This window comes from Marmota monax, unplaced genomic scaffold (assembly GCF_021218885.2).
Source record: "Marmota monax isolate L192 unplaced genomic scaffold, Marmota_monax_Labrador192_F-V1.1 WCK01_AAM20220418_F8-fsc00036, whole genome shotgun sequence".
NCBI lineage: Eukaryota > Metazoa > Chordata > Mammalia > Rodentia > Sciuridae > Marmota > Marmota monax.
In genome coordinates this window covers 13,528,828-13,600,916 of record NW_026694491.1, presented here as the reverse complement: position 1 = coordinate 13,600,916, position 72,089 = coordinate 13,528,828, and the positions used below count along the sequence as shown (strand labels likewise).

General features: G+C 34.0%; 1 non-coding gene and 2 pseudogenes across 1 annotated transcript; all 3 read left to right on the top strand.

Annotated features, from left to right (window-relative positions):
- The first annotated feature begins 32,457 nt into the window (after positions 1–32,457).
- LOC124075794 (small nucleolar RNA SNORA18) lies at positions 32,458–32,585 on the top strand. The gene has a single exon (XR_006846169.1). It is a non-coding gene; the product is annotated as a small nucleolar RNA SNORA18 (small nucleolar RNA).
- Positions 32,586–52,820: 20,235 nt separating this feature from the next.
- LOC124075753 (RNA-binding protein EWS-like) lies at positions 52,821–54,781 on the top strand (annotated as a pseudogene).
- Positions 54,782–56,707: 1,926 nt separating this feature from the next.
- On the top strand, positions 56,708–57,180 carry LOC124075693 (large ribosomal subunit protein uL23-like; annotated as a pseudogene).
- The last annotated feature ends 14,909 nt before the right edge of the window (positions 57,181–72,089 follow it).

Sequence of the window (72,089 nt, the reverse complement as noted above, 5' to 3'; positions counted from 1 at the left end):
TCACTGAAACCTACTCTTTTATTATTCTAAGGATCATGAGGATTGCATAATGAAAACTTATAAATTACTCCCATTTGCAACTCTGTTGCTTACAAGGTAGTTAAAAAAACTATTCAATTTTATTAGTACATTTTAAAAGCCATCTGAAATAATTAAATGTCCATATTTTTATGCTAGAGGCTGTTTTACAATATTCTTTTCAGTTTCTATGGAAAGGTCTTTCATCCACAGAACTACAAAATTAAGAGAACTTCTGCAGCAAAATAAATCCCTTTCATGTTTTAAGTGCTGGACTGATTTACAACTCCCTATTGAGATGAAGGTGCTCAAATTATCCCCCGCCTTCTTTTTTTTTTTTTTTTCAAGTTTGAAATGAACTAAGTAAATTGGCCTTTGGTGTTTTATAACGTCAATGAACTTTAAAGAGCTTTTGCACAAATAGGATTGCCTCCTCAGCAGCCACTAGGGACTAGATCATCATTTCCTTTGTGTTTCTATCCAATTGAAACTCTCTTGCTGATTCAAGTATCAAGGTACCTGGTTCCACAGGTATCTAGGGTACCTTGATACTTGAAGGTATCCCTGACACTGCTCTAAGGAAACCTGCCCAACTGGGTTTTCCTTGAAGATCTTTTCTCTTCCTCCCTGTGAAGAAGGATTATTACCAGGGAGGATTACAATAACCTGGGACATCTGGCCTCTCCATCAAGTAAAAACTTCCCTCCTTTAAAAGAAATCTCTTACAAAGGCTCAAGTCATGTACGTAAAATTTTCACAAGAGATCTCTTAAGCCCCATCGTTTTGCACTGACACTCCTGCCCACCACAACCCACTTCCCACTCAAATCAGAATCTTTCTTTTTCCTCAGATTTCAACAAGGTTTAAGGACAACCACTGCTACTTCACTTCTTCTACAGATAACTTGACCAAAAGTCAAGCTTCCTCATGAAGTAAGATTTTCAAAGCCTGAGACTTCCTTCACCACATAAGGATAGGGCATAACTAATACAAGAATAATATATTTTTTTCCATCTTGAAATATCATTAAGGATCCCAAACATAGCAGGATTGAGCCTGTGTCTCTCAGGAATGAGAGACCTTGAAATAGACCCATGCTGTTTCATGAATAGGTTATTGAATCTTGAGAAGCATTTTCTTATTCAGGGGAAATATTGTTTAGAAGGAACTAAATGGTAGTCTCTTAAAAGGGCTAGCTATTTATAGTCATGTTGTTTTAAAAGCTTCTTTTTATACTAAAGATGATAATAAGCTTGAGAAAAGGTACAAGCCTTTTTAAACAGTTAAATGTAAATTTTTAAAGATAAAGTTTAAGAGATACTGAAAAGTTGCCACTCTGATTTTTTTTCTCAATATATTAAATGTATTTTCCCTTGCTCATTTACTGTATATTTTTATCTTTTTGTTTTGTTTTCATTATACTCTTTGCAATTATTTATTTATATGTTTTCATCTGTCTATTGGTGCCAATAGTCAATAGATTTGTATCTTGGATCTTTGAATAAATATCTGAATTATATTTTATTACAAAAAACTACATTTCAAAACTTGGCAAATTGCTTTATATGTTCTTTATTTGTATGCCAATTGACTTATGGAAACTTCAAAATGTTCTCATTAGTTTTTAACGTAATATAAGTAAAGTTAGTATGGTTTGTTAATGTGTGTAACTGGATACAACATAATTTTTTTGGTTTTTTAATTTATTTTTTGACATGCCATATTTTTATGAATAAAATATTCTTTAATTTAAATATAAACAGAGCTTAAAACCTAACTTGTTGTAGATAATTCCTAAATTATAGTTCTTAACAATTAAACTTTAATTTTTTTTTTTTAATTTAAGAGAAGCTCATGACTATCCCGAAATGGGTGTGTACACTAGTGTATTCTCTAAACCTAAAAGGTGTTTCCTGGTACTGCTGAGGCTGACAGATGTGACAAGAATCATACAACTGAAACTTCAGTATGACACCAGCTAGATCTCACTGCTATTTTTTTTTTGTATTTAGTTTTTCTTCCTAAACACACTGAATCTGCTGATAGTGTTTACATTCAGGCTGTCAGTGTTAATACGTTGTAAGTTTATATGAGTATTTTTATTCCAGGGAAACCAACTAACAAGACAAACTGGATTGTGGTTATTACTAGTAGGAAAACATGGGATGTTTGCTTCAAACTTGTTTTCTTCCCTGTATTAGAGAATATTTTCATACCTGTAAAAATATCATTCATTCTTGAAAATATTTGTTCATCTGGACAATAGCTTTTCCTCATGCTACAATGTGCAATTTATGTTTTATTAAAATAATAAGGGATATTCCTAAAGTAAAACTTATTGGAGGTATACAGTATTTGGAATAAGAATAAAATAGTTTAATTCACTTAGAAATATAGGTGATTACAATTAGGAGATGTCAGGATTATTATTATAAATGGTGGTATTTCATGGACTTTGATTTCTTTGTATGTAGTGTGGCATTATCAGTTCTTCCCCAATATGCCCATTTTTCTATAAAATGCAGTTGAAAACATCAAATATGTACTTTGAAGTTTATACATAGGATAAATAGAGCTACAATATTACTTTTGTCAACCTAATCCATGGAAAATTTAGTATGGAAAAATTCACACCAAAAGAAAATGTTGGTTCCATTTTTTAATTGATTATCTAAATTAATCAAGTGATATGATCATTGCAAGTCTTCAGTTAGTTTTGTAGATAGTGTATAAGATCTTTAAGTTCTGTTTTATCACTTATATTTTAGTTATCAAATTTGTTAGATCTAAATTTGGTTATCAACTCACTTTGTATGTGCTTGTTTTATTCTAAATAATGATATGAAGGTTTCCTAATATAAGTGCTTGTTGACTTATATTGCGGTTAACCTCCAGAAAAACTTCATTATAAATTGAACTCAGCAAGTTGAAGATGCACTTAACACACTGTACCAACTGAACATCATCACTATCAGCACAGCACACTGAGTATCAGTTTATCCTCCTGACTGGGAGCTGTAATTCCCAACTGCTGACCAGCATCACAGCAGAGTAACATGCTGTGTATCACTGGTCCAGGATGATTGTTATTCCTCAGTTTGAAATATGGTTTCTACAGAATGTGTACAGCTTTCGCATAATTGTAAAGTGGAAAATAAATCAAATGATCATAAGTCAAGGAGCATCTATCTTTTCCACACAGACTCAATTGTGTATGTGTGTGTATTTAGGTGTATGTGTTTGTTAGGTCCAAATGTACATAATGTTAATTTTTAAATATTATTCTTCCATTTTATACTCCATAATCATAAATTTTAAGTTCAATTTTTTATTATATTCAGATCATCTATTCATCTACTAACCTAATCATTCCTTGTTCAAATATTTATTGAATACCTTATCTTTTCTATTATATGACAACAAATAAATTATGAGTTGTATTTCTATTCAAATATAAATTTAATTCATTTAAAAAATATATTTGAATGTTAATAATGATTTAAGATCATATGTGGGGCTGGGGATGTGGCTCAAGTGGTAGCGTGCTCGCCTGGCATGCATGCGGCCCGGGTTCGATCCTCAGCACCACATACAAACAAAGATGTTGTATCTGCCGAGAACTAAAAAAATAAAAATATTAAAAAAATTTCTCTCTCTCTCTAAAAAAAAAACATATGTGAGATATATGCTTACAAGTCATACAAATGTATCTTAATATTTTCTCCAAATAAAAATCATTTCTCTACATAATATTTCATTGTAGTGATATATTGTGAATCATTTAACTGATTTTTTAAAATTTATTGGTCATTCACTTTATCTCTAGTTTGTTTTAATTATATGTCAAGATTAACACCTTCAAAATATATGCTTCAGTATATTCTTAAGAGCCTTTCCAAGATCATACTGATAGATGTCGTTATGGATTGGAAATGAAGTTCCCCAAAAACTTGTATATTAAAGGCTTGGTTCCCAATGCAGCAATGTCCAGAGCTGGGGCTTTTGGGACAAGATTGGATCATGAGGGCTCTACCATCATCAATGGATTAATTATTTGAAGGTATTATTGGGAACTTTAGGTCGGACCTGGTTGAAGAAAGCAGGTCAATAGAGGTGTGCGATTGGGGATGATATCTTGTCACTGGCCCCTTCCTGTGTGTGTTCCCCACTCGACAATCACATTAAGTCATTGCATTTTTTCAGAATTTGAAATTTTCATTATTAACATTAAATATTTGATGCAAATAAGCCAATCTTATGCACACTAACCAGTTATTTGGGGAGGTAGGTACCGGGGATTGAACTCAGGGGAACTCAACTTCTGAGCCACATCCCTAGCCCTATTTTGTATTTTATTTAGAAACAGGGTCTCACTGAGTTGTTTAGCACCTCACTTTTGCTGAGACTGCCTTTGAACTTCTGATTCTCTGCCTCAGCCTCCTTGTCACTGGGATTACAGGCGTATGCCACTGCGCCTAGCTGAAGAGTATATTTTGTAAAATATGGCATTGTGTGAAAGCAGAGATCCCAGAAAATTATTGAACTCAGGAAATCTTATTCTTCACAATTTATTAAAAATAAGCGGGGGTTATATTGTTTAACAGGCTATGAAACATGAATTAATACAATTAGCTGAACTTGTGATTGCAATTTGAATTTTACTTAACAGTTCCCAGGATGGTTAAGAATGTAACTCTATTGGATGCTAATTCAATATATTTATTGAAAAAGTAATTCTAGGGAAACTTAAAATGAGTTAATTTCTAGACTCAAATAGAAAGAAGAAAACTTTGTTAAGATGAAAAATTTGTTAAGATGAATCTAAAGAGCCATGTTTTCAAATAAGGCCATAAGAAGGAAATATATAGATAAATGAATATTTTAACATTAGGTGAAAAATTCATATTATGTGGCAACCACTTTATCTGGAACTTTATATGTCTTATATATTTCTTACATTGATATATAATCTTATATAATTTAATATATCATACAATATCTTATACAATTATACCATATCTTATACACTTCTTACAAACTGAGATATACATTAATTATTCATTATAACATTTCATAAATTATCGTAATAGGCTCTTGATTATTATCAGAACATTCTTTTCAGTACCTTGGTACAATACTACATTCTATTTTAGGCATAATCCTTAACTCGTTTTATTTTTTGTTTTCTAGTTTTAGTCAGTGCAGTAGATGAAATCTGTTTGCTGTATATCTTGACAGGTATTTTAGGGCTGTAGGGTATTCTGTACTCAGGGATGTTTCTTCTCCTGGACTCCTAGACTGTAATTTCCAATGCTGTTCTTTTCTAAAAACATGAATGGGTAGGATAAAAACATTCACAATGCCTTTATTCCTACTGCTAAATTAAAATGGCAAGACATCTATAAATCTAATTGTTCTTCTGCTCATGGAAAAAGAACTTCATATTCTGCTGCTTGAATAGTTCTTAACCCAAAGCTGACATTCTTTAGCCTTGGGCATAAGTCAGAGAGGGTTTCCATAGGTGGAAAAAAAGCAGGAAGAGCACCACCAATTGATTGTTACAGCCAAGGATGAGTATTCTGATACTTGTCAAAAACTTCACTCTGGAAGAAATTATGGCTACTGATGAAATCTGGGCACATGTCCTTTTACTTAATCTGAGATATAGAAATTAAATTTCTCCCCAAGATGTCTATGACAATATACATATACTAAGCAAAGGGACTTTAAGCAATGACTTCAGGGAATCTTGCCATAGGGCCCAGAGATATTGGCACACTTTTGAAAAAATAATGTCCTAAAACTGGCTAAATCTGTGTCCAGAAGAAGAAAAGGAAGTTGTAAAAAGAGAGGGGATGGGACTGAGAATTATTTCTTAAGCCCTATTTAGATAATTTTCCCAAAGGATTTCTGTAACATAGAGTCAGATAATCCAAACAATACATTGTTTTGATTCTAGTACAGTCACGTTAAGGAAGCTGGACTATATTCAGAAATAATGGCATTTACATAACAAGTGCATTTAGAGTTGCAAAGAATTTAAAGACAATCTATTTTAGATACTCCATTTAGAAGTGACAACCCTGAATTCCTGAATGAGAGCATGGTCTCCAAAACTGAGATTATTAGAAACTGTGAATGGAAATCACACATACAAACTTCCTGTCTCATGCTAATTTTATTGCAAGAAACAGCATTATTCATACTTTTCTGGACACAAATGAAAAAGATGAGTAAACTAAGAAGGAAATATGAGCAAGATCTGACAGAAGGAAAGTTTAAGAGGAGATAATGATGAGATTTCTCCTTGGACAATAAGAACTATAAGAAATTGGATATAGTCACTGGAAAACTAATCCTCAGAATCAGAGAGGACCATGAGCTACTATGATCTCTAAACAGAACAAGGTGGGGGAATGAAGTAAGGCAGACAGAAGAAAGACCAAAGGGGAAATGGTGAATTGAGTTTTATGTGCTAAAACCATGAGAGCAGAAGGTCTGACAGACAAGGTAATTGAATTTAATAGCTAAATTACCTGACTGCCCTATTGTTATCAGTAATTCATTTACTGACTGATGTGTTAGAAAAATTAGGGACCATAATTGCAATGGCAAGGATGTGCAGATTAAAAAGATGACTCCCACTAAATAGGAACTATTCAACACATAGGAAACTTTATATTAGTGTCTAACATCTATAACATTTTCATCTGGTAAGTTCTAATAGCCACCTAAATTTAGTCATATGAAACAAACATATTATTAGAGCAATTATTTTAAAATCATAATAACTTACTGCTATCATAGCAATATACTTAGGTCTATAATCTTGAAAAATAGTGTGACTTATTTGCATTTTAAAAGTTTATTTTGAAATTGTGAAAAAATGTTATCATAAAGGTAATTTATTTCTAACTTTAATAAAATACAAGGCTTTAAAAGTTGTGGAAAATGATTTCCTACCCAAATTTTATTTCAACAATGACAATGAATTTTAAAAAAGCAAAATAATTCAACTTTATGATTTTAGTACTATAGCTAACATTTTTTTAAGTTTTTTTAATTAGTTGCTCCAGACAATACAATGATCTTGACATATCATACATTTGATTCAAATAGGTATGAATTCTCATTTTTCCACATGTAAAAATTGCAGGATCACATTGGTTATACATCCATGCTGGGGCTATAGCTCAGTTGGTAGAGTGCTTGCCTCACATGCACAAGGCCCTGGGTTCAATCCCTGGCACCACCAAAAAAAAATTAAAATATAGCTAACATTTTTAAAAACAGAATTTAGTAAAGGTCACAGTAGGTCCAATACTGCTTTGCTGTCATCACTTGTACTTCAGAGGATAAACAGAAGTCTATGTTCCTTGAGAAAGAGAATCCTTTTACCCTGTGGAAACAGTAAACTGTTTATGTTTAAAGAAAAGAAACTCACCCAAACTAAGTGACTTAGAGTTCTTTTGAGAATTGTTCCCCTTAGGCAATGAAAATAATGATCTTTCTTAATTCAAGCATGTCTTAAAATCTTCATGTAGAATGCTGTAATCTAATTAAGAAACACTTGCCATAATAGATTATATGGTTTTTATTACATGTATCATTCCCATAGGTGAAATGTAGGCAAGCCACCAAAAACATAGCATAACAAACCCCTAAACCAGAATAACTACAGTGAAAAGTTGTATGTGTCCTATGAGGCGAGTGGTGTTTTACTAGTATTTGTCTATATCCTGTGTTATTGTCTGCAATGATTTCAGTGTTTGACCCCTCTATAACTCATGTTGAAATTTGTCATTTTAAGAAGGGGGAAATTTAAGAGGTAATTAGGCCATGATAGTTCCATACCCATGGGTGGGTTTAATGCCTTTAAAAGGGGGCTTTTGAGAGTGGGGTCTCCCTGTCACCCCTCCACTTCTAGCTATCTAATGGCTGTGCAAGAAAGCTCTTGCGAGATGCCATCACCTTTATATTGAACATTTTGCACTCCAGAACTCAGCCAGTGAATTTCTGTTCTTTATAAATGACCCAGTCTGTGGTATTCTGCTACAGCAGCACAAAATGGACTGTGACACTACCTTAGTTCAGGCTGCTGTAACAGAACACCACAGACTGGGTCATTTATAAACCATAGGATTTAATATTCACAGTTCTGGAGTCTGGGGAGCCCCAGATTGGTTCCCAGAAGATTTGGCATCTGGTAAAGACCCAGTCCCCACCGGTAACACCTTCTTACTGCATTCTCACATGGCATCAGGAACAAGTAGACTCTTTCATGGGGAACCAATTCTGTTCATGAATGGCCTCCCAAAGCCCTCTCCTTCCCAAAACCACTGTACTGGGGTTTAAGTTTCAAAATATGAATTTTGAGGGAAGGGAACAACATTTAGACCATAGTAATTATCTTTATAGATACTGGCAATAAATGGACATTAACATTTTTTTTTTTTTTTTTTTGCTTTTGAACCTTGTGGAGTCCTGGTGGCAGCATATAAGTTATGTGTGGGCAATAGAAAAAGGAGAAAATGAAGACATTATTATTTAGATCTATAGATGCCTCAAACCCTTTAAATTGCTTAAAATTTCTAGAAATAGGTTTAGGCTTAATAGGACTTTAGATGTTGAACCACGGGGTCCTAAGATGAAGGTCTACAGTTACTGACCTATAACAAGTGAGTTCAGAACTCACTGAGGAGTGGTTTTACTCCCTTTGAAAATCAATACTTTACTGATCTTATTTTCTCTCACTTTAAAGATAGTTCCAGGCAGTGCTCTGTTGTCAGCTACCTCCTAACAGTACCAAGCTGGATTACTTGTCTATTATTTCAACATTCTATATGTGGATTTACTTTCTTGATGACACTATTTCCTGTCACCAAGGAATCTTAGTCACAGCCAGCAGACCATACCTCTCATCTCCTCCCCTCTTCACGTATACTTTGATCAGGAAAATAAACTGTGTTTTGTTACTTATTATCTACAATAAGGAGTCCATCATGAAAGCTACAGAATATTTAGTACCCACATCTCACGTACTCTAGTTTGCTTTAGTTTTTTTTTCATAAGAATTAATTCTATATTATTTTTTAGATTAGTGATTAACCACATGGAAATTTTCAATAAGATTTGTGGAAGTGGAAAAATTATGTGTTTCCAGAAATACCATAATGTAGTTCAGTTTCAGCAGTTCCACAAGGGAAGCCCAACATTTTCTGGTAGCTGATTTTAAGCATTTTTCCATAGCACCTTGCCAAGTTCCTTGTAGTCTATCATCTTTCTTTTATTGACATCATAGAATCATCTTGCTTTCCTCTCTGACTCCCAACTACTTCCTTTATCCCAGAGTTGCCTCCTCATGCAGGACTTTGGAATTAGTTTGTGAACAAAATGAAAGCCTAACTAGGAGTTTATTTTTGGAAAAAAAAAATTAGCTGAGTCACAGCCAGTCATAGCTGTCAAACTTTGGCCAGTCACAGACTGCCAACTGATTAGACTACATCCAAATCAGGCAAACATGGACCTGAAACAAGCAAGTTATTTCTGTGTGGCACATTTCCCTTCTGTCTGTCAGTACTCCCTGCCCATACTGTTCTGAGAGCTCTCTGAATTGTTACTGGTTCTGAGTGTTACCTGTTGTCTAAATTGTTTTTACTCTAATAAATGAATAAATTTAACTTATCTGAAGTTTTCCCTAAAACTGAACCCAGAAGAAAACTAAAATACCTTATTACTGCAAGAAATGCACTAAAAAAAAAAACTGAAGGAATTTGAATATGAAGTTACATAAATTAAGAACATTAGTATGTAATAATGATTCCAATGTCCTTGTATAACTGCAATACTTAGTGCACATACTTCTCTACATTTTTGTGAGATTTTTAAATCAAAGAAAGTCCCTGTTGGACTTTTACACTTTTACTTTGAAAGGCAGGGTTTACTAACTGCACCTTGCTGCTATCCCCTATGTCAACAGCTACCACCTGCCAACCACTTTTTAACTGCTAACTACTTGCTTTCACCAATCACTTTCTACCACAAGTCACCACAATCCTCTGTCACTTGACGGATGGTTTTTTTCAGATCAATCCATCTTAGCAGACTAAAGATAAAAATTCATGCATATAAATTAAAAAGTCTCCTGGCTGCAAGAGAAAAATTGATTCCCTGAAGAAATAAAGATTCCGAGACAATCATTTCTCACAATCTATCTTGCCAGAAAAGAATGTATTTGTGATTTTTTCTTTTTCTAGCTCTTAGTCCTTTTATGTTAGGGGCAAATGAATGCTCCCCAGATAAAAAGTGTGGGGGTGGGGCAATATGTACTTCTTGGTGTAGCTGAGATTAAAATAGTATTTTGCTTCTTGAAGTCCCACCTATTTTTATACATTCAGGAAGACTGTACACCATTATTTTCTTTAGAGAAGCTAATGAAACAACAGAAGTATGTATCAATTCTGTAGTGGATACAAATCTAAGAGGAAACACATTGTAAGACTTTTTTTTTTTTTAAATCTAGTTCGAAATACATCGGTTTGTATCTTCTCCTTTCATAAGTATTTTTTTTCCTTTCTTTTGAAGCCTATAGACTTCTTCTTGACCATTGTGATGATATCCCATCAAATTTGTCTTCATAGCTTTTTCTTGGCACTCCTCTAACATGTCTCCTGTATCTCTCCTCAAAATAAAGATCAGCCAACAATTTTATTAAAACATAATTAAAAATGCTTCCATTTGCTTTGATAAGCTTCATATATTTTTTTTCAGAAAAGAAGATAAAAAAAATTTTTCCCTGTTTTTAATAAAGAAAAGAAAGCCTAAGGGGACACTATTTTAAAAGTTTAAGTTATATGCAGATGATTTGGAGAATCTTTCAAGCTTATTGTGCTTTTCCTGACCCCTGCTCTGAGTTATAAGCTGAATATTTTTGTGTGGGGCTGGATTTTTGCCATTGATGTGGCATCCCATGAACTGAAATAATAAAGTCATTCACAGAATATTTACTTTGTTGCATCCAGACCTGCCTCAGGGACAATCATGACTTATGATCAGAGAGTAAAAAATTATTTCCTAAAAAAAAACAATAGAAGGCTATCAGAGGGAATACATTTTCTCTGATGTATAAAAAGCCACCAGTTACATTTTTGTTCAGAAATTGGTTTGTTTTAATGAAATATTTAGAATGTAGAGTAACAGAGAGTACGACAAAAATACATAAAAGTGAAAGGCTTAGGATAAAACATCTTTATGTGTCATTTTGCAAGCAGAATTGTAAAACATTGCTATCCTCAGGACTCACATTTTAAATGGACAATTACCACTACCACTTCAAGTGAGCATCTACCCCAGTTTTCCTTTTGGTGGAATTCACGAAAACTAAACAAATTGCTTGAGTAAAAAGTCAAGGAAAACATGTTCTATTATCTCTCCCTATAATTAGTTGTGATGAATCATATATTTTCCTCCAAAAAAGTTGTTCTCAGAGGCTTTCAATATATAGATAATGACATGTGAAGAGGTTTATCCTTAGTCTAACTCTATTATATATTCTGTATACCTGTATATAATATATATTATATACAAATGTGTCACTTAAACTTAGTTTAACCCAGTTACTCACAGATCACAAACAATTTTGTCAGGTCTGTGATTCTATGTTAGTTGAGCAGCTAGTGCCTTTATTAGTTATTTCAAATAGATAAACACTCATTTTGTTCTGAATAAATTAATCTTTTAAAAAGACCAAATAAAGAAAATGTTGAATTGGACTTATCCTGTAACCCAGTAATTCTACTTTTAGAATTTTACCAAGGAAAATTCTGAGAGACACTAACAGAATTTTCACAACAATCTCATAAAAATATTGTTGGTAATCATATTTGAACAATAAAAAAACTGGCATAAAATACCTAGACAGTGAAATAATATGAAGCCATTAACATTATGTAATCACATTTTATGGCATAGAAAATGAAGAAAATATATTTTCAATAAAAACACTACATTTATTACAATGCAGATAAAACAAGATCCCATTTTTAAATAAATGAATCAAAAATAATATATACTATCAAAAGTGTTTGCAGGGACAGAATAAAAGGTTGATTTCAATTGTATTTTCTTCTTTTAAAAAAGATTTATTCCCTTTCCTATTGTGCATTTATATTACCTATGTAATAATTATTATTAATAACAAAGTATTTTTGTAACTCTGCTCACTATATAATTAATCTAACAGCTTTAAAGAAATCAAAGCAATCAAATTATTTATGATCAGTGAGAGGCTTTTATTAGCCACACTGCCAGGATTACTCTTCATCTCTCAGAGGAACATGCAGGAAGTTCACATTCACATTGGTCTCATAGACTTCGCTAATTGCCAATTTGGAATTCAGAATATATATCACCTAAACAAGCAATGGTAGCCACATTTGAGGATTGTCCATTGATTCATCAAGTCTTACTGTATTTCCAAAACTAATATAGGCATCAAGGAATCATTAGAGACAAAACAGATAAAAATCCATCCCTCAAGTGGCTCCCATCCAACCTCTACATATTGTCCACCACATCAGGAAAGTGTTACAAAGACAGCGATATGAAACCTGTTGAATTAACTGAAATCCTAGACATTTTTTATAAGCCAATGAAAACCAAGGATTGCCAGCCACACTAAAAAAAGGGCAAGGAAAGGAGTCTCCCCTGAGCCCACAGATCTCTCTGAAGATGACACGAAGGACAGCTAGATCTTGAAATTATAGTCTCAAAAACTGTGAAATAGTAAATTTCTCTTGTTTGAAGTCATTTGGTTTATCACAATTTGTAGCAGTAGAATTAGAAATTAATATAGTGGTATTTAAGAAAATATGAAAGCTCTCTTCTTCCAGTTTCCCTCTTAAATACATGAGAGAATGTTTTAACCTCACAGGTTTTGCTCATACTCCAGAAACCTTCCTGCCCTGCAACTTCAGGTTTCAGAAGAGCTCAGCTTCTGTTTGCCTATGATCCTTTCAACTGAATAAGGGGTTAAGGCAGATGATTAACCCCCCAAACATACTATCATCACCAATCCCACCTTTGTTCAATTTCTCTATGATTATGCTGAAGTTGCACAGGAACCATATGAGGAAGCAAGGGAGGAATATCTTGTCCCTTTTCCTAAAGGTAATTTCTCCTTTTCTGACAGAGAGTAGAGGTGGGAGCCGAAATGATTCTAAATGATTTCTAAGGAGAACAGTTTGGCCCTGGGGATGTACCATGTCAAAAAAAGAAATTACGGAAATAAAAATTAAGTGGAAACATTTTCTTTAACTAAGGAATGTTCACTTTAAGGAGGTAGTATGACTATGGGATGATGAAGGAATAGAACATTTATTTGATTTTCATGAACCAGAGAATATCACATATATCCCTTGCCATTGACTGTATGCGTGTTCACTCCTTAAGAGAGGGTTAAAGGAAATCTGTAAGGAGGGGTTCACACATACCAATACCAGTAAATCAGGTTTACAAGCACTGGAGATTATACAAAGTACTTTGTAATAACAGGGTGAGTTAACCTGGAGATGTGCAATTACTTCTTTCAGCACCTTTGCCCCAACTCCATGGGTTTTATAATCTTCCCAGGAGATTTTTTAGTACTCTTAGTAAGGGCTATTTTATTTAGTAATTGCTTTAACTAATTTTATTTAAAAAGTTGAACAATGATAACAACATGAGCAATAGTACTAGTATAATAATACTAGAATAATAACATTAATAAATAATAACAATGGTCAGTGAACTCCTTTGGCAACATCTGCAATAAATATTTCTCCCATCTAACTTCCACTTGTCCTCTCAATCTTGAGGCAGACATAATCTCTATCAGGAATTTCTATTGTCTGACCATCCCCAATGTAAAGGTAAAAGATAGTCATTGGGCCTTTTGTGTCACCCGTACTTCTCCCAAAATAGCAGTTCTGTTTATCTGTTTTGCCCCTTCCTCCAGCATTGTAAACATCAGTTTATTCAACTGCTTACCAACTGTGGAGAATATAAACTCTTTGTTAGCATTTCCTTCCTTCCCTCCCTTCCCTTTTTCCTTTCTCCCTCTTCTCTTCCTTCTCTCCTTCCCTCTTCTCTGCAGCATATAAATACAAATATGAATCAACGAACCATAACATTCAATGGATACCCACTGAACACACAGTGTCCCACTAAGTGGTCCCTTTTCTAGCAGAGTGATGGGTACCTGCAGCACAGTGATGAAAGCACAGAGAATGTCCTTTGCCTTCACAGGGCTAATGTTGAAGGTGAGGGAGCAATCAGAAATATACAGAGATAAGCGAGGTCCTTTAAGATGGTAACTACAATTATGAATGCAAGAACAGAGCAAGGTTATAGAAAGTAACTGAGGGGACGAGCTCAGGAAGGCTTCTCAGTGAGATTTGTGCCCCAATGATTCAGCTACTTCTCCAGTAATTATTTTCAATAACGGAATGAAAGTAGATGCTTACTTCTTCCGATTGACGTGAAGAATTTATTTAATTTAGGGATCGAAGAATAGATAACCATAGAGGTCTTAAAGAATTCTTATCTTTTGCAAAAGTATCTGGCTGAGGGGTGGATGGGGGCTAACAGGTTCAGATACCCTCGCAGGCCTTGGTCAGTGCCCACCTGGAGGAAAAAGCAGACATTTTTGTTTCCTGTCCAAAGAAATCAGTCTTCCCTAATTATTTCCTGCAGGAAGAGGTGGGTGGGTCAGGAGCTTTTAATAAGTATGTCTTTGGGGAGGAAACCTTTCAAATTTCACTAAATTCATAAGAAAAACAAAGCAAACAAAACGTAAGTTGTATCTGTTGCCCGGAAACCCCTATAATTTTAAACATTAGCAAGTCAGAAAAAAGCCCAAAATTACTTAGGGTTTAATTAACATAAAAATAATAGTTCATAATTATTATCTGACTTTTACTGTATTTGTCATTTGCTGGAATCAAAAGTGACTCTCTTTTGGTAGGAAATGAATAATTTTGCTTCTTTTAAGATAAGCAAAAAGGAAGATATTTCAGGTTTCCAAGGAAGCTAGATGCTAGTCAAGAAGGACCCTTTATTTTCTTCTCAAAATGATATCATACAACTTTTAGCATCTATGCAATGTATACTGACTTTGACAGATCTTTACATTTATAAGCCTATCTGGACCCCTTCCCTTAGGCATACTTAGAGTATTAACAGAATTTACTTATTTTTTGCAGTTGAAAATTAATTTCAAAAAGGCTACTGCTTTTATAGCTTCTCTTTGCACAAAAATTACTAAATGTAGAAACATTTATTATTGTTCCATTACTCACTTAAGATGGGTTTGGATAGAAGGTCATGCTCCTATTTAGTAGCAACTTTAAGAAGCACCAAGCTGGCACAATATTTTTATAAAGTTTTCTCATTTGAACTATTTTAATATGTATTCCATTTGTTGTATTAATGTGATATTTATCTTTCTAGGAAAAAATCAAAACATATCATATATGAAATATATTGATCTTTGTCATTATTATTATTACTTTTTTGGTACAGGGGATTGAACCCAGGGGCTTTAACACCACCAATCTACATCCTTCGCCATTTTTAAATTTTATTTTGAGACAGGATCTCATGAAGTTGCTCAGGCTGGCCTCAAACTTGTGATCCTCCTCCCTCAGCCTCTGGAGCGGCTGAGGTTACAAGTATGCACCACTATGCTTGGCTTGAAATATATTGATTATTTTTAAAACTCACAATTTCATGTTTACATTTCCTATAAGGGAGAGAGAATTGTTAAGTCAATAGGATGAGAACTATAAAAAAGAAGTTGACTAAGATTTCTTGAAAGCATATAATCATCAAAAAAAATTACTAATTACCCTATAACTTCTTATTTGAACACATACATGCATGTACACAAACATACACAAAAGCAAACCAGAACAAAACAGATTTATTTTACATACAAAATCAATGTAGCATATAAACTGACAAACATGAAAATAAAACCAATAATTCCAACTATATCTTGACTGTATGTACAAAAAGTAAATCTCTAGTATGATTTGTAGCCAATAAGGAAGATGCTATCTTATCTAGGTATTGGTTTTATTAACAAAAAGATATCAGTTTTAGCAAAACTGACTTTCTTGGACAAATCTTTTAATAATTAAAAGTACCATTTTATTCGGTATATTTGTGTTTTGGTTGTTGTCTTGCCACAAAACCTTTTCAAGATTTTTTTGTATCAGTAGTATTTCCAGAAATACAGAGGATATATTTACATATACAAAAAGTCAAGCTGATAATAATACACTTCAATTTATCTTTTCACTATTGGAAGATTTCATTAAAATATATTTATGTCAGTGCTTATGCTTCATTAGAAACTGCTGTTTTAGTGCCTTATAAATTTTTCTCCCTTGTATTTCTATTCTACTAGTAGCGATTCAATCTTTTTGAAAATAAACATCCAAACATATAACCAGAACCTGTGGGTTTTTTTTTTAACTAGGAGGTTAATAGTCAAGGTTATAACATGAAAATGCTTTTAAAGTTATGAAATTGAAAGTTTATTTATACTTTGGAAATGAATTCACTAACATAACCACAAAATTACAATGTTTAAAGAACTTTATCTGCTCAGTTTCAGAAAAACTGAACTTAATCACAAAGCATATAATTTTATTCTATGACAGTTTCATAAAAAAGCAAATTTTGTATTTCTGCGCTATCCTGAAGCTCATCAGCTGCTTGATGACTTGGCATGGTCATTCACTGAGATTCACTTCATAAGAAGATTATTGACCTGGTTTCAGGAAATGGTAACTTACTTACATTGTTTCACTTCCTTTGCCCTCGAAGGCAGGGGATTCATCATAGAAACTAGTGTAAATTAAAATCATTACACCTTCACTTGACTTGTGTCACCAAATACTTTCTACTCTCTGAGTTCTCACAGGAAGAATTCTTCTGAGTGATGAATAAAACTTTTATTTGCCTTTCCCATAACTCACTTCCAAACATCCCTCTAATTATCTTGTTTCCTTCTAGTAAAAAAAAAAAACCCTGTCTGTAATTAGTATTAATAATTTTATTTTGGAAAGAATTGTTTATCCTTGTGTATATGACAGTGTATTACTATCATGTACTGTTTTCTTTGTATAATATAACATGCTGTAATATTGTGAGTGTATGTAAATGTGTTCTTGAACATGTCACAACAAAAACACTGAGCTACGGTTTCTTATGTATTCATCACTGGATATGGTAATCAAGGTGCTCTAGAGTTTTATGTATTTATTTTTGAAGCTCTGCTTTTCTAGATATCTTATTTCAAGAACTTGTGAAAAAAGAAATTGTGCTTTTATCTTAAAGAAATGAATTACAGCTTAACTTGGCAACATATGCATTAGATCAAAATGGAATGATTTTTTTTTTTTTTTTTTTTTTTGCTGAACTGAATTGTTTGTGGGATTTTGAATTTGTGAAAGCAATACAGTTTGATGCATGTGCAGTGTCTGGAATTCCCAACAAGTCAGTGTGACACCCATTCACATAGGACAGCCAGGTAGGAGGAAGTTGGTTTCACACATAGGGACAGTCCATTTCAGGGACTCCTGGAGACACATTTCTTCCACACAAAGCATGTATCAATACATTAAAGCCAAATAAACGTTTCTTTTCTGGGAGAAATTCCATAAGGATATATAAAATAGTTATTTTGTAATTGTTATCTTTGATGTTGATGGTAACTGTATTGAACAATATTTGTATTAGAAGGCAGGATTAGAAATAGTAGGCTAATTTAAGATAATAATCTTAAATTTACTAAATAAAGGAAATGATCAATTTTAGAACTCAGTAATGTGGATTAATTATTATCATCAATACAACAATAAGATATAGAAATAATTGGTGCCCTTTATTTTATTTATTGATTTACTTTTAAGAGCATTTCAGCTGAGTCCATTTTGACAAAATGATACATGCGAAGAATTTGATTTTGATCCCCATTTCCTCTTTACTTTTTCTCCCCTCCTCCCTCTCCTTATTCTTCCTCTGCTCTACTGATCTTCTGTCCATTCCTTCCTTTATTTTTGATTGGTACTTTTTACATACACATAAATGTGAAATTCTCTGTAATATTTATATATACATAGAACATGATTTAGTTAAACTCATTCCATATTTCCTCCCCTTATCCATCCTTCCTTCCTCCCTCTGGTTCTCCTTCTTCTACTCCACTTATCTTCCCTATATATTTATGTATCTGATTCCCACCCCCAGCCTTCTTTCCTTTATTTTGCTCTAGCTTCCAAGTATGAGAGAAAACATTAAACCCTTGATTTTCTGAGTGTGGCTTATTTCATATAGTGATTTTCTTTATTTCCATCCATTTACTGGCAAATGACATTATTTCATTCTTCTTTATGGCTGAGTAAAACTTCATTGTGTGTGAGTATGTGTGTGTGTGTGTGTGTGTGTGTGTGTGTACATATTACATTTTCTTGATCCATTCATCTATTCATGGGCATCTAGTCTGATCCCATAATTTTGCTGTTGTGTTTGCTGCTATAAACATTGAAGTAGCTGTATTGCTATAGTATGCTGATTTTAGTTCTTTGGGATAAATATCCAGGAATGGATTAGCTAGGTCCTATGATGGTTTCATTCCTTTTTTTTTTTTTTTTAAGTTTTTGAAGTTTTGTAACTTATTTTGTCTCATTACCTTTGCTTTCAACATATTGGTAGGATAACTGAATCTACTTGCCAAATGATTTATAAAACATAAAAATTTTAATAATAGTCTATTTTGTTGTTTTGGCATGAAATTATGAAGGAGTTCAAAGAATTGAATGTGATTATTAAAACCTCTATCATGCCTATAATTTTCACATATAAACAGGGTTTCTTATGTAATTTTTTTATTTATATGACAGCAGAATGCATTATAATTCTTATTACACATATAAAGTACACTTTTTCATATCTCTAGTTGTATACAAAGTATATTGACACCAATTTGTGTCTTCATACCTGTACTTTTTTGGATAGTAATGATCATCACCTTCCACCATCATTAATTACCCCATGCCCTCCCTTCTCCTCCAATCCCTGTGGCCTATCTAGAGTTCATCTATTCTTCCCATGCTCCTGTGTCCTATCCCACTATGAATCCGCCTCCTTATATCAAAGAAGACATTCGGCATTTGTTTCTTTGGGATTGGCTAACTTCACTTAAGCATTATCTTCTCTAACTCCATCCATTTACCTACAAATGCCATGATTTTATTCTCTTTTATTGCCGAGTAATATTCCATTGTGTATAAATGCCACATTTTTTAATCCATTCATCTATTGAAGAACATCTAGGTTGGTTCCACAGTTTAGCTATTGTGAATTGTGTGCTATAAACATTGTTTTAGGACTCTCTATACTGCTTTTCAGGGTGGTTATACTAATTTGAAGTCCCACCAATAATGTGTCAGTGTACCTTTTCCCCAACATCCTTACCAGCATTTATTATTATTTGTTCTTTTTTTAATTGATTTTTTAAAATTGGTTTCTTTTTAGTTATATATAATATCAGGATTCATTTTGACATAATTATAAAGGCATGGAATTTGTTCTAATTCAGTTTCAAGTGCTTCCCCTTTTCTCACTTCCTCCCCCATCCTGTTCCCTTCCCTCTACTCTACTGATCTTTCCACTATTTACATATATACACTCATATATATATGAGTATATATATGAATATATACATATGTAAAATTAGTGTCATGTGGATATACATGATAGTGAGATTCACTGTAGTATATTCATATAGGTATGTAGGAAAGTTAAGTAAAATCCATTCCACTGTTCTTTCCTTATCCTATCCCTTCTTTCTCCCCTTCAATCCCCTTTGCCTACTTCACTAATCTTTCTTCTGTTTTTTTAACCCTACCTTTATTTTGGATTAGCTTCTGCATACCAGAGAAAACATTCAACATTTAACTTTTTGAGACTGGCACATTTCACTTAGCATGATAGTCTCTTTCTTGTTACATCCATTAACTTGCAAATGCCATAACATCATTATTATTTACAGCTGAGTAATACTTCATTGTGTACATACCACTTTTAAAAAAATCTATTCATCTGTTGAACACACCTCGTTTGGCTCCATAGCTTGGCTATTGTGAATTGTGCTGCTAAAAACATTGCTGTGGCTGTGTCATTGTAGTATGCTGATTTTAAATCCTTTGGATATATACAGAGGAGTGGGTCAAATGGTGGTTCCATTGTGAGTTTTTTGAGAAATCTTCATAATGCTTTCCACAGTGATTGCACTAGTTTGCAATTCTACCAGCAATGTATCAGTGTACATTTTTCCACACATCCTCGTTAACATTTATTGTTATTTGAGTTCTTGATAATTCCAATCCAACTGTAGTGAAATGAAATCTTAGTGTAATTTTTATTTGGATTTCCCTGATTGGTAGAGATATTAAACACTTTTTTCATGTATTTATTTGTCATTTGTGTTTCTTCTTTTGAGAAGTGTCAGTTTAGTTCTTTTGCCCATTTATTGATTGAGTTTCTTATTTTATTGGCATTGAGTATTTTGAGTTTTTTATATATTCTGGATATTAATTCCATGTTTTGAGGAGTAGCTGGCAAAATATTTTTTTCTTATTCTATAGGTTCTCTCTTCACACTCTTGTTTTCTTTGCCATGAAGAAGCTTTTTTATTTGATGGCATCTCACTTATTGATTCTTGGCTTTATTACTTGAGCTTTAGGGGTCTTTTTGAAAAAGTCAGTGTCTGCACCTATGTGATGGATTGTTGAGCCTATATATTCTTCTAACAGTTGCACGTTTTCTGGTCTAATTCCAGTCTTTGATCCATTTTGGTTTGCTTTTGTGCAGGGTGAGAGAGATTCTAATTTCATTCTTCCACATATGAATATTCAGTTTTCTCACCACCATTTGTTAATAAAAAGCTCTCTTTTCTCCAACATATATGTTTGGCACCTTTGTTGAGATAGAGAATTTAATATTATACACCAACAATAATACCTAAGTATAAAACATAAATTCCATACCAAATTGTCAAAATATCAATATCTGCCGCATTTCCATTTTGCTTTCTTTGATTAACATCTGTCAACAATTTTCCCTTACTACAATACACACACAAAATACATCACTTGAACTATTAAATTACTTTAATATATTTTATTCAGAAAATACATATAGAAGCAAAATACTATGTCATTAGTAGAGTAGTCTCTGTTGGTACAGATCCTACATGTATTCAGTCTCTACTGATATTTTTTTCCAATAAAATCACTTGAAATATTTGACAATTATAAAATTGTTGACACAAACCAAAAGAGTTCAGTCTTTCTTCTATTTTTTTAAAATATTTTGAAGGTTATCCTAATTCTTTAGTCAACAAGCTTTTTTTGTATCCTTGTATTTCCTGATCCCTGAAAAATAGTGCATGTACTCAGAGTATTTAAACCAAGTTAGAATTTCTATTTGTGCTCTTTTTACAGAATTTAAAGCAAAATAAGATGACTTCCTTGTAAAGAGTAATTCATGATTTTTCATTGAAATTAAATTTTTATAAGTTCAAAAATAAAGATAAGAGAAAAATCTCTTAATACATATTATTATTTAAATTTATGAAATTTCAGTGGCATGGTCACTCAAATTCTCTCAATATTACTAACAAATATAGAAGAATCCAAACTATGTAGAATGAGACCTCAAGGTTATCACAATATGATTCTAGTTCTGAATTATTGAATTAAAATATCAATAGTATTTGTGAGCTGAGAAAATAGCAGATGAATGTAATTGACATAAGTTCTTATGGACTCACAGCTCTTGCATTTAGCTTAATACAGTGTTCCAGATTCTTCTTTTTTGGGTCACTTACTTTATTTTCTTCTCCCTGTCCTTTTGTATAATAGTATAGAATGGTGGTTTCCAGGATCTGAGAAGGGGAAAAAGATGAGTATAAACTTTCAGTTAGCCAGATGAGTAAGTTCTGGAGATCTAATGTATATCAGGATGACTACAGTTAATAATACTATATATATATACTTGAAATGTATAGAATATCCTAAATGTATAAATGCCTCTATAGAGAATGAGGGGCAGACAGGCAAAGGTAAGCAGGTAGGACAATCTGCCACCATAATCTTCATAATCTCTGCAATGAGGAATAGTTAAGACATTAGAATCAATGTTTTAACAATGGAAGTCTAGGGAAGAGAACATGGATACAGGGACTTGTAGTGGCAACTGAGAAACAAAAAAACAAAAAACAAAAACATGAATAGGAGCTGGGTTGTGGCTCAGTGGTAGAGCACTTGCCTGGCATGTGTGAGGCATTGGGTTCAATTCTCAGCACCACATATAAGTAAGTGAACAAATTAAAGGCCCATTTAAAAAAAAATAAAGGAATCTCTTTAAATAAAAAAAAACATGGACAAAACTATTCTGAAAAATGTCTAAGAGAATAATTTTTTTGCAAAGTATATCTTAATTCATGCCTGTAATTATTATCTTGTACAGATGTCTTCACAGGCAGATTTTTTTTTTTTAAAAAAAGACTAGTCAGAAACCCACTTATTAAGGTATGAATACTCTTGAGTTTACCTAATTAATTAAATTGACTCCAACTCATTTCAACAAACATGATAGCCACTTGAACGATATTTGTCATATCACAAAAATTACCTGGAAATTACTGCCCCTCCTCAAGTGTGAACAAAAATTTGTATACATCTTACACTTTACATTATATTTAGTATTTATACATATTTTTGTTTAATATTTTAAATTTTGCTATTGTTCGAGAGGACTGTACCTCAAAATACGCTGTATTTGTTTTTTTAAATAAATATCTTTATTTTATTTATGTATTATTATTATTATTTTTTAATGTGGTGCTGAGAATCGAACCCAATGCCTCTCACTCTTGCTAGGCAAGCGCTCCACCACTGAGCTACAACTCCAGTCCCTATATTTGCCTTTTATTAACTGTATTCCATTTATTGCAATCACTGATTCATGTCCTCTGACATATCTTGCTATGATGGGTCACATGTCAAGATAACCTTAACATTCTTATATAAAAATGGAAAACTGATAGAAATCATAAATCAATAAATAGAAATTATAAATAGAAATCATGAATCAATAATTTTCAAGGTAAGTCCCTGCAATTTACATAGCCAAATACGGCTAATTAGTGGACCCCATGAAAGTGGACTCATGTATGTGGAAAGACCCCCTGCACTATGCTGAAGAGAAATGTTTTGCTAATTGCACTTTCTAAGTGACAATGTAAGGCAAAGACCAGAGAGCAAGAGTCATGCCACAACACTATTGTAATAAAACTCACTCAGGAATTAAAAAAAGAAATCTCGACATGTGTAAGTACGTTTTCTCAATTTATTTCTCAGAAAGAGAAGGCTTGAGTGCCTACCTTTTAAACTTAAGAATAAGGTCTGACACTTGGCAATCTCCTGTATTAATTGTCAGAATTTTAAAAAGTACAAAAAACAGGAACATTATGTCTAATTTATGACTTCCCTTTGCTTCCAAACTCCATTGAGTTAGGTCTCTTATTCAAAGGGAAAAAATGAAGTTTAATTAGGTGTGGCTAACTGTAGCATAGAATGTCTTTATTTTTAATTCACTTTTGGAAGACTATTACAGACTTCAAAAAGAATAGTCCCTATTGAAATTAAAATCAATAAAAATCTATCTTCAGTTTAATGTTTACCCAGATAGCAAATAAATTAAACCAGTAATTTTGTTCATGTCTGTGACACATTTATCATAATTATAAATTAGTTCCTTAGTATAATAAAGTTAGATAGAAACTGTATAAGTACTTTTGGTTGCCAAAAGTGAACTAGTTGAACAGGTAAAAGCTTGCTTAATTTTATACCCTTAGAAAAAATATTATGTACAAAGTAGTTTTTATTAAAAAGAAATAGATCAAAACACATTTTAAAATCGACTAACAACATCAATATGCAATTAGTTTTAGAATGGAGAAAAGGTGAACATTATTTCTATTAAATGTAAAGCTACAATTACCATAAAGTCTAATTAAATCTTTTAAAATATTTCTAAATGACTGTAAAATTTCATTATTTTTCAGGATTTTTGGCAAATAGGATTGGTTAGCTATTATTTGCTTTTATATTCATAAGACAAAAATTTGATAGCATGCAATTCAGTAATATAAGAGTAAAATTTGGTAAAAATAATATATACTTCTAGAACTGTTGAAAAAAGCTAAATATTTTTACATTGATCTTATCTAATTTATGTAGTAAGTTGGTAACATGAAAACAAATTATGCTTACTGAGTTGGTAATTTTGACTGCTTGAACTATTTGAATAAGTTAAACAATGTTATTTTTTTGAGGGCAGGTAGAGTACCAGGGATTGAACTCAGGACCACTCAGCCACTGAGCCACATCCCCAGCCCTATTTTACATTTTATTTGGAAACAAGGTCTCACTGAATTGCTTAGTGTCTTGCTTTTACTGAGGCTGGCTTTCCACTCCTGTTCCACTTGCATCAGCCTCCTGAGCCACTGGGATTACAGACATGTGTTACCACACCTGGCAAAACAATATTTTTTTTATTTCTTAACACAGAGCTTGTTGGTAATATAATTTACTAATAGTTGTAACAATAGTAAAAGCCTATATTTTAATGATGTCCTTGATTTCAAGCCAGTTATATATTAAACATAGTATGTACATAGCCAAAGAAATATAAAATAGTTTTGAATTTTAAAAAATATGACAGAAGACAAACATTTTACCATAAATTTTGATAATTTCATGTTTTTTCTCTAAATTCTATCTGAATGAACATATTCTGATTCATTTTGTCTCAATAGTATTGAACTATATAGAACTATTCACAATAGTACGTAATCTGGTATGAAGAATTTACTTTGCAGATAGTGACACATATTTATATCAATCATGGGTCATGTGATTAAAAATCTCATGACCAATGCATTTGCCTCATTTTTAATATTGATGTTAATTGCCAATATGTGAGCTATTTGAAGAAATTGTTGATCATAAAACATGTGATGATGGAAACAGTTACATCATTTTATATGAAAACACAATTATTTTTGCAGCTAAGAAATGCCAGAAAAATGAAAAGATCAATTAAAAAAAAAAAAAAACAGCTGCAAGTTAATTCCTAATTGGTTAAAGCAGTGCAGCAAAATGACCAGGACAGTATCAAGTTTATAACTGACTTTACACAATATCCACTGAGTACAATGGCCATCTGGATTGGTTTGACTATCTAGTATTATGAGGAATCAGCAAATTACAGATAATTTTCTACATTTGTTGTTATTGTTAGTGAGGTTTTTTTTTTTTTTCATTATTGAGACAGAACTATTTTTGAGATATGCTGGGACCTAAACATGTCTCCACTAAGAAAGGGCACAGTTTGGAACTGGAAGGTGCTTGGCCTTGAAAAACTGATATTGATAGAAGAAGAAATGGAAACAGCAACAATTTAGCAATCAGTATCCAAGAAAATCTTTCATTTTTTTAAGTTGAGGTATCAGTTATAACATATCTTTTGCACTATAAATTTTGATAAATATATACACTCCTGTAGTCAATACCCCACCCTAGGTGTAGGAGATGCCTTCATTGACAGTCATGACTACTACTCTGGACTCTGAACTTAACAATGTTTTCTTTCACTGAAGAAGGTTGTTCTTGAACAATATACACATGCAATTACTGAGTTTGGCTATTTCATTCAGAAAAAAATATTTGTGTAATTTATTCACATTGTTGTGCTGGTGTTTAGGACATGCTACCCCAAAATATGATCTCCTGATAGCCAATAAGACAGCAGAAAAATGGCGTCTCGCTCACCTTCTTCTCATCCTTTCTTCCTCAAAGCAGGCCGTAATTCCTAGTCTATCTTCTCCTGAAGTACTTCATAGAAGCTTCATTACATATGCACCTTCTCTATTTCCATAGGAAAGGAGGTGTCTTCTTCATGGACACAGGGACACAGAGAAACATCTGAACCCAAGTAGGCCTTGCTAACTTTCCCTGATGTATTTCCATTAGATCATAACCCCTTGTTTCCTCATACTTCTACACAGCTTTCCAGTCTTCATTAAACATAAAAATATAGTTTTCTTGTTTCTTTGGATCTTCATTTCTGAAGGCTAGTGTCCTATGTAAAACTTATATTAAATGATTTTATATTATATTTTTATAGAAGTGTCAGCCATAAATCTTGCAGTAGGTGTAGAAAAGATATTGTTTTTCCTCCCCTATAGTTGCATATAGCAGTAGTTGTCAACTTTATTGCTGAGTCATATTCCTTTGTATAAATGTATCATGATTTATCCATTCTCCTGTTGATAAATATTTAAAAAAATTTTATTTATTACAAATGAAGTTGCTCTGAGCCTTTTTGTGCTAGTCTTTTTATTAATACAAGATTTCATTTCTCTTAGGTAAACTTATAGAAATTCAATGCTTAGAAAATTTGTTTAACTTTTAAAGAAACAAAACAAATTTGTTTCCCAAAGTGGTTGCACTGTTTTATACCATCAATATCAATTTCTGAGTGTTTTAATGGTCTCAGACCTTAACAAATACCCTTAGTTTTAACCATTCTAATGGATGAGAACTGATACCTCACAGCAGCTTTAATTAGAAATTCCCTAGCAATGTATTAAACTGAATACATGTCTAGTGTTTATTAATAGTAGTCTTTTCTGTTTGTTTGTTTGCCTAGTTTTTCAAATTGCTTTTTTTTGGGGTATTTTTAGTAATGTATTTTAGGAATCATTGTATATTATAAATATTTTCTCTCATTTAGAGGCTTACATATTCAGTTATTCAACTGTATCTTTAATGAATGGAAATGTCTGAATTGATGAAGTATAAGTTACAAATATTTTCCTATATAGTTCATGCTTTGAGGGTTTTACTTGAGAAATCTGTGTCTACTTTGATATCTTGAAAACTTCTCATATATTTTATGTATAAAACATACACTTTTAACTTCTACATTTAGATCTATGATCTTTCTAGAACTGAATGAGTGAGTGAGATGGAGGATCAAAAGCTTTGCTTTTGTTTTTACATATGAGTATCCAGGTTTTAAGAAACTTAATTTCCCCATGGAGTTGCATGCAACCTTTGTTTAAAATTAATTTACTATATATATCACTGAAGTCCTAGATTTTTCTGTTTCACTGATCAATTTGCCTATTCTTATTTTAATATCATTTGATCCTGAATACTGTAGGTTTAATGTAAGTCTTAAATCAGAAAGTGCAGAATAAAACAGTTACTAATATGGCATTATGTAAAAATGTGGATGTGTAACTGATGTGATTCTGCAATCTGTATTTGGGGTAAAAATGGGAGTTCATAACCCACTTGAATCTAATGTATGAAATATGATATGTCAAGAGCTTTGTAATGTTTTGAACAACCAATAAAAAAAAAGAAAGTGAAAATTCACCAGCATTACACGCTTCTTTAACATTTTTTTGAGTGTTCTAGGATCTTTGCATTTCTCTATGTATTCTAAAGCCAGGATCTATATTTATATAAAAATACTAATTGACTTTTGATGGGAATTTAATAGAGCCTATAAACACATTTTGAAGAGTTGATTCCTTAATAAGTTTTGGAATACATGAATGCTATATCTCTCCATTTATTTGAGTTTATACTACCCAGAATTTGCATAAATTTTGTTAAATGTATCTATAACTATTCATGTTCTTGAATGCTGTTTTAAAATTTCATTTTCTAGTTGTTCTTTGCTAACATATAAAAAGACAATCGATTTTTATGCATTTACTTTTAGTGCTGTGACCTTGCTAAATTACATGTTTTGTTCTAGTAGATTTTCTTTGAAGATTCCTTGAGATTTTGTACCTAAACTACAATGTCATCTGTGAAAAATTTTACTTCTTTTACAATATGAATATCTTCTATTTAATTTTATTACCTCACACTCCTGAATATTTCCAAACCAGTGTTGAGTACTAGTGGCAAAAGTTGACATATATAACTTGTTTTCCAAGCTAAGGGTGGAAACATTCCTTTGTCTTCATTAGGTACAGTTGCTGTAGGTTTTCATACATGTTCTGTATGAGATTGAAGCTGATCTTTCTCTTTCTTATGTTCCAAGAACATTTATCATGAATGGCTGCTGAAATTTTTCTAATACTTTTACTGTATCCTTTGGGGTGCTGATGTATTTTTCTCTTTGTTGTTAATATAATTAATAATTTTGATTGATTTTCAAATGTTAACTCAACCTTGTCTTGATGGAATAAATCTCAGTCTCATTTGTTCATGAAATATTTTTGAGAATTTGTACAGATATTGCTGATTTCAGCCGGCTGATACTTTGTTAAATATTTTTGCATCTGTATTCATAAGGAATGTAAATCTCTTATGATATTTTATAGCATCCTTGTCAGAATTCATCACCAAGTTTACAGTGATGTTATAGACAAGTTGAGAAGTAGTCACTTCTATTATATCTTCCTTAAATATTTACTAGGATTTACCATGCTTGGCATAAGCCCCTGGAACTTTCTTTGGGGTGTTCATATTTGTGAATCATTTTTCTTTAATAGATAGAGGGCTCTTAATACTTCCTATTTCATCATGTGAAAGTAATCTTCTTATAAATTCAGAAATCATGTCTTTATGATGGCTGTTAAAGTAGAATTTTGAAAATAACATAATAACCTTGAATATGACCTCCCATTTTCCAGAAGGACACTGTACAGAGGTTGAATATTTGGGAGCTGTAGCTACTGAGCAAAAGGCAGGAGAAGACAAGAGCCAACCAACTCCTTGGAGTCTCTGATGCTGAGGTAGTTTTCAGCAAGATTGCATTCCCTGTGGGCAGACTAAAGCTAATTAAAGAAACAGTAGGAAGCTCAGTTACACTGAATGAGCAAATACCAGAGGGGTTAAGATAAACATTATCTTGATGCTGTGTGAATTGGAACACAGATGGAAGTGATATAATACCTCAACTGGCTTCAGTAACAGAGACAATTTTAAAGGTTATACCCTGTGTGATTCCATCTATAGAATATTCTCAAAATGCCACAGGTATAGAAAATGGGAATGGACAAGTGTAGCAGGGAGAAAAGATATAATTATGTAAGAGCAGTCCTTCAGCTTAATAACAATGATGATTATATGAATCTATACGTGTAAAAATTGCCATATAATTATACACAATAGAATAAACAATGAATGCATCCAAAATATGATAAAATCAGAATAAAGTTTGTAGTTTATTTAAGTATCCTGTACCAGTCAATTTCCTGATTTTGATCATGCACTATAGTAATGTGGATACCACCACTGAGTACAAGTATTGGGTACAAGAAACCAGTCATAATTATTTTTGCAATATTATATGAGACTATGATTACTTCAGCATAAAAGTTAAAACAAATTAAAAGAATAAATAAATAAAGGAATATGCTCACTCACACAAAATAAATAAATAGCCAGGAGAGTACTAGTGCCAGGGTTTCATATATCATTAGACCTACTTTTAGAATATATCTAATTTTGCTCTTTTTCACATTGGCTTCTGTCAAATGTTTAATGCAAAAACAGTCATTTCCAGAGTCAAGTACTGTGTGTGTATGTGTGTGTGTGTCTGTGTGTCTGTCTATCTGTCTTTCTGTCTTATTCCCCTAATACAAAATCTTATATCTAAGTATCATTGGGAAAAACTAAGACATATGGTCATATCTAAGCCAATAACACTGCCCATATCCAGTGTATATTGTTGAGCCAACCCCATAAAGATCATGAAAATGTGGGATTGGAAAGGGTGAGATACTACTGACAGAAGAGACAATAGGTGCTTAGTGTCCTGCAAAACTACTAGGAGAGCATGACAGGCATTTCAGACACCAGGAGAAGGTCATAGTCTCATTATTACAGAATACACTGAACATTCAAACAGAAATTCTTAATACACTCTTTGACTTATGCAAAATAAGTTTCAGGAACTGGGTGGCATTAGAAAAGGCTGGAACTATGCACTAAGATGGAAAATACTTTCCCCAAACTCTGATTCATTAAGCATGCATGAAGTATGCTCCCTAGAGCTATGTATAAGTGATTTGAACAATGCTACAAGTCTCTGGGTATTCAGAGGACATTCTACTTGCAGTCATCCTCTTTACCATCATGTTTCAGTTGCATTGTCTCACTCAAGAATCTTCATTCATCTGTGAACTGTGTGACCCAAAGTTATTACAATCTCAGGCCAAGCCCATAATCTTGTTTCTCTTACAACTCTAATGTCAATATTTGTTCAAGTATTTCAAGTCCAAGGGTCTTTTGCCCTTCAGTACCATTTCTGCTTCTAAGAAATCTGTCTCTGAACTCTGTACTTGTACTCCTTAGATAAAAACTTCTCACCTGCCAGAGCAGATACTTTTATTTTTTATTTTGTAAATCACAAATTTGTCACAGCAGGTGAAATTTCTCTCACCTTCTATCGCCATAAATAATAGTATTTTTAACTACAGCTGTTATTTTTAGTGGTAGGTATCAATCCTATGCCTTCCAAGACCCAGATAAAAATCATACCCTCAGGGTTTTCAAAATTTGCAAATTTGATCAAAGCACTAACAATGAAATAGAATAAAGTCAAAAAGGAACTAGGATCAAGAAAACTGTATGGTAACAAATTCAAAGGACTGTCTTAAACTGAAAGTCTGCCTATTGTGAATTCCTGTCATCTGTTTTTGTTTGAATACTTTTCTATGCTTCTTTCTATTATTTTGATAGGTCACCAGTCATATTAGTTAACATTTATAATATTTATAATTTTATTGGATTAAAAGGATATTGTAACATGCATAACTTTATTGGATAAAAAGTTCAGAAATTCAAATAAAATCCACTTTTAAAAAAGGAAAAGATAAGTATACCTTTTAGAGTTATGGTTTAGGTAGGAGGAATTCCCACAAAGCTCATGTGTGAGAAAATGCAAAAGAGTTTAGAGATGAAATGATCAGATTATGAGATCCTTAACCTAATTAGTGCATTAATCCACTTGATTGGATTAACTGGGTGGTGATTATGGGTGGGTGGATAGTGGCTGGAGAAGATGGGTCAGGGAGAACATGCCTTTGAGTTTGTTTTTTCACTAGTGAGTCAAACTCTCTCTGCTTCCTGATTGTCATGTGCTGAGCTGCTTTCCTTTCCACACCCTTCTTCCATGATGTTCTGCCTTACCTCCAGCCTAGAGCAATGGAGTTGGTGGTCTATGGAATGAGACCTCTGAAACCTTGAGCTCCAAATAAGCATTTCCTCCTCTAAAAATGTTCTTGTCAGTTCTTTTGATCATAGCAGCAAAAACAAAACAAAACAAAACAAAATCTGACTGTAACATTTAGAAAACTCAGAATTACAAGAAAGGCAAAGTTAATACTAAGCTATAACAATTAGAAAACTCCAGTGCCACCATACCTCAATCTCTACCTTTCACTCTTCCTTTTCCTTCTTCTCTCTTATACTTTCTCACCTCCATTGATTACCTTTGTTATATCAAAGATAATATTTGAGGTTTGAAACTGGCAACTTTCAGAAATCTGCATTTTACCATCAGAGAGTAAATAAACCTTTCTCTTTTATTCCAATTCCAAAATCCTTGAGGCAAGTAGGGGTGGTGCTGTGTATGTGTATACACACACACACACACACACATATATATTATATGTATGTATGTATGTATATATATGAATCATGAGCCCATTCCTGAGGATAATGGATTGTGTTCCATGGTTGACAGATATAATGGAGGGAGGAGTTATTCTCACCAAAAAGAAGATGGTGCCTGGCTACTTGGAGAGATGTTTCACAGGACAGTAATTATTGTCCAGCATGTGCTCTCTGTTTTGTAACTGCTTTATTTTCTCCTCCTAGCCCACAACTATGCAAACATTACTCTCATACTGTACTTTCCATACTAGTGTAAATACAAACTGACTTTTTCAGCTCTGCAGGTTATCTGAAAAGCAGCCATCTTGCACTATAAAAATGCTGACATTCCATTCATGCCCCAAAGTGTCCTTTGCTCACACTGTTCACAGGCAAACCAAAATTCCAACCTTGGCTACTTGTGCCTACCCAGATAAGTCTAAGTATTCAACAGAGATTACAATTTAAGTTCTAGCTCTAGGACTTCTGTTATATACAATTAAAGTATTATGTAGTATTTCCATACATTAAATTTTCACTTTGAATAAATTGAAAAGGATTCAGTGTAGACCACCTAATCAGTCAAAGATATGAATCACTTGTGTTACTTGGCTAGCTCAAATGTAATTAAGATTGCAATGAGGTGTATCACTATGGGGCCTTTCCTGTAGCTGCATGTTGTTGAAAACATCTCATAGAGTAACTTTGTGGTTTTGTTTTCCTCAAAGGACTATTAAGTCTCTGGGAAAAAACTTCAAGACAGTTACTAAAAGTATGAGGTACCTAATAAACATTTAAAAGAAGAAACTAAGATTTCAATTAAGATTTCAGGAATTTCAAAAGGTAGTTACTGTTAAATTAAGCCAAGATTACACCCCTAGTTCATGCAGCTGGTCAAAATGCCATGAATGAAAATTAGAAATAGTCTAAGTTATTTGACCCCACCAAAAAATAGATAAATAAATAAGATAAAATAAAAAACAAAACAATAAGATGCATTTTCTTTCCTTTAAAACCCCAGGTTATCAATGTCTTTTTTTCTATATATCCATGGTGATGAGTTATGATGTACATCATGAAAGTTTTGTAGTAACAGAAACTATAGTACCAAACTTCATAAATAATTATCTTTTCAGTAAGTAATTTCACTTTTGTGAATCTAAGCTCAAATCACACCATAAGGCATTATTCTAATCACATCTTTCCAATGTTCCTCCTTAAACCTGAAGAAACTACCTTGTAATGAGAACACTAGGATTTAAGCTACTGAAGCATGTAAAGCAGGATTGAAATTACCATATTAATATTTGAGAAAAAGCATGCCAACTTCACTAAGAAATGTAACAAAATATGAAACACATAGTTGAGTCCTAAACTGTTGATTGGAAAGCAATGACCAGAAGCAGCACCATTTGTAATTCATGTTGTAAAAAGGACATAATACAACTTAAGTTACATATATGGACTACTTTTAAAAAGATCACTCCAAAATACTTACTGTAAATTAATGAGAATTAAACTAAATTGTATTGGGTAGTTACCACATTGGGGGCATCTTCAGGATTCTAAAGATATAATTAAACACAAAACATTTTTAAAATCCCTGCTTTCATAAAGTTTACATGCCAGATAGGAGCATGAAGAAAATAAACAGTAGTAATAAGAAAAATATATACTGTATTCCATACTGACAAATACTACAGAGAATAATAAAACAGAAAAGGATTAGATGTGTCTGAGGGCCCAAAACACCTGTTAATGGGGACTAGTTGACTGAGAAAGTGGATTTGAGTAAAGTCTTGAAGAAAATGACAGCAAGCAGGTATAAAGAAAGAGGATTTCGAGATTGGTTGGTGGAAATCTGTGATAGATGAGTATTCAGGATCCTAGGAGCATTCATAAGCTGAAATTCAAGGAGAAGGATGGAGGTGTTATGAAGCAAGCATACCTGGCTATTAGATGGGAGGAGCAGAAGGTCAGGAAGCAGAGGGATAGATAGAGCTGCTTAAACTGGAACATTTAAGCACCAAAAATTAAACCTGGAAAGCCAAAAATTCAGGTATTTGGGAAGTGGGAAATTTCGGCAATCAAATGTGAGAGTTAGGGGAACAAATATGTCATTACCTCATGTGAGACTCTTCCTCTCACCCAGCCAGACACATTCAGATGCTGCTACCTGTTGGGACCAAGGCTAAAATAGAATTTAGGCTGAAGGGTGCTAGTGTGGACACAAAGAACTGCAAGGGAAAATTTCATAGCAAGTAAACTAATGGTAAATCTGAGACACTTACTGATAGAAATGTGAAATGAGAATAAGAAAGTAAACTATAGAAAGTAATTATACAAACATGTGAGTCTAGGACCAATTAATTTAGGGAGAAGAACAAAAAAATCACCCCATGCATAGAAACAGTTTGAACAAGTCATCAAATAATTGGCATTTGTACTCAAGGGCTACATTGTATTCAGTATACTCTGTTTTATAAGATGATAACATTTTTAACAAACATTTTAATGAAAATAGAATAAACCAATAATTTTAGCCTTTAAAAGGATTCATTATTTATGATATATATATTTAGAAAGAATACCTCCTTTGACAATAGGTGATACAGACACTACTATAATTTATAATCATCATTTTTACTTTTGTATCTGCCTAGGTTATATGGGTTTTTACTTTTGTATCCACCTAGGTTATATGCTACTTCTAGGACAAATTTTTTCAGAATATGTGTTTCTCACAATTTGTAATGATTTTAAAGTAAGGTTGAACTTATATGTTGACATATGGGATTTTGTACATAATTGGATATATATCTTAAAACTTTTAAGACATTTTTGTCTTAATTGTAGAAAATGCAAATGTAAAACTGTTATATATAGAAAAACTGAATATATTTGACTTTACCATGTAAATTGGAGGAATATATAGGTATAAATTTCTTTCAGGATTTTTATTGTAAACAATTATACAAAATAAATGTACATATATTTCATTGAATCAGAAAGTTTGTATTAGATTATTTTAAGCATTTGATCTTATTAAATAACACAGTTTTGGAAAAAAAAAAAAAAAGAAAGAGGATTTCTAGGAAAGGCAATATTCCTGAGCAGAAAAGTGGTGTTTCCTGAGAGGTCAGCACAACAAAAGCATACAGGAGGTGAGGTAGTAGAGGATAAGATCAAGCAAGGGTTGTAGGATCCATATCACCCAGAGCCTTGCAAATCATGGTAGAACTTAGGATTTTGTTAAGAAGATGAAAAGTCATTAGAATGATCTGAACACAGGAGTGGCTTGATTTGACATTAATAGGCTTACTCTGGCTGTTGTGTGACAGCTGACTTATAGGAGGGAAGAACAACAAAGATGGAAGAAAGCTCTCCAGTTAGGACACTTTTGGAATAATGCAGGTGAGGGATGATGGTTTGCATCAGGGAGATAGAAGAGCAGTAGTGAGAAGTGGTTATATTCTGAATATTTTTTGGAGGTAGAATTTATACAATTCACTGACAGACTAGATAGCAGGCATGAGAGAAAGAAATGGGAAAATAATTTACCAAGGATTTTAGACTAAGCATTCAAAGACAGTATTGGGAGCTATCATTCAGCTCTCTATAAAGGTATATCATTGGTAATTCAAGAATTAACCACATCATATCTGAGTACTATACTGGAATTACTAAAATACATCTATTAGATACTATTTCTCAGAATTTGAATACTTAGGTCATTAATTGACCTTCTCTGCTTTAAGTGTGATATAATAAATCATTTACCTTGGCTTTGTTTAGACTGTGGATAGAAATTTTATAATTGTATTCTCAGGATACTATTTTACTTTACATCCTTACAAAAAAAAATACTACAAATCGTTAAATAAAATAAAATTGAAGAATATTTTCACTGCTTTCAGACTTCTGTAAACCTGTATAATATGTTTATTCTTTACTTTTTTAACATAATCTTTTATCATCTCTTCATAAAACCACAAGGTTAAAATATTATTTTCTTTAGGGTCAATATAAGGATAATTTAGCTTTTCCTCTAGCTTAGTTAACTAAATTTTATTTGTGTTATTAAGAGTTTGATAACTCTTAATGAGTTATTAAATGATGGCGCATGCCTATAATTCCAGTGGCTCAGGAGGCTGAGGCAGGAGGATCACAAGTTCAAAGCCAGCCTCAGCAACAGCAAGGTGCTAAGTAACTCAGTAAGATCCTGTCTCTAAATAAATTACAAAATGGGACTGTGGATGTGGCACATTGGCTGAGTGCCCCTGAATTCAATCCCTGTCTCACCTCCAAAAACAAAGTTTAGAAAAGTTTATTTGTAATTTTAATATTCAGATGTTTTAATTTCTTGTGTGATGATATAGTTTTGGCATATTGAAATCCTACTGTGTTTTTAATTTTTTTCTTCATTCCACTTACATGTCTGGCTTTCACTAGTATACTTTCTTCCTGTCATATTTAAATTTTGGCAAGATCAATAATCCTGAAAAAATGTAGAAAACTAATCTGAAATTAAGGCCTACAAGACAGCCCTTCAGATATATGTTTACATTGTCTCTACATTGTACTGAGATACTTTTTACTTAATATAACAAATTGCTTTTGCACTATGTATTTTGAATTATTGACAAACATATAAGAGTTTTATCAGTGGAACACTGTTTCTTCATGCTGTTTTTCTGCATTGGTGTCAATTTTACACATCACTTTATCTGAAACTGCTAGACTTCATCAAGACAAATGTGTTAGATATGCTAAACATGATCTCTATACATAAAACATGAGACTTCACATGCAGACAAACTCAGGTACTGCAGGGCTGCTTTCAGTCTGTATCCTACAAACACAGTAATTCTGATAAATCACATAGTGCACATTTCCCATTAAAACAAAGAGATGGACTTATAATTGTATTTGATGCTTATTTTTAACAATAGAGTATTTCTGTTCTTGCTAGGCATTAGAGCAAACAAAATCAGTTGCTTAAAATTTTTTATATATATAATGTATGGAATAATTTTCCACAGAATAGTTCTAGTTCTGGTTCTGTATGTTTCAATCTTTTTTCTCCTCCACTACCCACAGTCTTCTGGTGCCAAGCAGGAGATATTGGGCATGCTTATATTGCAAGATTACCTCCAGCCTGCACCTTAGAGAGTGGGTCCTTGTACTGCACATGGTAAATCAATGTAGTCAATGATAGAACTCTTTCTGAAGGTCCTTTGAATCATAAGTGATAGCATAAACACATACAGGAATGACTACAAATCAAATTTAAAATATCCTACTAAAACCAGTTAAAAGTCAGTCCAACTCAAATATATGTTTCCTTTCATTCAGATTTTAAATAAATCCTAGGAACACTCCAAATTCAGCTCTCATAAGTGAAGTGTGGCAGAGGAAGGTCATAATATTATGTATTAAGTTGTGAGCATATTGTAAAATAGATATAATAAGATATAACTAAGAAAAACGTAAGTTCACCCATATAAATTCACTGTTTGTAGCACAGCTATAGTTTATATTCCATAAAAATGGGAATTCTGATAAAATGTAATTTTATAATTCTAGAAAAAAGAAAAACAGATGGTACATTTATAGTTATGCTGCTGAGCATATAGAATATGCACACATTGGGATAATTTCTGGTTCTATATCTCATGATACCTGGTGAGTTAGGATGCCAGACATAAGGAATATGCCTAGAAATTTCTAAATCTCAGTCCAGAGCTTGGAACCAGGTGGGATCAGTAGAGCTATCTGGAATCAGGGTCCCAAATTCAAACACCTGGTGTTTTCATTCCCCAATTCAGGACACTCCAATCATCCCACCTCAAACTATTCTACTAATGTGGAGAACCAGATGTCCTATGAGGTTCTTAGAATCATGCTTATGAGTCAGTCTTGAGTATTAGGAAAAACTCCAGTTAAAGAATGGTGGCCTAGTACTGGCAAACACTGGATGGCATGTTATATTTTTATATAAGTTTACTTAAAATCAAGTCACAAAAATAGTGCTGATGTGCTATTTTCCTCAGACATATCAGATGTGGGACCCATTCAGGGCTCTGGACTAACAACAGTGCACTTTTATTCCTTGGTCCAAAGCAGTATGGTGGTCCTCTATGTCAGCTATCATTTTTCTAAGTTCCACCTGCTGGCCACTTAGGTTTCATAGAATGTTTTTGATATTCACTCTTTCAAACAAATCTTGTATTTAAAAAGTCTCACTGAGAGGTTGGGATTGTGGCTTAGTGGCAAAGCACTTGCTTCGTGTGTATGAGGCACTGGGTTCAATCCTCAGCACCACATAAAAATAAATAAATAAAATAAAGGCATTGTGTCCACCTATAACTAAAAAAAAACATATATTTTTAAAAAAGTCACTGCATTTCATTTCAAAAAACATTTCTCATTGGAATGCCTTTAATCTGTAAGATTTGTTTTTACAAGAGTTTTTCCTCTCATAAATAGTGTGTATCTTACCCTTTATAACAATAAATTATAAAATTATTTTTTTCACATTCTTAAATATTCTATACCCACTGTGAATGGAATATTTTCTGGCTTACTATTCTATTAGAGGAGCTAATGATTTTTGTGTGGTATCTGTTAATAACTATTGAAATGTTTCATAGTGTTAATATCCTATCATTTATTTAATTTGGTGAGTATAGACTTTACAATGAATAATAGTTTTATCTGATTGTTTTGCTTATTTCTGAGATATCAAATAGTGACAATTTCTTTAATACCCTATCTGATGCTTGTGATAACTTTTGTTAGCTTTATCAAACTAGGAACAATCTAAAAATGTGTCTGTTTTGTATTTTCCCATTTATCTAGGAGACTTCCTTTTCAATTCTCATTTATAACCTAGTCAACTTAGGATTTCTTCTCCAGAGTTACATCTTCCTAATATCAAGATTATAATGCATGGTTTTACTAAAAGAATTTCAATTTAGGGAAATTGAGGAAGAGCCTGAAAAGAAATCAAGCATAATGCAAATATAAAAAAATGTCATTTGAGATAGTAATTCTTAATTTTCCAGTTTGTATTTAAAGGATAAAAGTATAAATGTTACAATATGACATTTTTTTTCACGACAGGTGGTATCCTAGATATTAAATGCAAATGCCATTCTCTTTTTATCTCTTAAGAAGTACCAGAATCCAGTCAAAATCTGTATAACATATTTCAACCTAGGCTTAATAATTTGGTGAAAATTAATTTAAATATTTATGGAAATGGGGATAATTTTTGAGTATGTTATTCATAAGTCTGTTTTTATACAAAGACCAATGAAAAATATCAATTAAGGATCTTATTTCTATCCACTATTACTTATTAATATTAATAAGAACTATTTTCTGTAAAACTATCGTTCATGTTATGGTTGATTGCCAAGTGAAATAAACTGATAAAAACTGGCAGGCATTTCTTTTACTGGTAGTGGGTATATCAGCATTATCTGAGACGATTCCCTTTATTTAACGCAAACCAATATAGTGTCCTACCCCCCTTTCCTTTAGAAGTTTAGCATTTTAAAAATATCTTTGATAAATTGAAAAGGCTTGACTGAGGTCAGCTCGAATATGCAGATAGCAGATCCTCCTGAAAAGAAATTCCCCAAAAGGGAGGGAGAAATATGGATGGTCTCAAAACCTCTTCCTAGGAAACTGTGTAGGTGAGACCTGATTCTCCTTCTGACCTAGCCATGCTGTCACTGGACAGCTTGCTTCCAGGAAAATGGCAAGTATATCCTTAAACTTGTAAAGCTGTGTGACATTGTAATGCTATTTTAGAAAGAGGTTTTTGTTTTGTTTTGTTTTGTCATAGAGTAAACACTGCTAATCACAGTATGGAGAGAGAGGATTTTCCTACCCTGCTGTGACCCACTCTCTGAGAAACTGCTGCAGGCCAGCCAGCAAATGGAAGAAATATCTTCAGGTTTAATGGATCTAGGTATGCAGTTCCCACTGTATATCTATAATCACAGCCACAGTGTAAGAAGGCACAATTTTCAGACACATTGGGAAAGCTTTCTATCCTTAAGTAATAGTAACCCATCTTTGCCTCAAGCAGGAACAAAGAAAGCAGTCAAGGAAATAAAGCCAACTCTCCACCTGTGCATGGGAGATTGGGATAACTTAATAATTTCACATTGTGCTATTTTAAGCATGGAACATAACGTTTTATAGAAAACCCTAAGTCAAACTTTGGAAGCATTGAATGATGTGGCTTTAATTAATAAGGAAGTACTCCAAAGGCTAAGTATTATTTCAGAGAATATTTTTTTCTAAATGTAGATGGAATTTTTCATTTGTCAAGCATACAGGTAGCTATCAAAAGGCTTGTGAATTTAGCTATAGCATTTACATTCTTTATATAGTGTTCTTGATTTAAATTAATTTTAATATAAAATAATCTTATAAGCAATTATAAAATGACATTGAGCATAAATGAGGTTATCTGGGGTGAGTATGTAGCACCAGGGGAGAGAGGACAAAGAGGGAGAACAAATGAGCACCAATGTTCAAGAGTTGGACAGAGCCTATAATTAAACAGAGATGGGGTACTTCACTAAGGCAACCAAGTAATAAAAGATGTCCTGAAGATAGAGTGGTGATGGAATTTTGACAAGGAGGAATTAGATTGCTTAGATTTGAAACCTAGAAAGTCAGTGGTGATTTGTGAAGAGACATGGTAATGTAATCTTAAGAATAAAAAGCCAGAATAGAGTGGGATGGAAGTTAAATAGATATGAGTAAAATAGACAGTAATTTAGAGAATGTTAGAATTTGGTTTCTGAGATATGAAATATGAATGCTAATATATATATATATATATATATATATATATATATATATATATATATATATATATATATATATAAAAGCGAGGTAGCAAAAAGACCTGGTTAATGAGTAAAGGCCTTTAGAATTGAAAAAACCTTGATTTGAAACTTGAGGTATGATATTTATAAGGTGGATGCCTTAAGGTTGCTGTAGTTTCACAAATCCTTAGAGACATTGATGCTTATTTCCCAAAGTGACATAGAAAATAAATTAGATATTGTGTGTATATTCCTTTGGCAAATAGAAGTACTTAATAAATGGTGAGTATTGTTTATTTTCCAAAGTAAGTTAGATTATTTCATAAGAATAAATGCAACTATCTCTACTAATGAACTATCTCTACTGATCAGATTTTCTTGACTATTAACATGAAAATTTATTAACTTCAGTATTAAGGATTTTTTTGGATAAGTATGTCATGTACAAAATTAGTAAAAACCTGGAAAGCTGAGATCAAGCAGGAATCCCAAGAGGCAAGGCATAGTCAAGATGCCAAAGTATTGCCACTGAAGCCATTTGCTCAGGACATTGTAGCTTAGACACACAGCAAGACATCAGCCACATCCACACAACTGCTGCCATGACACTGTGATGTCCAGGGCTAGGCCAGTGTTGCTCAACTGAAGCACTCTGGCTCCTACCCATTAGATTCCAGTAGCACTCACTGGATCACATGATCAAAAATGTTTCCAAGCATTGTAAAAGTGCTCCGGTTGAGAAACACAATGCTAAGCAAATATCTCTAATAAATTGGAAACTTTTATTCATACTTTCAATATTTAAATGTTTTGCTAAGTTATACATGATCAAACTCTAACTACCAGGTGGAGTAAGGAAAAAAATAAATCTCTTCTGTTTAATTTTTCTTTTGGAGACAGTGGACTTGTACTTGCCTTGAATTCCTGGATGGATGTTAGTTTTTCTTTCTTTCTTTCTTTCTTTCTTTCTTTCTTTCTTTCCTTCTTCTTCTTTCTTCTTACTTCTTTCCTTCCTTCCTTCCTTCCTTCCTTTCTTTTTTTTCTTTTTCTTTTTTTACTTTTTTTCACTCAGTTGTTTTTTCCTCTTTTTTAAAATTTATTTTTTTATTGATTTTTTAAAAATAAATGTCAGCAGAATGCATTACAATTCTTATTACACTTATACAGCATAATTTTTCATATCTCTGGTTGTATATAAAGTTGACACCAATTCGTGTCTTCATACATGTACTTTGGTTAATGATGTCTATCACATTCCACCATCCTTGCTAACTCCCTGCTCATTCTCTTTCCCTCCCACCCCTCTGCCCTATCTAGAATTCATCTATTCCTCCCATGTTCCCCCTCCCTACTCCACTATGAGTCAGCCTCGTTATGTCAGAGAAAACATTCAGAATTTGTTTTTTTGGGATTGGCTAACTTCACATAGCATTATCTTCTCCAATGCCATCCATTAACCTGCAAATGCCATGATTTTATTCTCTTTTATTGCTGAGTAAAATTCCATTGTGTATATATGCCACTTTTTTTTAAATCCATTCATCCACTGAAGGGCATCTAGGTTGGCTCCACAGTTTAGCTATTGTGAATTGTGCTGCTATAAACATTGATGTGGCTGTGTCCCTGTAGTATACTGATTTTAAGTCCTTTGGTTATAGACCGAGGAGAGGGATAGCTGGGTCAAATGGTGGTTTCATTCCCAGATTTCTAAGGAATCTCCATACTGCTTTCCATATTGGCTGCACCAATTTGCTGTCCCACCAGCAATGTCTGAGTGTGCCTTTTCCCCTACATCCTCGCCAACACTTATTGTTGTTTATATTCTTAATAGCTGCCACTCTGACTGGAGTGAGATGGTATCTTAGAGTAGTTTTGATTTGCATTTCTCTACTGTTAAAGATGATGAGCATTTTTTCATATATTTGTTGATTGATTGTAAATCCTCTTCTGAGAAGTGTCTGTTCAGGTCCTTGGCCCATTTGTTGATTGGGTTATTTGTTTTTTTGGTGCTTAGCTTTTTGAGTTCTTTATATACCCTAGAGATTAGTGCTCTATCTGATGTGTGAAGGGTAAAAATTTGCTCCCAGGATGTAGGCTCTCTGTTCACCTCACAGATTGTTTCTTTTGTTGAGAAGAAACTTATTAGTTTCTATCACTATATCAAACTATTTGAGGTAATCAACTCATAAAGTGAAAATATTTATTTTGGCTCACAGTTTTGAAGGTTTCAGTCCATAATTGCCCCACTGTTTGAGTCTATGCTGATGTAATACATCATTGTAGGAACTCATGGAAGAACAAAAGCCCTATAATCATGAGTCAAGAGTTGAAAAAAGGATGAGACCAAGGTCACACAATCTGCTGTGGGGTATGCTTTCAATAATGGAATGACTTCCCACTATACTCTATCACTCAAATTTTCTATTACCTCCCAATTGTGCCACCTTGGGGACCAGGACTTTAACACACAGAGGATATTCAGCAACTAAACTAGACTACTCTCTTTTCTGTTTCAATGGCCCAGTATTTGAAATTTGTTAAAACCTGGTTAATAAAAAGAACAAAAGTATTTGGACTCTTGTATGCACCAAATATTATACTAGACCCAATATAGTCATTGGCAATCTTTAAAACATCTCTTTAAAGAAGATTCTGGTGCAATCATTTTACTGATGCACACAATCATATTTTTAGACTTTATATACCTTGCCTAACATCACACAGCTAAAAACCAAGCCTGTTTATGCAGATATCCATTTTCTTTTCTAAGATGAAATTCAACTGATGTTTGTAAAATTACCAACTCACTATTATCTTTCTCATTTTTGTTTATGACTTAAAAATAGAATTTGAAATGAAAATAGCTTTTAATTATATTGGGTTATAATTTCCCCAATGTAAGAGAGCTTCCACCCAGTATTAATTGCAGGGTGCCTTTCAGTTCCTCTCTTTATTCAACAAAGAACACTGTTTATTCTTCTCATTGCACTCTCTCCTTCCCCTGACATTCCAGTTAAAGTTATTTACATGACATGAATCCAAAAAAGAATTTCAGCTTTGAGAAATCCTGGAAGATACTTTTCAGATGGCAACTAGGTAAAAAACAAAAATGTCAATTCTAATTTTCTGCTTTACCTCAGAGGGTTCACTTTCCCTTACTAATTCCATATTGCCTAGCCAACTCTGAATTTCTCTTCTGGTCTAACAACCTAGTCCAGCATCAAAGAGAGGAAACCTCAGTAATAAGAATACAGGCTCTACTGTGGGCATCTCTGGAGGAACCTGTCCAATTGCTCCACATATTTCTGAGTATGATGACTCTTAGTCCAGCAGTAATTATTTGAATAAACAAAAAAATCAAGTGCCTCCATGTCAACTACTTATTTTTCTGTTGCTTGGTTACCTCTGCAGGTACTATATTTTTCTACATATGTCATTGTCTCTACACATATTAATTCGATCTTATTTAGTATCTAATTTATTCATTTGAATTACTTTAACTTTTAAACTAGTTGTTAATTCAATCTTATTTTTTCAAAGTTTTTTGATTCATGTGCAGATGTGTGCTTTTATGATATATGAAACTTCCTCACAGAAACACACACAAATCCCCAAGTATTTAAAACAATTTTGTTGTCGATAAATATTTCTGACTATGTGCCAAACTGGTTGCCAAAAATGTTGTAAGATCCATCATTAATAATGATGGTTGTTGAACCAAGACATCTGTTAATCTCATTGTGATCCAAATCCTTTCATTCTCTGGCCAATATTGTTTTTTTTTAACTTTGTCTTTCAACATGAAATATTGATAAGATGATAAACATGATAAGACACATGGGAGAGGCTGGTTAATTTCAGTGGATTTCACTCTCTTTCCCATATGGTATTGAAAGGCAGGTGTGCTGCTAAAATCTAAGAGCAGCATAAAAATATCAATGTTTGTTTGTGCATATACCAGGTTACAGGGACTAAGAAGAGTGCTTTATATGTCTTATTTCATTTGTTTCTCAAACACTCTAGGAAATAAATTAATATATTTTTTCTCTTCTTACAGCTGAGCAGTCTGAGTTCTGACAAAATTGAGCCTGCAGGAGATCACAGTTTTAACTGCTGCTGTCTAACTTGAAAGTCTAGTGGAGTGTTACTGGTATAGGAGACAGCAAGGGTCAGCAGCGTGATTTGAATTAAATGAACAAATGGAGTTGAGATACGAGGAAGATTATTAGGGGTTTATTTATTTTTGTACATTTGAGTGCCAGTCTACTTGTACATATTCAACAAACATGACAAAGTACTTGCTTTGCTAAGACCTTCACAAATATCAGCTCATTTAGTTCTTACATCAACTTTCTGAGGAATGTTTAACTCTTATTATTATCTTAGTTATTATTTTAGGGGTGAGGAAAATGAGACACAGAAAGTTAATAGCTTGCCCAAGTCGTATTGCTAGTAAGCAACAGAGTTGAAGTTCCAAACCAGGTGCTGTGACTCTTAATTGGCATTCTAGGCTGACAGATATAGATGGAGTCCCTTATAGTCTCTCGTCCATGTCTCCATTTAAATTCTGCAGTGAATCATTAGAACAAATCCTATGAATGTCAGTTTTTCCTTTCCTACTTAATCTATCACATCAACTTATAAAGCAATGCTATTATTTCCCCTTTCTTAAATAATAAAAACTAAAAATCCTCTTCATGTCATTCCCTTTTGCAAATGCTGCCAACTTTTCCTACTACAATGCTATCAAGATCTTTTCTATACTAATTATTTCCATTTTGTCTGCTTCCTTTCTTCTTGAGACCACTCCAGATCATCACCTTTAATATTCCATCAAGACTACAATTACTAGTGTCACTATTGACCTTTAAATTGCTCAATCCAGAGATGAATTCTGTCATCATACTCCAAGACTCATCAGCAACATTATACATAATGCCATTTAACTTTCTGGCAGTACTATTTCAGTTTATTTTGCTGATCCCTCATCTCCTCTGTTAAACCATAAAATATTATGGAACTCAGTCCTTGGATATATTTCTGCATTTTTTAACTTACATTTTCTCATTATGTGGTCTCATCTAGTCTCATAGCCTACTAACATCTATATATAGATTTTTCCCAAATTTTCTTTCTAAACCACACTTCTTTCCTGATCGCAAACATGTATGTAGTTGTTTCCTCTGTATCTGCAACTTGAATGTCTATAGACATCTCAAACTTAACAGGTTCAAAACTAAGCTCTTCGTCTACTCACTGTACACTCTTCCCATTCCCACAATCCCACCATACTATCCGCCAACCCTATGAACCTGTTCTGCCAATTTTTGTCCCATATTATCCCATCTTATTGTATGGAGCTCATTTTATGATTCTTTATCATTCTTTGTCTAGTGGCTTTAGCACATATCCCTCAGAAGATCTTATTTGCCTCAAAATATAGTCACAAATCCTCTACTCTTCATTAGCCTTCCTACTTCCACCTGATAGACCTGGATTATTGCAAGATTCCTAATCATATCTGTACTTCTGTCTTTGCCATTCTAGTCTGTTTTTCACACAGAAATTGGAATTATCTGTTTAAAGCAGCTCTTCTGCTGAAAATCCTTTAATTGTCATCCAGGCTTGATGAGTCAAAGTCAGTTTCTGTAGGATGTATAGTCCCTTGTGACTCTCCGACTAGTTCACTCTCCTTATCCTACAAATATTTTTGCACCTATCAGGTAGGTTCCCACTACTGAGCCTGTGGGTCTGTTCTTCTCCTACAGGTGAACAGTTCATCATCTCTCCTTCAGGTCTTCCCTCCGTGGCCACCTTCTCAGTGTTACCTTCTCTAGCAACACAGACAAAGATTCACATCCCTCTCATCTCAAGGCACTCACACTACCTATTTCCTGATTCAGTTTTCACTTTAAAGACTTTCCACCAGTGAATATATATTTTGCATTTTTAATCATTAAAAATATCTTTCTCTTCATCCTAGAAAGTAAGCTCCATTACAGCAAGGATGTATAAGTTTACATCACAGATTTATATCAGTATAGAATAATAGGTGCCCCGTGAATCTTTGCTGAATGGATAAATCATACGGTAAAAGAGAAAAAAAAGAAGTCATCATGGAAGTATAAATAAGTTCCAGCTTAAATAGCTGGTCGACTCTTTATGCAGAGATAAGAAATGTTTTAGGCAAGGTGACAACATGAACTGAGGCTTAGAGAGCTGGCATACATCATCTAGCAGATAAAGATAAAATTAACAAAATAAAGGAACAGAGTATGGACTATTTGTAAGTTCCAAAATTTATATTTATTTACAAAAAATGTCAATAATTAAATCATTTTTGTTAATATAAATAGCGCATTTTACAAGACATTACTATATTTTCCACAATAAAAAAGCATATTTATTGAAAAGAGTGGAATTGCTTTAAAATTTTTCATATCTTTTATAGGCTAACTTAATAGAAGATAACTATGATTCTGCATTTAATTGATTAGAAGACATGGCTTTCATACATGCACAAAATATGTTCTCACACAGAAATGTGCTTAGAAAACAAAAATATTTTAATAACATTTTAGATAATTGTGGTTATTCTTTTTTAAAGTGAAGTATCAAGATTTGATTATTTGTAATTTTTTGATGTCAATTTTAGTATCAAATCTTAAAATATCAATGAACTTTTATACTCTTTTATATTAAAACCCAATGCTGTGTCTTGTACTATGAATGGATCTTTTACTTGTGTATTGACTGTTTGGAAAATAGGAATTTTGCTGATCTTCCAAATGATAATACATGATATTACACAACATTAAAAATCACATTCTTTAATGACACCACTCATGTCATTGGACAAGTCTTCAAGTATTTGGAAGCTATCTTGCTGAAAGTGAGAAGACTAATTTTTCCTGAAAGATTAGGTTTTATCATTGATAAACATTCTCAGTTGTTTGCTTCAAAGTAAAATGCTCACTTGATTCATTTATAAGAAAATGTCTTCCAAATATCTAATTTGTGGGCCATAGTTGATCAATCACTTATTCTTTCAAGTAAAAATGCTATTTCCTAGGATGGAAAAACCCCTCATTCATCTCTCATCCCAATCACTTATGGGCTTTTGCTCACACAACCATATTACTCAGAAATGTGCTAATACTTCCAATTTTATCACGCAGAATATTGAAAAACTATATACTCAAGGGTAAAGACTCCACAGGATTAATAATGGTTAAATTTCAATTAAAGATATTTTTAAAATGAAACTGGTTACTCTGAGTACTGGGCAGTGAGCACTATAAGGCTATCAGTATATTTTTTGTGCCATTGCCTCTATTCATGTCAAGGTACCAGCCTACTATTGTTTTTGTAATGTCAGCTGAAATTTCAATACAATGATAAAGGCAGCTTCATTGAATTAGAAAAGTAGCTTTGTCCCAGTGGATCCTCTGGGAGGGTCTCTGAAACCCCCATGATTCTCTGAACTACACTTTGAGAACTGCTGTCTTATGTGATGTGAAAATTCAGAATAAATATAAGGCAATGTAAATAGAAGAAGCTTGCAGTTACAATAACTAAGTTGATGCAACCTCAAGCTGAACAATAATATATTCAAATTAAAATGTATTTTTTTTCAGTTACAATTCCATTACCTAAACACTTTAACTAAAAACTTTAGAGAATAGAGAGGAACAGAATGTTGGAACTTCAAAACTTCTTAGTTCATGGAAAATTTTACTTTAGAGGCAAATTTTTAGAAGTTTATATGACTTATCATTTAGTTACCAATAGAGCTAAAATGGACTTCTTCCCACTATGCTATGCTATTTTGGAAATAATTCTAGCCTGATCAATTCTTAAACGTGGTCTCAGATATCTTCTCCACAAACAGAATCATACATCTTTCCAAATGCTCCTTGGAATTCTCTGTCAGAGATCTTGTTTCACTGAACATTGTACCACAAACTCCTTAAAAATTGATGTAACGTACAAGAAAATTTGCTTCCATATCCTTACACCACATCCTTCCTCTCCATGACACACCTAGCATTTATAACAATGGCTGGCATATGGATTTGGGAACTAAGATTTGGGAAACTTTTCTCTTTTTATCTGTCATGTATCTCAGTTTGATACCTTCTACTTTAGGGACATTGCTTTAGAAACTTGAAGTATGTGATTATTTGACTTGCTTACTGTCTTGGTTTAGTAAATAAGCAGAATTTACGGTTCTAACTTCTTTCCATGTGTTACCTAATTATCATGACAAACCTATGATATATCTATTATATACATATATATTCTAAATTCTATAATAAATAAATATATAAGGTGATCCTTACTATCCAATACTGATTTGTGGTAGAGTTCAGATTTTAGTCCATCCACAGAGTCATATTGAAATGGTATAGTAATGTTTAAATTGAATAAGTAAATGTTACCTTGAAAGTTCTTTAAAAATTGTGTGAATACATATCATTTTGTAAGTCCTTGAAGACATATTTATTTATTTTCTTTATTGAATTCGATTGAAGTAAATTTTCTTGTACATTACATTAATTTTGTTCTTAAATTTAAAATACAACAATGTTTTGCCAAGGGGGAAATCACTTCGTATGGATATTTATATTGATATAATGCTCTGAATATATCTACATTCCAATAATATTTACCTTTCTTCTTTAAAAAACAGCAAGGAGGCTCCATCCTCTAAAGTTAGCACTATATTAATAAGAGTTCATAACCAAATGCTGAGTTGCTATAAATGGAAAGCAAATTGCATTTTGCTTTGAAATTTACCAGAATATTTTTCCTGAATTAAAAAAAAATAGTTTCCTGTGGGGTTCACAGTAATATAAATAGACTTTAAATTTTTTTGACTATTTCACAAGATGGTGTTCACACAAAACTAAATTAATTGCTTATCTGTCATATATCTCAGTTTGATACCTTCTACTTTAGGGACATTGCTTTAGAAACTAAAAGTATGTGATTATTTGACTTGCTTACTGTCTAGTTACTAGCACTCACATTTTGTAGCCTCAGAAAAGCTTTTTTTGAGATGTAATATCACATACTTTTATAATTTTGCTTATAAACATAATCTGTCACTATGCATACAATTTTGCTATTTATCATCTTTTACTAACAACACTGTTTGGATGGAATGGGGTTTTACATTACTTCTCTGCCCTGAAGCATTTTATAGGAGGATCAAAGCAGCTGAACTTCTCTTTTTTCTCTAGCAGATTCTTTTCCCAAAAGCTGTACCTAATAATAAATACTCTGTATTGGACCCGGTCATATCTGTCAGGAATACTAAGCTTACTGATAGATGACTAGAAAGATTAACGTGTAGAAAAAAGTTCATGGGACTCAAATACCAAGGGGATTAATCTTACATGTCGATCCTACTCAATGTAAGACATTAGCTTTCAAGTTTGACACACCTTGGTTCAAATTCTTGTTCTGCAGTTATAATTATGTAGACTTCTTAGCAATTAAATAAATCTCTCTGAGAATTAGTTTATTACTAATTTCTGTTATGCTGTTCTGCTTGGAATGTGGCTAAGTGGTTGAGTGCCCTGAGTTCAATCCCTGGTACAAAAAAAAAAAAAGACAGAGAGATCCTGAAATACACATAATCGTTCTTATCATTCTTATTTTATGGGTAAAAAAGAGATAATTTCAGAAAGGCATAATGTTATAATATAAAAGTCATGACCTTTGGTACCAAGCAAATCTATAAATAACTTCCTTGTTCTTGGATTAAGTAGCTGTGTGACTATTTAGTCACATTGTTTAAAATGAACAATAGCAAAATAGGGTTAATACCTATCAATATAGCTTTGTAAACATTGAATTTAATATATGAGTTATAAATATTACATATAATTTTATTGATTATGATTATATGATATGTAGTCAATATACAGATATAAATGATGTATTATCATACCATATTTCTAATCCCATATCTACATATTTTGTATCATGCTAGACATAAAACTATGTGAACATTCAAAATTAACTACATTTGTCTCACTTTCTAGGTCGAGGTAAGCATAAAAACTGGTCTATAGCTTGACTGTAGGTTTATACACAGATTAGCTGGCAATGAAACTATTAGAGCCAAAGTTAATGGAGAGAAGATCTGAAGCAAATGTTCATTCACTGTGATACAAACCACAATTAGGTAATTAAAGTTATCTGTGATATGTAAATAACAGCATATTTTTTATTTTAGTTCTTTTTAGTTTACATTATTGTTTTGTTTTCTTGTTGTTGCTTGTGTTTGGTTCTGATTTTGGTGGCAGACTTAATTAGTGGGCAAAAAATGTCCTTCAAATGCTTTTAAATGGTCTATAAAACACAGAAGCAATCAGAAATGAGTTCGCCTGAATGGGATTTTGTCAGAGGTGATCATAAACCTTTAAATGGAAGACTTTTGTGTTTACCATTGTAGATGACTGATAAAAATTTTGCATATAAAAATCAATAATCTAGTTCCTAGTCTATATTATTAGAAGCATAACAGAAAGAGACCATTTTTATATTGATTATAAAATATAACCATTTTTCAAACAAAAACATAAAAATCTAATAAACTTGCCCCTTAACATTAAATCTCTCTGATATTAAAAGGTTATTGTTCATTTCAAACAACGTGACTAAATAGTCACACACTATTTAATCCTGGAACAAGGAAGTTATTTATAGATTTGATTGGTGCCAAAGGTCATGAGTTTTGCTTTATTACGTTATACCTTTCTGAAATTCTCGCTTTTTTTTAACCCATAAAATAAGAATGATTATGTGTATTTCAGAATCAATCTCTCTCTCTCTCTCTCTCTCTCTCTCTCTCTCTCTCTCTCTCTCTCTCTCTCTCTCTCCCAGGGATTGAACCCAGGACACTCAATCACTGAGCCATATTCCAAGCCCTTTCATTTTTTATTTTTATTTTGAGCCAGGGACTGGACAATTTACAGGCTGACTTTGAATTTGTGATCCTCCTCCGTTAGCCTCTGAGCTACTGGATTACAGGCATGCTCCACCTCAGCCAGCTTGTTCAGGACTTCTTAACCTCAGAACTACTGTTACAGTTCTTTAGTGTGAGTGGCTGTCCTGTGTATTGTGGGTGTTTGGCTTCAATATCTGACCTCTACCCTCCAGATTTCAATAACCATCTCACCTCTCCCTCCTTAATAACTTCAAATGATGCTGGGATTGAGAGAGCAAAACTTCCCCTAGTTAAGAGCTACTATTTTGGTGCAAATATTTAGCATAACACAGTACCTGAGATATTTATAGTATGATTAGTACATATTATTACATTTGCATTATATAGTTAACATTTATACAAATGTTAATAACATTTGTAATATTTATATTACTTAATACAAATCTTTAATATTTTAAATAGTACATAACTTTTGTCTTCAGAAATAATTTTTAACTTCTTTTTTCTTTTAATAAAGTAACTTTTTTCTTAATTACTGTCACTTTTGTGAAATAAATCATTATAGTAAATCTAATTCTCAAGGCAAAAACTGTAGCATCTGGCATAGTAATTAGTAAGTAAATAGTGATTTGTCACATTTGCATCAAGTATATTAAGAGAAATAACTGTATTGCATTTCTTTGTAGGCTTTAGGGATTCTGAGATAACTGATCACATTATTTTAAATTTAAACTATATGACAGATGGATACTGTGATGAGCTGTCAACATCATCATTTAGATCAAAATTACTGATCTCCCTAGTGGTCAAGAATGTTCTGTTTCATGGCCCCCATTTGAGATCTTCTTTGGGAACTACTCTCAGTTAATGGAAGTGCCTTACCCAATTGGATGCTCCTTCCCTGGAGATAATGTATATTTGATACCTTAATTAGGCTGGAATGCAAAGGCTTGACACCCTGTTCTCAATTCAGGACAACTCTGAAGGGTCACTGCAGCTTCAGAACTCTTCATGGGTTCAACCAATTCCTCTGAGGCAACTTCATCATGAGTTAGCTCCTTCTGCCCAATCCTTCTTCCCTCATTCTTTTATAATATATTAATGAGAAAACTTCTCTGGGAAAAAAAAAAAAAAAAAAAAAAACTCTTCCAGGACAGACGTTGAGAGAACGAGGAGGAAGGAGAGAAAATGGCGTCCACAGATTACAGTATCTATAGCCAAGCTGCAGCCCAGTAGGGCTACAGTGCTTACACTGTCCAACCAACTCAAGGATATACACAGACCACCCAGGCATATGGGCAACAAAGCTATGGAACTTATGGACAGCCTACTGATGTCAGCTATACCCAGGCTCAGACCACTGCCACCTATGGGCAGACCGCATATGCAACTTCTTATGGACAGCCTCCCCTCCCACTTGTTATACTATCCCAACTGCCCCCAAGGCATACAGCCAGCCTGTCCAGGGGTACAGCACTGGTGCTTATGACACCACCACCGCTACTGTCACCACCACCCAGGCCTCCTATGCAGCCTGGTCTGTATATGGGACTCAGCCTGCTTACCCTGGCTATGGGCAACAGCCAGCAGCCACTGCACTGCAAGACCGCAGAATGGTAACAAGCCCGCTGAGACTAGTCAACCTCAGTCTAGCACAGGGGGTTATAACCAGCCCAGCCTAGGATACAGACAGAGTAACTACAGTTATCCCCAGGTTCCTGGGAGCTACCCCATGCAGCCAGTTACGGCGCCTCTATCCTATCCTCCTATCAGCTATTCCTCTACACAGCCGATTAGTTATGATCAGAGCAGTTACTCTTAGCAGAACACCTATGGGCAACCGAGCAGCTATGGACAGCAGAGTAGCTATGGTCAACAAAGCAGCTATGGGCAGCAGCCTTCCACTAGTTACCACCCCCCCACACCCCAGACTGGATCCTATCGCCAACAGAGCAGCAGCTACAGGCAGCAGAGTCATTCCTACAGGACCATCCCAGTTGCATGGGTGTTTATGGGAAGGAGTCTGGAGGATTTTCCCGACCAGGAGAGAACCCCCTGAGACAGAGGAGGTTTCCCCCCATGAGTGGCCCGGATAACTGGGGCAGGGAAAGAGGGGAATTTGATTGTGGAGGCATGAGCAGAGGTGGGCAGGAAGGAGGACGTGGTGGAATGGGCAGTGCTGGAGAGCGAGGTGGCTTCAATAAGCCTGGTGGACCCATGGATGAAAGACCAGACTTTAATCTAGGCCCTCCAGTAGATCCCAATAAAGACTCTGACAACAGTGCAGTTTATGTGCAAGGATTAAATGACAATGTGACTCTTGATGATCTGGCAGATTTCTTTAAGCAGTATGGGGTTGTTAAGATGAATAAGAGAACTGGGCAACCCATGATCCACATCTACCTGGACAAGGAAACAGGAAAGCCCAAAGGTGATGCCACAGTGTCCTATGAAGACCCGCCAACTGCCAAGGCTGCTGTAGAGAGGTTTGAAGGAAAAGAATTTTCAAGGAAGCAAACTAAAAGTCACTCTTGCTTGAAAGAATCCTCCAATGAATAGCATGTGGGGTGGCATGCCAACCCATGAGGGCAGAGGGATGCCACCACCACTCCGTGGAGGTCTAGGTGGCTCAGGAGGTCCTGGGGGACCCATGGGTCACATGGGAGGCCGTGGAGGAGACAGAGGTGGTTTTCCCCCAAGAGAGCCACGGGGTTCCCAAGGGAATCCTTCTGGAGGAGGAAACGTCCAGCACCGAGCTGGGGACTGGCAATGTCCCAATCCGGGTTATGGAAACCAGAACTTCGCCTGAAGAACAGAATGCAACCAGTGTAAGGCTCCAAAGCCTGAGGGCTTTCTCCCACCACCCTTCCCACCCCCGGGTGGTGACCATGGAAGAGATAGCCCTGGTGGCATGCGGGGAAGAAGAGGTGGCCTCATGGACCGCGGCAGTCCTGGAGGAATGTTCAGAGGTGGCCATGGTGGAGACAGAGATGGCTTCCGTGGTGGCCATGGTGGAGGAAGATGAGGTGGTCCAGGGGGTCCCCTGGACCTTTGATGGAGCAGATGGGAGGAAGAAGAGGTGGACGTGGAGGACCTGGAAAAATGGATATATCAAGCACCATCAGGAATGTAGAGATCGGCCCTACTAGACACAGACCCTGCAGAGCTGCATTGACTACCAGATTTTTTTTTAAACCAGAAAATGTTTTCATTTATAATTCCATATTTATAATATTGGGCACAACATCATGATTATTCCTTGTCTGTACTTTAGTATTTTTCACCATTTGTGAAGAAACATTAAAACAAGTTAAATGGTAGTGTGCTGAATTTTTTTCCTTCTTTTAAAAATTGATGTTTAACCAAGATTAACAATGGGAACCCCTGTGAGCATGCTCAGTATCAATGTGGAGAACCAAAAGGGCCTCTAATTGTAATAATGTTCATGGTTGTGATTTTTTTAAAATAAAATTCCAAAAGTTTATAAAATAACAAAACAAAAAAACTCTTCCACACAAGTATTCATGTCAGAATTTGATTCCTAGGAACCAAACGTGAGGCAACTTGTACCAGGAATACTCTTAAAAAGCAGGCTCAACAATGGCATTTTGGAGATATGAGAACCCTATCACTGATAGGAGCTGGTATGTTGGCAGCTGCCAGCACACTTTACTGGTGAAACTGCTAAAATGTCAACTTGTAACAAACTAGGATGAGATGTGAATGGAAGATATTGGCCTTGGCAATCTCACACAACCCTTAGAAAAAGTGAAGTCAATGGCCCACTTTAAATGAAGAGTACTTACCAGAACTACAAAGTAAGGTAGTTGAAGAATGAAAAAGTTCATAGAAGTGAAGATGATAGCAGGCCAGAAAAATACAGGAGTCACCTTTGTCGTGTGGAAGAACTTGGAGAAGATTCCTTCATCTCAGCATTAAGGAAAGAGCAGGCAAGAGATCAGGAGCCTCTCCTTCTGAGGTCAGTGCTGATGGTAGGACTAGGCTCCCTGACAGCAATGAGGATGTTAAGAGAGTAAAATAATAGAAATTTTTTAAAGGGGTGAATATTGTTTAAAGTAAAATAAAATTATAGAAATCTCGTTGGAAACTTAAGTGTTAGAAGAAGAGTGGATGCAATTTAACCACTGGAATAAAGGGGCCTGACCCACAGAGACTTTATAGACAAATAATACAGCATGGTATACTTACATGCAATACATTCAATAAGAAATCAAAATAGTTAAAACTATATCAAGGATGAAAGATCTAAGGCAGAGGGTCAACCATTCTAGTAAAAAGGTCATTACACAAACCCTTGCCAAGTTTCTGGACTTGATCCAGGGTTCAGATCTAAAACCCACAAATCAAAGGAAATCCATGTTGTGCCAGGTCTTTGTTAAAACTCACAATGACTATTTATCCCAAACCAGTTTTTAGATTCGCTGAGATTTTCTATATAGGCAATCAGAGATGTTTTCATTTCTTCCCACTCACTATTTACTTATTTTTCTTATTTTACTGTATTGATGGGAGCAGTAGAGGTAGCAAAAGCAGACATTCTGCTCTATTCCTGCTCTCAGGGGAAGGTTTTCAGTCTTTCACCCTCAGCTAAGATGTTGGCTGCATGTATTTGTGCAGATGTTATTTTTCAAGCTTAGGGAGTTTCTTTCTATTTTTAGGCTTTCCCAAGGGCTTCTATCATGAATAAATGTTAAATTAGATATCCAAGTACAAAAAATGATCAATACCTTGCACATAAAAGAAAAATGAATCAAAATAGATGGTACAGATGATAGGCTTAAATTTAAACCTAATATTACACTACTTCAAGAGGAAAACAGTAAAAAATATTTGTGACCCTGGGTTAGGCAAATATTTCAAAGATAAAACAATTAGAAACAGGATACATAAAAATAAAAGATGATGAATCTTCATCAAAGTTAATAATTTCTATTCTTAGGCACCATTTAAGAGGAGAAAAATATAAGCCATTATCTAGAAAAAATATTTCAAATCATATCTGCTAAAGTATTTATATTCAAAAATATTAAGAACATTCAGGCCTTCTCACCAAGATGGCGCCGAAAGCTAAGAAGGACGCTCCTGCCCCTCCCAAAGCTGAAGCCAAAGCAAAAGCTTTGAAGGCAAAGAAGGCAGTGTTGAAGAATGTCCACAGTCATAAAAAGAAGAAGACCCACACACCACCTACCTTCTGGTGACCCAAGACATTGCGGCTCTGGAGGCAGCCCAAATATCCTCAGAAGAGCGCCCTCAGGAGAAACAAGCTTGACCACTATGCCATCATCAAATTCCCTCTGACCACTGAGTGAGCCATGAAGAAGATTTAAGACAACAACACACTTGTGTTTATTGTGGATGGCAAGGCCAACAAACACCAGATCAAACAAGCTGTAAAGAAGCTCTATGGCATTGATGTGGCCACGGTTAACACCCTGATCAGGCCTGATGGAGAGAAAAAGGCATATATGTTCAACTGGCTCCTTACTATGAAGTTTTGGACGTTGCCAACAAAATTGGGATCATCTAAACAGAGTCCAGCTGTCTAATTCTAAATATACTTTTTTTTCCAACATAAAAAAAGAACACTCAGAACACATTAAAACTAAAATAACTCAGTAATAAAATGCACAAAAGATTTGAATACACAATTTACTAAATAAGATATACGGATGAGACAAAAGCATATGAGAAGATGCTTGACATTATAAGTCATTAGGTAAATACAAATTTAAACCATAAAAGGGTTGGAGGTGTAACTCAGTGGTAAAGGGCTTGCCTAGTTCGATTCCAAGGCTCACAAAACAAAAACCCAAAAAGATCAAATAAAAGAAACACAAAACATGAGATACACTGTATAAGTATTAGAATAGTTAAGGTTAAGAATATTGACAGTACTATGGTTTTGGGTTGTGGCTCAGCGGTAGAATACTCACCTAGCATGTGCAAGGCCCTGGGTTAGATCCTCAGCACCACATAAGAATAAATAAAGGTAGTATGTCCAACTATAACTAAAATAAATTAATTAATTAATATTTTTTAAAAAGAATATTGACAATACTAAATAAATAAATATACTGAATAAAGTATAACATTTTCATATATTGTGGGCATGAATATAAAATACCACAGCCACTTTAATGAAACAACTTGGTATTTTTTTTTATAGTTACCAAAAAGTTACCGTATGACTCAGTAATCTAGATCACAGGTACTTACCCAAGTGAAAAGCCAATCTATATTCACTCAAAGTCTTTGAAGACAAATGTTTTGACTCATTTTATTTGTAATTGCCAAGAAGCAATCCAAATATTCCTCACTAGAGAATAGACAAACTGACACATAGTCAAAGTGTAATCGTACCCAAAGATGAAAGGAAATAGAGTACTCCAAAAAAATTGGGTAAGACCCAAGTGCATTAAGCTAAGTGAAATATATCAGTCTCTAATAACAACGTGTTGCAAGATTGCATTTGTATGACATTTTGCAAAAGGCAAAACTGTATGGAGAGAACACTGTGTTCAGAATTAGGGAAGGTGAGGGTTGGGACTGACTCTCAAGGTCTTGGAAGAATTTGGGACATGATGGAACTGTTCTTCATTGGGTTGGAATCTGCCACAACAGGTCAGATAAAATAAAATATATTACATCTAAATTATAACTTAATTTAAAAATTTAAACTGCATCTCTGAAACCAAAAGTTAACAATTGATTGAAAGATTCTTAAATTATTGGGAGTAAATCATCTACATAGATTAAAATATTGTGACATTCTTTCAAGAATCTGCCATTTGCAAGAAAAATATTTTTTGAAGATTGCATTAGTTTAGTAGGGCTACAGGAACACAACAGACTGAGTGGCTTACATAATGGAAAATTATATTTTCTCAAAGTCTGGAGTGGAGAGGTCCTATGTCCAGAGTTCAGCGTGTTGCTTCTCTGAGGCAGGTCTACCTGGCTTACACATAACCACCTTCCCTGTGTTTGTGCACATTGTCTTCCCTCTTCACATTTATGTGTCCAGGTTTCCTCTTTATATAAGGACTTTTGTCTTATTGGTTTAGTCCACACACACCCCCCCCCATGACCTTTCTTTAACACAGTTACTTTTTTAAAGATCCTATTTCCAAATGTAGTCAAATTCTGAAGTACTGGGAATGAGGATTTCAACATGCAAAATAATATCCAATAATGATTGAAACTCATGTGGGTTAAATTTTACTTTATTAATTCCTGATATCCAAATATACTAATTTAAATACCAATTCAAAGGACTACTGTTCTTCACATGATGATGGTTTCATATTCAAGTGTCTTCCAAGTCCCTCCCTCCCCCTGGATATGAAGGTAAATTACAGTGCAGCAAATATTTGCAATGTTATTATTGGGACTCCAATCTATCCCATCATCAAAACTTTCCTCTTGCCAGCAGTATCGAGGCTGAGGCAGGAGGATCATGAGTTCATAGCCAGCCTCCACAACTTAACAAGACCCTGAACAGTTTAGTGAGACCCTGTCTCTAAACAAATTATTGAAAAGGTCTGGGGGATGTGGCGCAGTGGTTAAGTGCCCTTGGTTCAAACCCTGCTACCAAAAAACTCCCCCCAAAAACCAAGCAACAACAACAAAAACCCCAACAACTTTCCTCTTCTTGAGAGAACCTAACGGGCTCATATTTTATCACAAGTCACTTGGAATTTGTTGTTTTGGTGTCTTTCTATTTGATCATCAATTTGCCAGGTGATGAGCCAATGCTATTAAAGAAGGGAGAACATCATTGGCTACTATTATGAAAAAGAAGCAAGGAGATTGCTACTTCAGTTAGGATTTCACCTCTTTACCATGGTTTTCATGCCATGCACAGGCCCACATCCTATTACCTGTGATCATGTATACTGGTGCTCAGCCTATTCCTTTAGAAATAAGAAAACAGGAAATTTTGTATATCTAAAGTTTAACAAGAAGATAATTGTGTTACTTTAAAGTTTATGTGCTTAAAGGAAGATTTTGTTTTGGTGTCAGAAATTTTTTTAGACAATAGGTACATATACTTCATGGTATTATTACTTGTTCTTGCTCACACAAGGGAAATGGAATTCAGGACATGTTAGGTTAATGCTGTGACTGATACTTTGTGCAGATTGCACACAAAGGGATGTGTGCACTTCCATCCATCTCACACTATATTCTTTTCTCATAATCAAATAATTGAAGCAATTTTCAGGTAGAATAAAATTTTCTACTAATATTTGTCAAGAACTCCTCCATTCAATTCAATTTAACTACAAATTGTTACTTCACTCATCCCTTAGATATGCAACCAATTTCTCTTTATAGCCTCCATATCAGTCTGGAAATAAAAGTGTAGACTAGTGCCATAGGCAATTGATCAGCCAAATAAATTATTTCTCAAGCTGAATGCAAGCATTTTCATAAAGAGAGCAACATTTACAAAAGAAATTGTGGATGAGGGACTCCAGAGGAAAATTTCTAATTCACTATTGAGCTATTCAGTGAATAATCTTTTTCAAAGTCTGATAATATCCATTGGTATAGAGGCCCATTCCCTAAGGAAAAATCACAAATAATTTAAAAGATAAAAAATGTTTTCTTTCTTTTCTTTGTGTATGATATTGCTTAAGGCATCATCTAGATCAGATTTACTCTATTGTGGTGCTCTTGCTATTTTGGTCAAGATAGATCTTTGTCAATGCACACGGTGCTTTCCTATGCATTGCAAGGTGTTTGCTAACATCCTTAGTCTCTATCCTCTATTTTCCAGAAGGAAATACCCTTTCCCAAGGTGCAAAATACCAGGATAGTGCTAACATTGCAAAATGTCCTCTTGGGGACAAAATTTACCCTAATTGAAAACAACCGATCTAAGGACTGATCTGCCCAGTTCTGCTCCTGTGATTCCAGAGTGTTTATTTTTAACCCCAGGCACCACAATCAAACATTTTCTGGAAGTCTGGCATTTCTGAATGCTGAAATTGCAAAGGACTTCATGTTAAGTAATGTAAGTGGTCATTGAAGTAAGTAGCCATTATTAGGGAGAGAATCTATGAGAAAATCATGAATTATTTCAATTAGTAGAAAGGAGACACTTGAACTAAAAATTTGTCATTTCCATGTAGATTTGGGAGTTAAGACCAATGAATGGAGATTATAGTGAGAAAGACTGAAACTGAATAGAAGAGGAAATTAAATAATAATGATTTACTAACATGATATTTTAATTTTTATTATTTCAGGTAGTACTGAATTTTTTTATATCTATTCATCATATATTATCTTATCAATTCTGGTTACTCATACAATTTACTATTGTTTTTATATTTTCTTTTATTTGGTACTAGAGATTGAACCTTTACCACTATGTTACAACCCAAGATCTTTTTTATTTTCAGACAAGGTCTCACTAAGTTGTTCAGGCTGGCCTCAAACTTTTGATCCTTCTGCCTCAGTATTACCAGTCACTGAAATAACAGGTGTGTACCACCATGCCAGGCTGTTTTCTTAATTAGTAGAGGCTTTTGCTATATACATTACATATATTTTATATGCACCCACACACATTCACACACACACACATACATCACTTTATTTTGGATATTTTTGATATAGAGTCTTTAATAAAAAAGAAAACAAATCATGTCCTTCCAGCCATCAATTTATTGCTGTTGTTTTTCTGCTACTTTTTGGTCTAGAAGTTCTTTCCTATAATAAAAAAAAGTCACCTGTATAATTCCTGAATCTGTTTGCCTTTCATTTGTGCAGTAAGTTTGTTATTATATCCATAAGTTCCAAAGGACTCTTAACACCATGCTATTGAGCCCTGGGGTGGGGGTGGGGGGGAGGAAATTAATCTGTTTACTGAGTGCCTACAACATAGCTGATATAGAGCTCTATGATTTGCAGATCATAGCATGTGTAACCTTATTTAGTGTGACATCATAGCAACAAGGTACAATTATTCTTGGTTTGTAGATGGGGATATTGAAACCTACAAAAGTATAATGGTTTTATCAGTGACATATAGTTGTTAAGTGGCAGAAATTTAGACCAGCTCTCTTTGACCTAAGGTTCATGTTCTTTAAATTATAACAACGTTCTGTAAACGATAAGAGGCCTTTCTGACTCTTGGGTAAAAAAATGTTGTGTTCAAAATTGTACTTTAAGAAATTAACTTGCTAGTCACTGACATGGACCAAAGTTTTCACAAAAAAAAAAAAAAAATGAATCTGAAGGCTATTCAAACAGCCCAGGTCAAGGATAATGAAATCCTTAGACCTGAATGAAGGTGATAACTGGAAATTGAAGGAAAGAAATAGAAGAGATGTTTTGGAGGAAAAATTGACAGGACACGGTAATGAACTCAATTTTGGGGCAAGTAAGTACAAGTGTTAGAGATGATTAGGAATTTTCTGACAATTTGGCTTTGATAAAATGTGTAAGGAGTTTTTCAAATATGAAGGTTTTCTAAGGAAGATTGTTAGCTCAATTTTGAACATTGTCAAGTATCAAATGTAGGGGAAAGGCCTCCTGGTAGCAATTTAGAGTGTAAGATAATACCTTCAGAGAGTACCAAAAAAACAAGAAAAAAGATTAGAATTGAATGTAGACATAGGGTCATCTATACTGATTTATAGAAACAAGGGTTAGAATTGAAATTACTAAACAGTAATGAGAAAATAAAGAGAATTCTAGTCACCAAAAAATAAAGAAGTAAAGATTTAGAAAAGAATACAAAGAATTTTTATTTTTTATTTTATTTTTTATTCTAATGTATTATATAGGACAGGAGAATGAATTACAATTCATATTACACATATAGAGCACATTTTTCCATATCTCTGGTTGTATATGAAGTATATTCACCATTCATGTCTTCATACATTTACTTAGGATAATGATGTCCATCTCATTCCTCCATACAAAGAATTTTTATAAAAAGAAAATAATCAGTTACAAACATTAGAATCATTTGTAAGCAACAGATGATACATATGTTCAGTATTGTACCCATATGCCCTCATACTTACCAGATTTTTCCAAAGCTGCCCAAATTCCAACTCTAGTACCTGCACTGCCTGAAAACTTTCTCTGATCCCAGGAACGTGCTGTGCTTGCTCATACCACAGGCTAGTGTCAGAGAATTTCTCTGTAATCCCAGTGGTCCTCAACCAATAGTTGAAATGACCTAGTATATGAATTGCCCCAGTTACTCTGCAGTTTCCCAGCTTGCTTGACCTTTAAGTTACTCTCAGGAGCAACATTACTAATAACAAAGGCTTTATTGATTAGACTTCTCTTTTATCATTGCCCTATTAGTGTTTCCTTGAATTACTAAATACATTTGTGATGCTCTTGAGCTCAAATATGCCCCAAGGTCAGCTTTGTGGAGAAACCAAATGAAAACAGAACTTAGAATGATAGCAGTTATTAGGAACAGAAAAATCATTGTTGACTTTAAGGACAGCTCTCATAAATGAGGTTCAGGTGAACTGAATAATGAAAACCTAGAATGAGAGTGGGATGTGCCAGGTAATTTGAGAAAAGGATTTAATCTTTTGTCTAAGTAAAATAAAATGCTCTGTCTGGAGCAAAGTGAAGGGGACAATGAGGATCTGGAGAACAGTGCATGAAATTTGGAATAGTTGTTGTGAATAACTGGATAGTCCACCAATTATTGTTAAAGTATTTTAAGATCATGTCAAGTAATAAAAAAAAAAGAGAGAGAGAGATTTTTTCCCCAGTAAGACAGACCTGTGTAGGAATTATGGCTTTATCTCACTAAATGTGTAACCATGCAAGAGATATTTAATATATATCTCTGGCCCAATTTTCTATCTGTGTGAAATGGAATGATTAGATTTCTCAATTGGGAATTCGTGGATTAAACACAGCAACATGTAGTGAAAACACATGGCAAGTAATTAATAAAAGTGAGCTCTTATTTAATCTGAGAGAATCCAGTTGACATGAGTTCAGAATGGCACTTTTCAGCTCGGTGTTATATAACATAAAAAAAAATCAGAATTTTTGTCTCTATTACAGAAATCTTGGGATAAGAAACAAATAATTGTTCCAAGTTCTTTCTTTCCCAGGGGTGCTAACACTTGTATGGGTCTTATTTTTGATAACCTACTGTATTTGTCTCAGCATGCACTTAAAAAGGTAAAAAAAATAAAGGTTACTTAGCTTCAGCTTTGTGGATGTTTTCCATGGGTATTATTTTTCAAACTATGAATGATATCTGATTATTCTGGGAAAAATCAAACTTGACTTGAGTTTTAATTTTCAGCTTTTATACATAGATCAAAACAGTGTACTAAATAGCAAGTTGAAAAGAATTGTTCAAGCACAAAACATTGTTGTATTCCCAAAGCAAGTAAAAACCTCACATGAACCTTCTTGTTCTTAATATATATTCTAATTTTAAAAAATTTTTCCTTCTTAATTATAGATTTGTTTTTATATATTTAACATCATTTTTTATTAATGCTCATTAAACATAGCACTACAGTAGAAAATGTTACTCTATTATTATTTCTACCTACAGCTCCCCGCACAAAGATATTTGAATTTTCCAAGTGCCATATATTTTAAACAACTTGGACATTATCAAATACATTCAAAGTCTTGAGAATCAATTACTCATAGTAGATACTAGCAAAGGAGAAACAAAAAGTTTGAGTGTTAGTTTTGAATATTTTGGCTCTTGCACAGGATTACTCTAGTTTTTTACTTGCAGAATGGAATCTTTCTATCTTTACAAATCCAGATTGAATTTCAATGCAGCACAAACTAAAAGGTTATCAGCAAGCATTTCAATTTCATTGAACTGCACATAAAATTATTTTTGAAAATTATGCAAAAAAGACTCCTGTATTGGCAGTCATAATAGAATCTGTGCCTCCATACATTTGTGTTCTTTTAAAATTATTCAACATTGACTTTTGAAACTTACTATTTCATATGTTCTGTGTTGGACACAAAAGGCATAGAAATGAATAACTCACAGTGCCTTCCCTCAAGGATTTCATTTTTTTTTTTTGAGTACCAATAAGTCTTTATTCATTGATTTTCCCAGGGAGAGGAGAAGGAAGGGAAGAGTCAGAATGTGTGTTATAAAATGATTAGAAAATAGGAAAGGAAGAAAGTATCTGGGTACAGCAAAATCAAATCATAATATAAAAACACCCCAATGGTGGGGGTCACCAAAGCCCAAGGGGGCTTAGTCTCCTGTATTTCAGGAATGAGGGGAAGAGATCAGGGAAAGAACAGATAGGTACATACTTTCCCACCCTCCCTCCCTCCCTCCCCATAAAATTCAAGATTTCACACACAGCTTTGGTTTCTAGCAGTAAACATGGAGTTACATTCGTCCGTCTCCTATTAAACAATCTTGTGGCCACTTTGACATAAGTTTCTTGCACCTGAATAAAAGTTCCTGAGTGACTTGAACATACATTCATATTTTCTTTCCTGGTCTCCTGACCCCACTTTGTACATGGAAAGCCCCCAATTGCTTCTCTCTACTTTAGAATTACAGATTAAGTAGGTTTGATCCATGCAAACAGTAGTGTGATATTTGGCATGAATTGCATCAAGAGCTGGTCTTGACTCCAGAGGTTAGGAAAAGGGGCAGGGAATCCCAGCTTCTTTAGGAATTCTGCATAAGTCATTTAAGAGTTGTAGAGACACTCAAAGGATTAAATGTGTATGTAGGTTTTCTTTTGAGGAAGAAGGTAGGATAAGAGTCAGGCTTTTAGGACAGAAGATCTGACCCAAAATAGCAAACAGGGAAAGAGGAACATAAAAGATGGTTTAAGACCCCCATTTCAAGAAGAGGGCCCCCCAAACTTATGTTTCAGATCCTTTTGCCTGGTGCAGAACCTTCTGTCAAAGATGCTTTGGCTATTTTTCTCTCAATACAAAAAGAAGTTTGTAAACAATAAAACCCCAAAAGAACATGGAGAAAGACCAACACATTATATTTACACAAACTAGGCCACCTAGCAATCACCAACTCGTCTGCTGCCCGGGCAGCGTCCGCCAGCGCCTCCTCGGGCGCCTTCTCCGCCGCTTTGGTGCAGCCACCTGCAAACTGCTGGTTGGACACCGAGCCCATGGTCGTCTGCTGAGCCCGTGGCCCCGGGCCCCTAGTCGGGCGGCTGCTGGCCCCAGAGAAGTCCGCAGGCAAAGGGGAAGGATTTCATTATCCAAGGAGACTGTTATTCAGACCATTTCCCTTTTGTGCATATAAATTATAAAGGTGGGTATTCCTTAACCAGGAATTTACCAGCTTTTGTTAAAATATTTTTTCTTCCTCTGATTCTGTGATCTTAACAACTTTGGCACCAATCTACTAAATCTTAGATCTATTCTTCAACGTGAGTAGGCCAGACTACTAAAATAAACTCTTAATTGGTATCTCCATTGAAATAATTTTAGACATTTTAAACTTCACAGTGTTTCTAAAACCTTCTCTTACCCAAGATTTTCCCACAACTTCAACAATATGCTCAGGGCCCAAAATAAGGAATGGTCCTTTAATCTTTTGATTCCTAACTCCTCTCATCCAGTACATCCACAAGCATTTCAGTTCTGACTGTTTCTCCCACCTCTGCCATTTGCATAGACTGGACACTTTCACGTTCATCCTTAGTATTCCCTTAACTTCATGGCTTGCCTTTTTTCTATCCTACCCTATAGTTCCACTCAACCCCCAAAGTAGCTTTTAAATCATGTAATTAGGTCATATCCCACAAAATGTGGTCATAGAGTATTAGCCACGCCCTCTGATCATTCAGCCTTCTGAAAGCCTTCCAGAGTCTTCTATCACACACAGAACAATATTTTAAAAAAAAATCCTTGTGTCTTACTATCTATGACTTTGCCCATTTCTTAATCTCATCTTCTGTCATTCCTCCTGTATTACTCTATCTCCCTGGTTTTTCTTGTTCTTAAACTTGTCTAATTTTAAAAAATTCATTGATTTTTTTTTTTTTTTTTTGATGCTGGGGTTTGAATCCAGGGGCACTCAACCACTACATCACATCCCCGGCCATTTTGTTAAAAATATTCTATTTAGAGACAGAGTTTTGCTAAGTTGCTTAGAGCCTTGCTGAGGCTGGCTTTGAACTTGTTGTGATCCTCATGCTTCATCCTCCTCAGCTGCTAGGATTATAGGAGCGTGCCACCTGTGCCTGGCTTCACATGTGATTTTGACAAATATATAATTTACCTCCATCTGCAGTTTTGCTGTCTATGGTTTTAGGTACAAGTAGTCAATCTGGTCCAAAAGTATTAAATGAAAAATTCCATAAATAAGCAATTCATAGGTTTTATATTATACACTGTTTTGATCAGTATAATAAAAACTTGTCTTGTTCTCCATTGAAATTACCAGGTATGTGAATCATCCCTAGCTTACTAGGATTCCTGTTCTTTCCTTGCAACTTTGCACCTGCAGCATATTATGCCTTCTCTATTGGTAAAGGGAATTTGGATAGACCAAAGAGAAGACATAATATGCTTCAGGTACAAAGGTGAAAGGAAAGAAAAGAAATTGTATTTCACTCAACCACATTAGATGATCCTCTTTCTGACACATAATGTGGAGGTCAGTAGTAGTCTAATGCCGTGTCATGATGCTATCATTCACTTCACTGAATCACACAGCACATAACAGGACAAGAAGGTAGTGTGTGAGAGAGACCACACTCATGAGACTTTTCATAATTATTCTATTTTATTACCAGCTGTTATTCTCTTACTGCACCTACTCTATACGTCAAATTTTAGCACAGGTATATATGTACAGGAAAAAATATAGTCTACTTAAGGTTTGGGTACTACCTGCAGTTTCTGGCATCTACTGGGGGTCTTGGAACATATGCCCCACATGTAAGTGGAAATTACTATAATCTATTAGTTTTGAATGGATGTTCTGAAGATGTCTATTAAGTCTAGTAATTTGTAGAGTCATCAAGTTTTCCATTTCCACATGAATCTTCTTTATAGTTATTCAATTCACTATTGAAAATAAGGCATAGTAAGCTAATGTTTTTAAAATTTTCTATTTTCCTTGTAATTCTGTCATTTTTGTGTTACATTTTTTGGGTTCTTCCATTAATGATTGCTGGCTAGATTTGTGTCTTAAAGTCCACATTATCTGATATCAGTAGCCACTCCATCTCTTTTTAAATTACAGTTTGTATGGAATATCCTTTTTCCATCCTCTTTCTTTCAACCTACACTTGTCCTTCTGTATCTGTTAGTTCTGCATCTCTATATTCATTCAACCAAGAACAGATAAAACTATTTGGGAAAAATGTCATCTGTACCAAACGTGTAAAAATCATTTTTTTTTCTGGCCATTATTCTCTAAGTAACACAAGATGACTATTTTCATGCATTTACATTGTATATGTATTGGAAATAATCTCTAAATGATTTAAAGTATATGGGAAGATCATGAAGGTTACATGCAAATGCTATGTCATTTTACATAAGGGATTTTGTGCATCCACAGATCATGATATTCAAAGGTGGTCCTAGAAGCAAAAACCTCTGGATACCAAAGGAAAATTTTATATATATATATGTTTGAAATGGAATCGTGTTGTTTTTGTTGTTATTTAATTCATTCTGCTAGTCTGCTGTTTTTTAAAGAGAGAGAGAGAGATTTTAATATTTTTTTTTATTTTATAGTTTTCGGCAGACACAATATCTTTTTTTTTTTTTTTTTTTTTAATATCTTTGTTTGTATGTGGTGCTGAGGATAGAACCCGGGCCGCACATGTGCCAGGCGAGCGCGCTACCGCTTCAGCCATATCCCCAGCCCTAGTCTGCTTTTTTTGACTGAAGTATTTAAACCATTTTCATTTTGAGATACTACATTGTTTCTTTTCATTTCAGCTTAAAGGACACCCTTTAGTAGTTGATATAGTGCAGATTTGTTTTTGTTAATCTGGAAATGTCTTAATTTCTCCTTTATATTTGAATGGAAATTTGACTAATAGAGAATTCTTGATTAGTAGTCTTGCTTTAAGACACTCCTGGTGTCTTTGCATTCCAGTTTCTTGTGAGAAAACATCTCTTATGTGAAGAATCTCTTCTCCTTTGCTGCTTCAAGACCATCTCTGTCTTTGGCTTTCAAAAGTGGGATTTTTATATGTTTCTGTGTTTATCTTTGAGTTTATCCTACCTGGTATTTGTTGAGCTTCTTGGATGTGTAGATTAATATTTTTCATGACATTTGGGAAGTTTGGGGCTGTTAATTTTTATGTTCTCTTTCTTCTATCTCCCTTCTCCCTCTGGGACCATCATTGTGCATATTTAATATCTAGAGATCTTTGATTTTCTGTTTATTTACTTTTAATTTTTTTGTTACTGTTCTTTGTGTTGGATAATTTTGTTTGATCTATTTTCAAGTTTATGAAAATTTTCTTCTGCCAGATCAAATCTGCTGTTGAGTTCCTCTATCACATTTTTCATTTGGTATTATACTTCTCAGCTGCTGGATGCCTCATTTTTAATTATTTATATCTCCTTATGGATAGTCTGACTTGGTGAGATTTTCATACTTTCCTTTAGTTCTTTAGACTAAAAAAAAGTTCTTTGACTATATTTAAAGTAGCAGAATTAAATATTTGCATAGTAAGTCCAGCAAGTGTGACTTCTCAGGTACAGTTTCTATGTACTTTTATCATTCTTGACTTTAAGGTTTCCTTACATGTCATAAAATTGGTAGAAAACTGAACATTTAAAAGATGTAATATGACATCCAAGGAAATTAGATTCTTTTTCCCGGGTTTATTTTTTATAGTTGATTTTTGTTCCTTTTGTTGGTTTTGTTTATTTGCCTAGTGGTTTTTCTAAAATTAATTTTTATAAAGCAAGTATTTATTGTCATTCATGTTAGTTTTTGCATTGCTGTGACCAAAAGACCTGACAAGAACAATCATAGGAGGAAAAATTTATTTTTAGCTCATGGTTTCAGTGGTCTCAGTCCATAGAGGGGTGACTCCACAGTCCTGGAAGAAGTAAGCAGATTATAATGGTGGGAGGGCATAGAGTAGGAAAGCAGTTCAGGATGTGACAATCAGGAAGCAGAGAGAGAGAGAGGGGGGGGGGAGGAAGAGAGCACCAGCCTGAGCGCTGTACTCACCAGAGACAAAATACAAACCTCAAAGCATACCCCTAGTGACCTACCACTTCCAACTCCACACTACCTACCTACAGTTACCATTTAACACTTATAATCTAACCATTTCACCTGTAAAAATTCTTGCATTGTCTTACACTTGAGTTTTGGGGAGATACCACATATCCAAATTTATCATCATGTATAGCCCCTGAAGTCTCTACTGGGTTAGTTTGGCGATTAACTAGTGCCTGGACAGATATTTCCTTAAATATCTTGAACTATTATGTCTTTCTGGCTTTTCCAAAAAGCTGAGTGTGTGTTATAGAGTGTGTGTTGAATGTTTAGGCAGCCAGTTTATAATTCGATCCTAACCTCCACTTCTTGTTTTCTCAGTGCCTCATAGTCCGCCATAAGTAAGAGGTTAAGGCATTCACAGGTTTTTCTTAGGCTTCTATGTATTTACCTTGTAAGTTCCCAAAGTATATATTTATACTTTTTGAAACTCCTGTGGATTTCTCATTCTTCAGCTTTTTCTTTTAACTCTGTTCATCAGCTTGTTCATGCTATTTACTCTGTTGCCTCAGGCAGCTGCAATATTAAATAATTACTTATAATTGTTTTCCGCAAATGCCCATGTGAAAAATGACTATTTGTCCTGAGCAGTGTCTAAATCACAACAAATGAAGATACACCCCATAAGGGTAGTTATCCTGGGCTCTATAACAAAATATCATACCCTCAGGGCTGTTAACAACAAAAAATTACTTTACACAATTCTGGAGGCTGAAAGCCTGAGATGTGGGTGCTAGCATGGTAGAGTTTCGGTACATTTTTTCATTAGATTATGATATAAAAGTCCTCTTCTGAGGTGCAGACTGCCAAATTTAGTCATTTTCTCACATGCAGTAAAAGGAAGAAAGAGCTCTCTGGGCTTGCTTCTATAAAGAACTTCCTATCATGAAGATATGAGGGTTTCACATTCACAATCTAATTATTTCCCAAACATCCTACCTCCTAGTTTCAACATATTGGGAGTTAAGATTTTCTTTCTTTTCTCTCTCTCTCTCTCTCTCTCTTTTTTTTTTTTTTTGGCAGGAGCTGTGCTGGTAGAAGAAAGCCAGAGTTTAAGCCCTACCACTGAGCTACTGCACTACATGCCCAGCCCTGGGGAGTTAAAATTTCAACATGAGAATAAGGAGGCTTCATCAAGTGTTCATTGCAAATGAAAATTCTCTGGGAATGGGGCTTTGAAAGAGCTCCAGTCCCACTCTGTGCCTTCTAGTTGATGCCTGGCTACTTGTTTTCACCATGATGTTGGAGGTGTGGTTTACAAGATTACTTAGAAGCACAAAGAGAAAAATCATCAGATGTATGAAACGGTCCAAAATCGAGGAATATATCTCTGTAATCAGAGTAAACTGGCCCCATGAAAGAAAGTACATTAATTAGAAAAACTTTTTTAAAAGAAAAGTATAATAACAAAAGGTCAAATTGTTCCAGTAAAATGCAGAATATTGAATATTTTGCCCAAGGACACACGATGTTGCATGAGTTCCTCTATTCAACTTTCTGTGGGCATAGATAAATTATCCTTATATATAGTTTTTAAAGTGCTTTTATACATAACTAAATCAAGCTACAATGGCACAAAGATAGCACTGTTTATGTTCAAATCTCTTGTGTAAAAATTGCACATGCTGAGGCTTAAGAGCACAGGCTTTGAAGGAAAACAAATTCAGATTCAAAATCTTTCTCCTCTACTTAATAGTGACTGTGACATTAAACAAATTACTTATTCTTTGGAAACTTCAATTTTCCCATATTCAAAATGAAGACTTTGGGGAGAAATAGATTAAATAATATATGTAAATCTCTTAGCTCACCATCTAGCATATAATGAATGTTAATTATTAGTATGAGCATCAGTGTTGCCTCTACTAAACATCTGTGCTTATAAATTAAGAGATTCCCCAACTCATAAGTTTATAAAAACAATGAAATTCCAGATAAGGTCTAATCCACATATGAATGTAAATTTATATAGCTTGACCCCCTAAAAAATATAATAGTTAATGTATACACTTATAATACAGTAACCATAAGCATTATTAAAGTGTAATTCTGTCACTCCTACTTTTCTGTGATATTGGGGAACACAGTCTTGAATTGTTTAAGATGAGAAGCCAAATAATTCTCTTCATTATCTTTTCATTTCATTGTTCTTATTTTATGCCCCCATATTAACTCTGAATTGTTTTCTAATATCCCATAAATTTCTC